The following is a 66,883-nucleotide window of genomic DNA, read 5'->3' on the forward strand; positions in this document are numbered from 1 at the left end:
TGGGCACCGCATAGAAAAGAAAACTGTTAGTAACGGCATCTTTTGGAATCTTTTTTTTTTTTTTTTTTAAGAAAAAAAAAAAAAACACTAACAACTGTGTTTCTTCTATCCAGCATTAATAGCAACATTCCATGCCTACTGAAACTAGAATTGTTCCATTTTTAAACTTCAATTCGCAAGATAAAGCCCAACAATCAATCTTCAAGGCCCATTAATTTCTGCAAACTTCAAATACAGAAGCTAAAGGCCCAATATAATAAAACGACGATAAATTTTTTTATTTTTTTTTCTGAATTAGTCATTGCCTTACAGTTTTCACATCACAATTTTACTTGGAATTTAAATTAAAATGACAAACAAATCAAGTGCCTCTTCGTATATACATGCATTCAACGAAAGATCCATTATCTTTATACCCAAAAAACAAGAATCCATAATAAATGTTAAAAGAACAAATATAAGAAATTGAGCGCTTCCTGCCTCAATTGTAGTATATTCAATGATTTATCATTATAAGCAATTATAAGCAAAGAAAATTAAGAAGAACAACAATAAGCAATCTACACTTGATATAAAATAATAACATATCCATTTTTACCAACCCGAGCATTCAGAACCCGGGCGAGAGCATTAATGGTAGAGCTAGAAAGAAAGACAGACATGAATTGGCTGGAATATAAGCATCACATTTTTTTACCTGGGTGAGAGAAAATCCAAAGAACGAACCCACAAAGAAATAAAACAACAGGAATTAAATGAATGACATTTTCCGCGGATGATTGATTATGCAATAAGGGAGTTTCTTTCTTGCTAGCAACAGAGCTGGGAATCTCATACATAGGCAAGTCATCAGAAGCCGTGGATTTCAGCGGCGGAGTAAGAATGGAAGCCGGTGAAAAGTTGACGACAGAGAACTCGTCGGAGGCTCGAGAAGTGCTAGATGACCTATGCATTTTCTAGGGGAGCACAAGGAAGAAGAGAATGAGGAGTTGAAAGGAAAGATGAAGATAACGGATACAGTGTACATGAAAGCTATATATGGAATTCAACAAACTGTTGTGGGAGGATTGGCACAAAGCCTTGAGTTAGGGAGAAACAAACTTTGTTTATCCAAAGCCAAAAAATGTGGTGAAAGGCATCGACCACACCATCTTCATGATCATTTTCTTGGCCTACCAGTTGACAAAAATATGATATTGTTTTAAGGCGGTTTGCAAGGGAATTAAAGGCATGCATGTGCATGCAGTCCAAGTCAAATATAAGGGATACTCATTGTTTATGTTTAAGCACTTTGATTGAAGTAGCTATTTGTCCACTAAATATTAAATATATATATATATATATATATATTTATCTATATATAATATTACACACATTTAGTATAAGAATAAGTTATGTGGTGTATCTTAAAACACCATAACAAAAACTAACATTACAGAATTGGGCTATGCACTACTGTGATCGTAACCAAACACCATATCTTCATCATCACCAATAATGTAGCATGGTGATCGTAGCAGCAATTTCCAACCAGTTTCGACATTTTTGTCTTTTGCTCTTGGCAATTTTTCTTTTCAAAGTGACAAACCAAGAACCGCAGCTGAATCTTATATTCCACTAGTTTTCACTGTTTTTGGATCGTAGGCTACTAGTTTTTACTTCCATTAGCCCAGCTAAATTGATTATGGCCGTGTTATTCTTTCCAAATATCTCCAACTCAAACAAAGGAAATTTAATCATTCTTACGGGTTCATCAAATCTCCTACAAGTTGATGACTAATCTTAATTATAGTTCTAACCCAGGAAACAATAATAATAATAATAACACATAAACAGACACAATGTCTATATAGCAGATTATATTGAACAATCAATAAGACTGATAATTTAAATACAACCACAAATTGTTTCTCAACCAGACATTATAATTTATAACTTTCATTTTTGAGTATTTTATCAGACAGTTGTCATTATATATAATTTTTCACCGCTACGCAATATGTAACCAAAAAATTCTAGGAAAAAAGACAGCAATATGAAGTTGACATATTGCGGCCAAATAACATAAAGTACATACAAGTAGCAAAATAGCAGCAAAATTCCCACAGAAGTTGTGGAACTTGACTTGTAGAACTCATCATATGAGAGAATCCAATCAGGCACTGTAACAAACCGATAAACATGACCCTGCATCCATGCACTGGAAATTAACATTAACAAATTAAATGCAGTTAGAGAGGAAAGCTTACTCCATTCCTTACGGTAATAAAGAAGCCAAAAGCAAGCAAAAAAATTCTTGAACCAAGCATTGTGTAAAGCATACAATGGCACATACCATATAAGCAGCTAAAGTTAGACAAATAAATTGATACAACCTACGGGGATTAGTAAGTTGAGATTGACCTCACAAATCAAGCTGCCACGATTCCAACTTCATATAATTTCGCTTGTAATTACTTTTTAATAATTTCACCATTAGGTTTGCAGTGTCGAGCAATTTTCCAATTAACCATATGAATTCAAGGATGGAAATCTGCCATTGTAGTGATAAAAACTGTTCTATCAGATATCCAAGTGAAAGTAAGAGCAGAGATCCATCCATTAACCATGCAAGACCAAATTGGATCCACCAAAAGACTCTCTGTGCTGCATATCTAATAAAGCAAAAAGCAAATAGATTTACCTTTGTCAACGTTACAGCCAAATTAGGTGACTAGCTTTTTTTCACTCTATGAAGAATTTATTCCTGAAACATGGAACCATGTTGCCAGAACACTGTGTAATCTCACAGCCAAACTCAATCTCCATTAATCGATGATTCTCCTTTGAGCGATTCATTGAGAAAGAAATATTCAAGTTGTCCCCTTCAGTGACACGAACTGGAGGGTGAAAGGGGAACCCCTATTCAATAAACGAGAATAAGTATAGGATAACATAAATAAATAAATAAGAAAAATTAAAATTTATTATAAAAAATTATTAAAGAAAAAAGTGATTAGATGCATAAAAAAACCCTACTTTTATACTATCATACTGAAATTGAAAGGCATAAAATTCTATCATTCAAACCTGTTGACCCCAATGTGTGCTATCATTTATACTAGGAGCAGTTGTCAACTCAATTTGTTGCTGAGCTGGGTCATCTTTGCTTCCCTGGTTAACAATACCAAAAAAAAAAAAAACAAAAAAACAAAAAAAAAGCCAATATGATGCTTATAAAAGATTTAAAACTAGCATGAAGACGTTTGTCCAATAACAGAAACGAACACTGAAGATCAACATACCCGAAAATGAACATCAAACCATCCCCCAAACCCACAGAGTCTTGTGTTTTCTAAAGTAATTGACGAAGAAACACTTCCACGAACTTCAAGGATGTCATCCACAGTGGCAGTTAAACAGTCAATGTCCTTTACTACGGCAGCAGTCCCAATAACTTGATGTGGATGAAGATTGTTCCACATTGATGTCTACATAAATTTTATATCATGCATTTTAAGTTGTAGGACACTCTAAAAGAGCATGCATCAATTTCACCTTCAGTTCTTCACAAAAAAGCCATTGATGAACATTATTAGCTTTTTCTATATGCTAATATATGACCAGTGATATAACTAACAGATGTCAAGATCACATAAGCTAGGATAACACTTTATTTTATTTAGCTTAGAAAATAAACATAGTTATACCTGACTTCAGTTCAATAAAATATTATTCAATTTTAAAAAATCATAATACAGTTAAAAGATGTTTATATCATATAATTCTTTCAGTTAAATTACATGAGGATAATATATATACCAACCAGACTACATACAGTGTAACTTTAATCACCAAGCTCATATCCTATCGTTTGAAAAACAAGTGGAGGCTAGATTCCTGCAAACAAATTTAATTCACCCCCACATTCATAATGCATGCAACAAAATGAAAGAGACAGAAGGTCAACGGTCAATGCATCACCAATGATTAGAAAAAAAGAGGGGGGAAAAAAACTCAAATGGTCAAAAGAATAAAGAGCTTACCTGTAGATAGTATTTCCTTTGCTCTTCAGAGAACGGTTTTGTTAGAACACTCATATCAACACCATAATAAGTTTTTGTTTCATCCACAAAACCATACCATTCATCCATAGCTGATCTATAATCGCTCATTTTTTGATCTCCCAATCCAGACCTGATAGGTGCTATCCACATACGAGCATGACTTGGATACCTGATAAACAAATTTTGCTGGGTCAACCAAGAAGATTCCAAAACTACCATTTAAAAATAGCTAAAAAGTATCAAAGATGGCAGAATTAATAATAACAATAGCAGCAGCAAAAAGCTCAAATTAATCTCTCTTATTTTTTGATAGACAATACACAACACCACTCATTAAAAGGGAAGAACAAAAATGCAAGGTTGTTCTTAAAATCTTGGTGGATGCATAGTACATATAATGATCTATAAACCCGAAAACCAAATGCCATACCAAACATAGACTTCAGAAAGTGTTTTATACAGCAATGAAGAAGTATTTTTAAGAATATACAATTGAATCAAGAATACAGACATAAAACCTCACACTAACAATGTAGCTTCTTTATTGTTTGGTTTTTCTTTTCTCTTTGATTTCAATTGGTGCAAGTACTGCTGTACAACACTTAGGGAGCCATTTAGGTGAATTAGCTGCTAAAAGAATTACATTATCTGAATAATGAGACATAAACAACAGCCAGGCAAAAGGCAAATTTGCATTCAAAGAATCAAAGCAACCTAATTTACAAAAGACATAGATGCATAAGCTCACTTACATTACTCCAGTTGGCTTCAACCAACGGTCACGAGCACATATTACAGAATCAAACATAGACTCACGCAGAAGAAAATATCCCATCCACTCGGAGATAATTACATCCACTGCAAATAAACCAGCTCACATATAAAACTTGTAAAAATCAAGACAGAGGTGATCTGAACTTAATGAGCAAGGATAAGTTAGCAATACAAACCTTTCTCTGGGAGAGTAACATCTTCTATAGAACCCTCAATCACTTCAACCACATCTTGAAGATTATTTGCTATCACAAGCGCTCGAGCATGTTCTGCCATCTTCGTGGCTTCTACGGCATAAACCTTCCTTGCACCCGCTTGAGCTGACCAGATTGCCAGAATGCCACTCCCAGTTCCCACATCCAACACAGTCTTCACCACAAAGTTACCAATTTTCAATCCCAAATCAGCTACTTCACGAAAATTTATGATTTCATAAAGCTTAAACAAATACAAACCAACTTTAAAAACAAAACAAAAACAAAAATTTCTCCATCTCCATCCCAAAATTTCGAAATTCATATAAAAAAAAAAAAAAAAATTCCTCATTCTATAGGAGCTTCAACCCAAAATAGTAGCTGGAACAAGAGGCTCAGCCAAATAAAGATTTTGACATAACATTTTTCCATCCACTCCAAAAACGAGTTCTTTTTCTCACATGTATCAAAGCCGCGAAACAGAAAGCTAAAGAAAGAATGCATGAATGAAAGAAAGAAAAAGGAAAAGCACACAAAGGCCAACGTGCATATACCTTTTCATGGAAGTGGTGCTTGTTCTGAAAGATGGCGTTGAAGTAAGAGTCCATGCGAACTCGGTCGGAGAGCATCTCCTTCTGGTGGTAAAGGAAGGCGTAGGTGCAAAAATATTGGGCAAAATCCACTCCCTTATCCACCACAGAAGCACCGCCATTACTGGTGGAGCTTCGGCCGTCTACGACGCGGTTTGGGAAGCTCCCCATGAATGTATGTATGTATGTATGTTGGAAGCTCTCCAGAAAAGAAAGAGGAAGACGACGAGTGAGAGAAAGTGAAAAGGGTTGGTATATTAGGGCAAAAGTCGCTGTAGCTGTGGGTGGGTCAGGCCCGCTCTACTTTTCGCTAGGCCCCGCCGAGTTTGTTATATAAACCAAAAAGCTTTTTTTATTATTATTTCTTACCAAGATTTTTTTTTTTTTTTTAAATATCTAACTTTAACTGATTAAATATTTTTGTGAGAAAATATATATATATATATATGTATATATATATGTGTGTTAGTAATTTTCGTAAATCTAGAATTCGTTCAAAAATATGAACCTTTTTTTGTCATTTTAAAATATATGAACTTATTTCTTTTTATTCTTCTTTTTTTTTTTTTGGTGACATTATTATCCTTCACTATATATGAAATGAAAAATTTTCATTTCTTTGTACGTAGTTTAAGAAAATATTAAATTAGAGACTTCACACTTAAAATTTAATTTAATTCTTTTTACCAATAATAGTCAGTTGGTAAACATAATAGATAAAGTTATATGTTTGCAAATTATGTAAAAATCAACAAAAATGAAAAGAAAATTATCTTATTTTGAACAATAAAGTTATTCCAATTGAACATATGGTTCTTATGAAATTCTTCTTTTTTTTCTTTTCTACATTTTAAATTTTACATATGGTTTTTCGTGAAAACAAAAAATTAAAGAGATCTTCCAATTCTAACTTGTTAAAGAGATAATTAAAATTATATTAAAGAGAAAATTAAAAAAAAAAAATGTTAACAACAGATCTAATGTACATAATTAAGACGTAAATTGATATCAACAAGAAAATTGAGTTAAAAAAAAAAAAAAAGTTGGAAAGTATATAAATCATCAATATATAATCGTAATCCTTTGGCTTCGATTCAAGTATCTAAAAGTAAACCACAAGATCTCTGCAATTACATAATAGAAAGCGAAATCCAATTAGCTATTAGATTTTCAACAATTTTACATCCCCATAGCTAAAACATTGATAAACCAGAGGAAAAGAGCAAGATCTAGTTTTAGAATTTTCCAAACACAAAAAACAGAGAGATTGAAACTTTACTACTATATTTAAAGAGGTGTCAATTTTTGGATCTAAGCCCTCTCGCCCCTAATCCTACGAGCGAGCTGAATATCCTTGGGCATAATTGTAACCCTCTTAGCGTGAATAGCGCAGAGGTTTGTATCCTCGAACAGACCAACCAAGTATGCCTCGGCAGCCTCCTGAAGAGCCGCAACGGCGCTGCTCTGGAAACGAAGATCGGTCTTGAAATCCTGAGCGATTTCTCTCACCAGCCTCTGGAATGGAAGCTTGCGGATCAGCAACTCGGTGCTCTTCTGGTACTTCCTGATTTCTCTCAGAGCCACAGTTCCGGGCCTGAAACGATGAGGCTTCTTCACTCCTCCGGTGGCTGGAGCCGACTTCCTGGCGGCCTTAGTTGCCAGCTGCTTCCTCGGAGCCTTGCCTCCGGTAGACTTGCGAGCGGTTTGCTTTGTCCGTGCCATTTTGGGAAAAAGGAGATTGCTGTGAAAGACGAAGGGATTTTGGTAATTTGGCTGCGAAAAAGCTGAAAGTGGATTGGATTGGAATGACCAATGAAGGGTTTGGGGGACATTTTATGGCTGTAGAATTTAGGAAAGGCGGGAATTTGAAAATTTTGTGTTTTATGTAAAACTTTTTGGAATTGACTGCGGACCGCTGATTAGTCTGATAATCGACGGCTGATAATTTCTAAAATTTATGACACACGGATCGCAATCCGTGGCACTCCGAAATAACCAATAGGTTTTTGCGGGAGCGGGATAGTTTTCATTTTTCCATTTTTACCTTCCCGGGGAAAAAAGAAAGTTTGGCGGATTATTAACAGCCGACCTCAAATCATATTGGGCTTTTTAGAATTTTTTTGGGGGCACTCTTTTATCTCTCTTAAAAATATGAACTTAATTCTTTTTATTAAATTTTTTCAGACATTATTATTTAAAATAATCAATTTTTGTTGCCATGTTCTTGCACCATATATGAAAATGAAAATATTTCATTTGTTGTATTAAAAGTATATAATTTGGGGGAGAAGAATTAAATTTGAGATTACACCCTTCAAATTTGAAGTTGATTCGATTTTATTATGGTTTTTACCAACATCAATTTTAAAGTTTGTTCTCCAAAAAAAAAAAAAAAAAAAAAAATCTTAAAGCTGGTAAACAAATAATTAAATGTACGTTTGCAAATTATGTGGAAATTCAACAAAATAAAAACCAATGAAATCATTTTAACAATTTAATAACAAACGAAAAATAATGCAAAGTTATTCTAATTGATTATTGTTCATTTTCAAATTCTTTTTCTTATACATATATTCAAATTTTCATAATGACATTTATTTTTTTCAAAGACATGAATATATTTATTTTGTTAAAAGAAAAACTATAGGTATCTTTCAATTTTAACATTAAAAATTAAACAAATGTTCACCAAAGATCAAATCTAATGCTTCATTAATCAGAAGTTATGCCTAACATTGTAAATTAACAGTAAATTAAGAACTACAATAAGAAAATTGAGTAATAAAAAAGGTAAGTAACTAAACCATATAATTAAATTAAAAAAATAAAAAACACTAAACCATAAGCATATTAGGTAAATAAAAAATGGGTTTGCTTAAAATTGTAAGAAGCTATAATACGCAAAAAAAGAAACGGACATTAAATGAAAAAAAAAAAAGGATTAATTACAGAATAGAATTTTAGCTGCTCAAGATCAGATTTCTTGAGGAACAACAACGACGAATTTGAAAGAACATTGACAATAATAATAATAATAATAATAATAATAATAATCATAATAATAATAATAATAATCATAATAATAATAATAATAATAATAATAATCATAATAATAATAAATAAAGATAACTCAGAATAGAAAACCAAATCCAATTAGCTATTAGATTTTCAACAGATTTTACATCTCGAATACTAAAAAATTTGAAAAAACCGAACCTAAAGATGAAGAGAGAGAGGAGTGAAAGAGCAAGATCTAAATCTAGAATCTTCTAAACAGATAAACACGCAGATTGAAACTTTACTATTAGAATACCACCACTACAATTATATTTAATGCCGGATCTAAGCCCTCTCGCCCCTAATTCTACGAGCAAGCTGGATATCCTTCGGCATGATCGTGACCCTCTTGGCATGAATCGCGCAGAGGTTAGTATCCTCGAACAGACCGACCAAGTAAGCCTCGGCAGCCTCCTGAAGAGCCGCGACTGCACTGCTCTGGAAACGAAGATCGGTCTTGAAATCCTGAGCGATTTCCCTCACCAGCCTCTGGAATGGAAGTTTGCGGATCAGCAACTCAGTGCTCTTCTGGTACTTCCTGATTTCCCTCAGAGCCACCGTTCCGGGCCTGAAACGGTGGGGCTTCTTCACTCCTCCGGTGGCCGGAGCCGACTTCCTGGCGGCCTTAGTTGCCAGTTGCTTCCTCGGAGCTTTTCCTCCGGTGGACTTGCGAGCGGTTTGCTTTGTCCGTGCCATTTCGGAGAAAAAGAGATCGGCTTGGAAAACGAGAGGGTTCTGGTAATTTGGCTAAGCAAAAGATAAAGAGGAATGGATTTGGATGCGGTGTGTTTGGAATTGAGGGTTTGAGAGATATTTTTATAGTTGGAAGCTTGGAAACGCGGGAATTTGAAATTTTTGTGATTTATCTGAAACTTTTTGAAATTCACTGCGGTGCGTTGATTAGCTAGACAATCGACGGCTGATAATTTCTCAGATTGAAGACACGCGGATCGCGATCCGCGGCACTCCGAAGTAACCAATAGGCTTCGTTTTCAAGGTTTTTTTATGGGGCGGGATATTTTTCATCGTATTTCCCGGGGAAAGGAAAGTTTGGCGGATTATTAAGTATTTTATTTATTTGTATTGAATTTTGTTAAACAAAAAATAATTTTGATGGTTTTTTATTTTTTTAATTATATATAATTTTAAATAAAAAATTATACATTAGTATTTTAAAATATTTTAAATAAAAATTATTAAAAAATATGTAAAATATTATCTATTGAAATGGATGACATATAAATATAAATATTTTTTAAAATCAATGCAATATAAATTTCAATAAATAAAACAATTAAAGATGCTCATAACAGCACATTTAATTTCATTTTTTTGGGCCTTTTTATCTTCCCATAAAATTTAAAACAATTTTCACTTTACCATGTACAACCGTAAAAGAATAAATATCACCATGAAACAAAATAAATGAAGCAAAATTAACTTAGAAGTTTTAGTAATTAATAATATACACACACACATATATATATATATATATTTTTTTTTTTTTTCTTTGCTACCTGCTTTTTTTTGATATTATATGACTCATAATTGGTTATTGTTTACTTCTAACCTCATCTACTTGCTTAGTTGGCGCAAAAAATTTAAAGAAAAGTATGTACAGTTCTGCACAATAAAAAAATAAAAAAAAATGGTATGTACAATCAGCAATAAGTAGCCAATAATCATTATCCAAATGGTAATCATTCCCGACATATGCCACCACACTTTAATGGCTAGCTCTATTGTTTTGCATTTTTTTTTTAATTTTTTTCTCCTCTTGACTTTTATTGTTACTTTTTATTTTACGAGGTTGGTCATATTTTGTTTTTTATTGTTAAAGTTTTGTTTACGGGTTAATTACAGTACATTCTAATATTTTTTTAATTTCTAATTTCATCACGTTATAATTTAGGTTTACAATTTTAAAACTCACCACGTTTGGTCCTTTTGTTTTTTATTCGATTCCCATTGAGTTTTCTGTTGTGATTTTTAAACCCATAATGTAATTATGAAATATGACTTGGTTATGTTTTTTAACCCGGTAATGCACATGTGGCTGCACCTTCACAAAGCTGAATTGAGTGCTCATTTTTAAATGGTTAAAATCACTTTTAAATAAATAAAAATACTCTATATGATGTTTGAAAAAAATTTATAAAACCACTTTTGTTACTAAAAAAAATAATAACAAAAAACCTATTTGGTGATTATAGAATAAGTACAAATTAAAGGCCTGTTTGGGAGTAATTTTAAAAATGTTAAAATCAATTCTAAATGGATAAAAATGCCTTATATAATATTTAATAAAATTTCATAAAATCATTTTTGTTATTGGAAAATTACCTATCTAGCGATTTAAAAATAAGTACCATTAGGTCATTTTTAAACTATCATTTTAAAAGATTATTTAAGAATCATTTCAAATAATTTTAAAAATCATTTCAGTTGATTTTTCAATAATTATCTAATTATGACTTTTCTATAATCATCGAATATATAATTCTTCGACAACAAAATCATTTTTTAATGTTTTGTATTTTGCTGTCAAATATTACATGAAATGCTTTTACGGCTTTGAAAATAATTTTAATATTTTGAAGGTCACTCCCAAATGGGCACCAAGTGATTATTGATAATTACTTCCTCTTAAAAAAATGATTCCTATAGACTATTCCTTAAAATAGAATTCAAGGGTCATTTGAAAATGATTCATGAAGAATAACTTTCCCTTTAGAAGATAGTTTTTGAAGAATTATAGAACAGGTGATTTTTCAAAAAACAAGTTCATTGGAATATTTTTTTTCCCCAAACATCATATAAAATGGTTATGGTATATCTCTAGCGGTTTAGCGTTTTAGGAATTACTCCCAAACACATACACTCTTTTGAGTAATATGGAGTATCCAAGATATAATTTTTTGTTGTTGATTAAAAAAAAAAAAAAAGAACATAGAGAATTCAATGTAGTATGTTTTATGACAAAAATCTAAATTACAACATCACGAAACTATAAAATATCAAAGTATAATTAATTATTAATTTTTTATTTTCTTGCAATTTCATGGATTATAAAACTTTTATAATATCAGTTTTTCATGTGTGGCATATTGTTATAATAAGTCTATAATACACTTAAACATGAAGTAACATGTGTTGACTTATTGGTGTATAGTTTTTACAATATACCAATTAATTATACAGAATTACCAATATAGAAATTTCATATATAACTCAATGACAAAATCACAATTTCTTCTAGTAAAGGTTGAGCTTGAATCCCCTTTTCATCGGTTTAATATGTAGAATGTAATATTGAGTTGTAATTAGAAGCTATACTAAAACAGCCCAATATGATTTAACTAGTTATAGAATAATCTTGTTGAACTTAAATCCAATTGTATTGTGCATTATATAAAATATGTTATTTATTAGCATAATGATAAATTACTAATAAAATTTACATGTTATATGATAATTTAAATATTTATTATTAAAATTAAAAAGATCATTTTTATCTACTAGAATTTTGATATTTTAAAAATAAATAGAATTAAAATTTTAAAATATAATCTTGCTAATAATCATCCTCAATACTGATATACTTTTGTGAATAAAAAGAGTCTTCTGATGGGACTTATCTGAAAACTACTTGGACTAATTGGCTGGACCATTGCTAGCCTGTCTTTTTTAAGGTTATTGGAGTCTAGATTGGCCATTGGCAACCCTCATAAGGTCCTCTTCCACGGGATTTTCCATGATAAAGTGCAAACAAGGCCAGCATGAGATTTGCGAGTATTGAACCCGCAAATCTCGTACCCGCGAGGTTATGTGCCATCCGATATCTAACCACCTGCTCCACCACCTAAGTGTGTGACAAAATCAAAATTCGCATTGCAGGAAGAATCTAAAAACGTACGTCTGTGATTAGAGGTGATTATTGTATGTAAACGGGATAAATTAAGTAAATTTACACAGAATAAAAGGTTCATTTACTAAAAATAAATAAAAGAAAATATCTACGTGTTTAACATTGGTTAAATATATATATATATATATATATATTTTGGGTAAATACATGTTTACAATTGACTTGCTTGAATGGAGTATATAGTTATTTTAACGTAATAAAACTTTATATATTCGACAGAGACAGAGTCTGATAGACTTTCTGTTTCATGTGTTAGCTCCTCTCTACCTACCCTTAATATAAACATGTAAAATGGTTGACAACATTTTCAAATCATCACCTGGAATATTTATCATATTGAATAATAATATAATTTTTTAAAAATAAAAATTTTCAAAAAGCACTTAAAACCGTGTAATCTATTATCTAAAGCTATGTTAAGTTTATGCAATCTGAAGGTAAAAAAAAAAAAAAAAAAAAAAAGTGAAAAAGAAAATAAATAAATAAATAAAGAAAATGCTTTTATTTGCATAAATTTGGTCAATATTTTCTGCATGACAGCAACCACTTAACGACTGGAGGATACAGCAACCAATAACAAGATGGGCATCGATTCTTTTTTGTTTTTTCCGGGGTAAGGTGGGGTCAGCAAAAAAGATGTTTACGATCCCTATACAATCGTCTGGCTGATATTAGCTCATTCTAATCATTTAGGTTTTTCATACATTTTGCACCGTTTGATTGTCCGCAAGATGTGCCAATGTTTTGATCAGAAGAGTGGGAAGGGTTTACAACTTACGAGGACACTGACATTTCTCTAAAGAGTTTCTTTATCAGCTAAGCGGCGGATTTTAAATATATTATGACCCATAACGGCTTGCTTTTTTGTAGTCGGCTGGTTAAACGCTACTCTTCAGTTAAAGTCCGTACTGCTTACATTTTCTTTACTGTTTTTATTATTATTATTTTTTAAAATTATTTATTTTGTTTAAAAGACAATTAACTCAATGCCTGTTTATTAATATTAATAACAGTGTTTTCAATATAAAATGATTAACAAATAATTATAAGATATATATATATATATATATATATATTTTAAATTAATTACCATATACAAGCTTTTTTCAAAGCTAATTATGTGATGGCCATGTTATTTTTTTAAATAATAATATAATTATCCGTACCAAAATAAAAAGGAGAGTTTTTTTGGAGAATTTTTTTTTTTTGATCTTTTAATTCTTAACTTATATATATATATGTTTTTCTGTCCAGTAAAGAGAATCATATTCATTGTGTTTTTTATTCTTACAAGCTACAATATTTGCGTGGATAAAAGACAGTTTTCATTAAATGATATTAAAATAATAAAATGTAATTGTAACTACAAGTCTTATATATCAGATGAATAGATAGAAACGCCATTAATGCTTTAAATAAAACATCAAATTTTGGTTATTTATTTACTTACTTTAAGTAGAAGATCAGTTTATTAGTTTTATTATTATTATTTTTTTAATTTGAAAAGGATGGCATTGGAATGCTTCAGCCTATTTGATAATTGGCTTAGACAAGAGCCCATGAGCCGAGCCAACTATCTAAATCTCAAGCCACCTGACATGGATTCTGTAAGAGACTTAAACTAATAAATATACCATCTTTGTCTAAAATCCATAGAAAACTAACAACTAAAGAAAATATTCCAAATCTTAATGTCCCTTGGGGACTGCACTGTTCACACTCGTAGCTTTAAAGCTTTTGCTCTACTACAGTGTGCTCTCTTTCTCTCTCTCCCAACAAAAAGCAAAGTCTGTTTCTTGAGAAAAATCTCATTGCCCCTCTAATTGCTGCTGAGCAAGGCTGATAGGTGACACATTGTAATTGAGAAATGAGAGGTCCTTTAGGGGCAGTAATTGGAAGATACCCATCAAGTGATGGAAGTACCCAAATGGGTGGAATCATTAGGCACAACAGGAAATGCAGGGATATTGTGTTTCTTGTGATCTTTACAGCCTTCTGGGTTGCCATGATCGTCAACTCCAGCTTTGGATTCAACCAAGGAAACCCATTGAGGTAAGAAATCTTAAAAAGCACCCATTTTGTCTATTTCTTCACGTTCCAAATGGGTACCTTTTTATTTTGGTAAATTTTGGGTTTTGTGTGATTTTGATTTTTAAGGTAAGAATCTTTTTGTTAATTGGGGTTTCTTACATATAAAATTTTTTTGTGGGTCTTTCATTAGTTTTTCATACTTTTTCCATTTGTAGTTTGACATGTGTGGCGTGCGGCATGGTTAGGTATATGTATGGGTTGGTCATTCTGCAATTTTTTTTTTTTTTTTTGCATTGTGTAATTGATTTTGAGACCGTATTGGTGTTTGTCAATTACTTGTCTTTAACACGTATAATGCTATTGGGTCCTTCATTTTCACTAAATTTCTCTTTTTCTGTTGAACATAATATTTGCCACTTTTCCGTTTGGTTGCAGGAGAAATTGAGGTAGGAAATGAAAATGAAATATTGTTTTCTTTTTCTTTTTCTTTTTTGTTTTTTGTTTTTTGTTTTTCTTTTTGGTGATTTGTTTACTGAAAAATAAATCCCATTGTTTAATTTAATGGAAATGTGCCATGGAATTTTTTGCTTGGTATTCTGGGTGATTCTCTTTATGTTATTTAGATACCAACCATTGCACTTGGGTTCTTTTCTCCCACTTGTTTCTTGCACTTTCTTTACGTTTGTTGTGTATATGGTTAAATCTGATGTTGGGCAGAAGTAAAGCTAAAAGAAATCCAAATACTACGTTTTTTGCATTCCTTTCATATGCCATAAACAAACAGTTATCACTCTTAATGCTAAGGAGTCTTATTATGCAAAATTAAGGATAAATTCTTCGTTCAAATCAAGTAATACTGTGGAACTGCATTAATTATGTCAAACTAAGGCAAAAAGTATTGTTTCCAGATAGAGAAATTTCATGGAACAGTTTGGTTAAAATTTGAGTGATAACTGAAATGCTGCACAATGCATTTGTGCTCTTTGTTGTCATGCGTATGCACCATTGTTTCATTTTTTACAGCACAAATTAATTTTGTTTAGGACATTAAGCCTTGTTAGTAACATAAGTTACAATTACAGATTGTTTATCATACCTTTTTTTTGATGTAATGACAGCATTTCACAAGCATAATGTTACCTACAATTTTCGCATATTACCAATTATATAAAAAAATATGATTATCAGCTGTTATTACCTTATGTGATTCCATTGTTCATTACCCTTTATTAAAATTATCCCGCTGCATATCCTAAAATAAAGATTTTCATTCATATATAACTCCCTCTTTTTATTTAGACCATAAACTTGTAAAATGAACATCTTGGTCCAGTTTGGCACTGACTTTTTTTCTGTTTGGCTACTATGTATTTGTTATATGTGTCTGCCCTTTGCTACATGATTGTTATATTTCTTTTCTCTAGTCTTCTTACATTCTTTTGTCATTTCTGGTTGACCAGGCTCACATATGGGCTGGACTACAAAGGAAATGTGTGTGGACACAAGCATGCATATCCTGGTCTTCGTGAACTGGAACTCAGATATTGGTTAAACCCTAACCAGGTTTACCAAAGTGGGTTGAAGGACAGCCAGTTCAAGTTAGTCAATGCACGGAGTATATGCTTATTGGATTGCCCTATCCCTTCTGAAGATTCACTTAATTGGGTATGTGATTATCCAGAAGGAGATATCCATCTTTCAATGGATGATTGGATTGATCGAAATTATGATTACTATGAGTTCCTTACACCAGAAATGAGAAATACCTCTCTTCAACTTCAGGGTCCTTGTTACCCCGTAATATTTCCAAGTGTAAATGGTATGAAAACTCAATTATGTTATGTTACAATGGGATCATTAGATTATTTAATAGTTATATTTTTGAAGTAAATATGCATTCTTATATTATGTGCGAAACATACTATATTTTATTTTTCCCTTTTTTATTACTAAAAACTCTTTCCTTTCTTCCAGTTTATTGGAGCTGCCAATTTATTGCTCGTGCATCAAACATATCTTTAAGGCATTGGCAGCAAATGGGTGGAGTAAACATCAATGAGGACATTGTCATAGATAAATCCATCCACAGCTCCATTAATTCTCGGTCATCTGTTTTAAAGGTTGAGGAGTTTTGCCTATTTGCAATCTTTTCATTACTTTAAATTTTTTATGCTAGTTGAGTTCTTAGGGCAAATGTGTATAACTAGTCTTATCAACATGAACTTTATGCAGTATATTTTCTTTCCAGTTTGTATGCAGCATGCTAGTATTGAAGAAGAATAGCACTGTTGATATAACTTCATTGCTTCAATTCCCATCTTGGAGACCATAATGCTTATCCCTTTAGTACACAAAATTAATGAGCTCCTTCCTCTCTCTGCCTGGTAGCTTTTCCATATACTTTATATTCCTATTTTGCTTTTTGTCTTGTCCTATAGCTAAACAGCTTGAAATGTGAGAACATTCAAGTTTTTTACCAATGTTATTTTGGAAATGTGATATTCAATCTCCATAATTTGTGATTAATTACGTTAACTACTATTTTTGATAGCTATAGCCTATGGGTGAGATACTAGAGCTATATCCATCATCTGGACTTGCTTACCAGTCATTTCAACCAACCAGACAAATACATGATCATGACAAAGCATCTTTTCCCAAAAGTCTTTTTTAATGAGTAGATGCATGCTTGGAACTGCAGGAAATGATTGATTACTTTAAAAGTGGTTCTGGGCATTAGTTCTTTCATTCTTAAGTCAGAACTATGTACCAATTATGCGAAATGATTGTCTTCTTATCCTTTCTTTCTTTCTTTCCTTTTTTTTTTTTTTTTTGGTAATAATATATATATTGCATCATATAGCTTGACTATATGGGCCTTGTATTTATTGTTGAATTTTAAAGTCAATCATTTGTCTTATTTTCAGAGATACATGGCTGATATTGGAAAGTCATGGCCAGTGCTGATTGTTTGTGGAGGAATTGTGCCGCTCTTTTTATCAGTGATTTGGCTGCTAATGATTCGGCATTTTGTTGCTGCAATGCCTTGGATAACTGTTGCCCTTTTTAATATTCTCATAATATCAGTCACAATGTTCTATTACTTAAAAGGTCAGGAACTATCTTCTGGTTGTTTTCCTATTTGAATGATTGTTGTGGTATATTATTAACAAACTCCACAAGATATTCAAAAGCACAGTGATCATTTAGCAGCTTTTAAATATTTGACATTTAGTAAAGTTTTGTTGCAACATATTGTTGCTGATAAAGTTCTTGACTTATAATACTATTAGAGTTTATATTTTATATTCAGCCTTTGAAAAATAGAATTATGTGTGTCCATGTTTGATGGAGCCTTGGTGATGTTAGGTAAAAGTATGCAATTATGAAAAGCTAAAAATTACACTAAGGTACTTCTCTATAGCAGCTTGTGGGATAAAAAAAACAAGACAACATACTTGGTTTTACTTGAGTTTTTCTCTTGTTAATTGACTGTAAAAGCATCAATTGGATCAAAAAATGAAAAACTTATCGGAATGTGATAGATATATTTCTTGTTTATCATGCATTTCTTATTAACACTATTGAGGTGATCAGCAGTTTTAGCCCCAAAGTTTTATTTCCAATTATTTTTGTGTTAGCTTTTAGAGATCTGATACCATTTCTCTTGCAGTTTTCCTCTGTATCTGGTTGAAGAGAATGTATGTTGTTATGAGGAATGTGTTGTGGTGATGCCTAGAGATTTATGAACTTTCTTCTTTTTGATGGAATGACTGGATGCTTTCCAGAAATGAAAAGGGCCTTTATTCCCTCTTTTTTCTTCACCATTGTTGTTAATTTTCTTCTTGGGTTTATCCTTCCAACTGAAGGTTTTGGGTCTAGTACAGCTCCATCGATAGTCAATACAGATCCAAATCTTGGGAGTTAAACACATTGCTTAACATACTCTTTTTTTTTGGATGTCTCTTGATTTTCTTTTATATTTATTGTGTGAATATTTTTCAATTATTTATAATGCTAACTTATTGGTGTCCTTGCTTTTAGCTGGATGGATTGGAAATGATGCCATTACTCCCATTATTGGTGCACATGATCCATATGTTCATGTATCTGGAAGGGTGGGTACCGGCATTATCTTTAGCCTTCAACATTGAGAGGTGTCTATTTATGTTCTTAACTAACCCTAATTTTTAAACTTTCAGGAGTTGCATCATCTCCGTGCGGTTGCTGTTCTTATGACCTTTATTATGGTCGTTGCTGTTCTTACATCAATTGCTATAGTCCGCCGTATTCTTATGGCCACATCTGTCCTCAAGGCAAGTATAGTATCCATTTTATGAATGTGAATGTTACAATGAAATGTATAAATGAATAGAAAAGCAGTTGATGTTACCCAACATGGTAGGTGCCTTTTTGGGTTTTAGCCTTTTAGGACTTGATATGGCTATGTGCTTCAACAAGTGAATAGTCCAATAAAGTGGAGAAGTAGAAGGTATAGTCCAATATAGGTTTATGCATGCTAGTGTTCAACTTTAACATCTAAAGTTGTATTCAAGGATAAATCTTATCTTTTTAAGCTGTCAGTGAAGGAGAATTTTGTTCAATAAGTCAGGAACCTGTTGGCTCTATCTAATCCATTTCATTGATACTATACTTCCCCTGTAACAAGCATGGAGTTTTCACTGTTGGCAAATTGTTGCTATTTTTGGAAGTAAATATATATGGCTAGATGGGAGACACTGAGTGCTTATGTTACTACTTGTGCATTTAAAGATCCAAGGGCAAAACTTTTTCAAACTAGGCATCTTCAACTCTTAGCAACACCAGCATCAACACCACAGCTTAATTTAGGCTAAGACTTGATAGCTTTTCTCTGTCATCCCTTATATTAGAACCATCAATTGATGCTGGATTTTTAGTTTCCTTTCAAACTCAATTTGTTTAATGGCTCTATCCACTAATCAACAGGTTGCTGCAAAGGTTATTGGAGAAGTTCAGGCGCTCATAATATTTCCAGTCATACCATATACCATCCTTGCAATTTTCTATATGTTCTGGCTTTCAGCTGCTCTCCACCTGTTCAGTTCTGGTCAGGTCCTCCAGAATGACTGTAATTCCAACTGCTGTGCATATGATCTTGTGTCTAAAAGGGTGAACTGTGATCGTTGCTGCGGTTATAGCATTCATTACACTCCTCATATTGGAGTTGCCATTCTATTTCACTTATTTGGGTGTTATTGGGCTACACAATTTTTTATAGCATGCTCTTCAACTGTGATTGCGGGTTCTGTTGCTTCCTATTATTGGGCTCGTGGTGAAACATCGGTAGGTTAGCCATAGTTGTATATATTTTTCTGCAAATATTTTATAGCTTCTTGGTTCAGTTTTTTTAAATGGATTACAAGAAGAGATTATTCATGCGTCGGACCAGAGATTGATGTGGTACCATGTGATTCTTGAATGTCTGCTTTATGTGCTTAGTAGCTTAATCATTTTCCAAAGTATGAACTCATAAGGCCTTTTGGGTCAAATAAACTAGACTATGTTACCTAGATTGGGAAAAGTTTGCCCCTGCTATCTTGGGAATTGGTTCAGGTTAAGTAGTTTTGACTTCAATTACTTGGTATTGTGGCTCGGTTAGTTGGGTTGAGTTGAATTGTCCAGATTAAACAACCCTGGCCTGTGTTTTGGTCTTTTAGTTCATCTAGTTCTCAAAACATAGTATTATGGATGACTTTCTGTGAATTTTCCATTTAATAGAAGATGGGGGCTGGCTTGTCTTTAGCAACCACCAAATAAGCAAACTGAGATTTCTCTTACAGGGAGTGAACTGAGTTATATTTTTCTCATGCATCATTTTTATTATTAATGGCTTAATATTCTTTTAATGCAGCCGGAAATTCCATTCCTTCCAGTCTTTTCCTCCATGAAGCGGCTTATCCGATACAGCCTTGGGTCTGTTGCTCTTGGCTCCCTGATTCTGTCATTTGTGGAATCAATCCGTTTTATGCTTGAGGCAATTCGTCGGAAACTGAAAGTTGCTGGTACAGCCCCTGATAACTGGTTTGGGAAGGTGGCATTCCATACTTCTAGGTTTTGCTTGAGATGTATTGAGTGGACAATCAAATCAGTGAACCGCAATGCATACATAATGGTAATGATCAAGAAACTAGTTTCAAGCATAGTTGCTTGTGCATATTTTAAATTATCTATGTGCTAATATGGGAATTTATTGGTCGACTTCGATTGCAAATATGCATTCACCAATACTCTTCTCAGGGACCAGCATGCCTGATGGAACTAATTCTCACATTGCCATTTGGGAGTTGTATCCTAAAAAACAAATATTCCTGAGCTGCATGCCAAAATTAACCTAATATTTTTTTGGTTCATTTGTGTGTTCGTATTATTCAACTATATTCTTTTCTATTCTTGTAGATTGCTATAACAGGTAAAAGCTTCTGTAAGGCTTCTGCCATCTCAACAGAATTGATCATCAATAACATCCTTCGGATAGGGAGGGTCAATGTGATTGGAGATGTTATCCTGTTCCTCGGAAAATTATGTGTTAGCCTTGCAAGTGCACTGTTTGCTTTCCTTATGTTGGATACACACAAATACAAATCTGCTCACAACAAGATCTCATCTCCTTTGTTTCCTGTATTGGTATGTCTCTATGTTCAGTAAAAAGTCTTAACTGTTACAGTTATCTGGTAATACCGTTTAAATAAAATATTCACTTCTGCCTTTCATTCACATAACTGAAGATAAGATTCATCATGAACATTAGTTCATGGAAGGTGAAAAAATTGGAAACATTGTTGTTTGGAGCATAATTGTCATATATTACACCTAGTAATACTATTTTGACTTGGTTATGCAGGTTTGCTGGGGTCTTGGTTATGTCGTTGCAACCCTTTTCTTTGCGGTGGTGGAGATGTCAATTGATACTATCATTCTATCCTTCTGCCAGGATTCCGAAGAGCACCAAGGCACTGCTCAATATGCTCCTCCCCTTCTCATTGAAACTCTAAATGACCAAAATGAGATGCAGAGACTTACTCAGGGGCCTCAATGAAATTCCTCAGAGCAAGAGCATAGTTTTCCTTTTCTATAAGGTGTTTTTGTTCTTCTTTACCGTTCCCACCCTAGTCCTAAATTTTTGATTTGTATTGTATATATTTAAGTGCTAGGCAAAAAGCTAGAAAGAAAAGGGTGAAATCATAGTATCTAAATTTATTGGGTGAGAGCAAGAAAATAGTAGAAAATGATCGATGAGATTTTATGAATGGCTTTAACATTTTTATTTTCTCTTCTTGGGTACTTTTATGAATAGCTTAAATTACATGCATCCTTTTGAGAAGTGATAAGAGAAAGAAATGCTGGCTGCAATTGGTTTCTGAAGATAGAAATGAAGTTAGAATGTATAAAAATGGAATTAGACTTCTATTCGGTAGAATTAATTAAATCTGTTATATCAAAAAAAAAAAAAAAAACTAGCTGTAATTTCACAGCAAAAAATTATCTAGCTCTTTTTTTATTATTATTATTTTCTAAAATCAACTTTACTGAAAAAAATATATATAATATGTACTTCCTTGTGGTACATGAAGTAGCAAGTCTCAGACAGATAGTTTGCGCCATACCCACAAGTACTTGCAAAATATATTCAACAATGTGCCTTATTAAACAATGATCGAATCTTAATTGTGGAAAAAAAATAAATAAATAAAAGGGCTATTGTACATATAAAACTGAACCTACAACACTGTTAGCAAAAAACTAAATAAAATAAAATAAATAAATAAAAAATATTGCTGAACCTATAACACAAAAAATTAGCAACAAGTCACCAAATAAGTAGCAACTATGTCCTTTACTTAATGGTATAATTCTTTGCTGTGGCATGCAAAAATAAAATTGTTCATGAAAATCAAATATGTTAAACTTGAAAGAGTGACTAAAAATTAAACCAAAAAAATATCTAAGCATCAAAAATCTTTTTTTTTTTTGAAAGATATTTTAACTATTTTATTTTAATAAAACAGATTCGTCTCTTGTATTTTTAATGTTATAGTTTAATTTCATGAGTATTTATTTGCCATATATTGTTATTAAACTCACCAGTCAGTCACGGCCTTTGAACTGTTTAAAAACATATATTGCTGAAAACAAGTCCTAAGTCTCTCTCTCTTCTCCTCTTTTTCTCTCAATATTATAATATTATGCCAACAAATTTATTATATATTAATTTGTTTATGCATTTATAAATGACCGTCAGTGTGATTTGTTTGTTAAATGATAATTTAAATTATTATTAATAAGTTTATTTAGATTTAAAAATAAAAAAATTAAATATTCCAATTAAAATTTTACCGTACAAAAATTATTATTACCAATATTCATAAACAGCAAAGACTTTTTTAGTAATAAAAGAGGCAAACTCGCTGCCATTAAATTGAAAGGTTTGTTCATTATGGAACCATTGGAGAAAAATTGTTCTCATGTTAGTTGCACGTGAGTTTTTAAAAAAAATTTATTAGTTACATGTTGTTTACCATATTAATTTGTTAGTTGTGTCTTAGTTACTAACTTACTATCATTTGCCACGTGGTGTGCTTTTCTTTGTGACTTTCACTTTTAGTTTAGTTCGGTGAGGTCATATATAAAAGGTTAACTCATTAGCTTGCATTATAAGCTCGATTAATTTTTCAATAACGAAAAAAAGGGGCTCTCTCAGCTATAAACTCATTAACTCTCATATTATCTCTCTGTTTTTGGGTGTCTCAGCTGTTAGATCATCATATTCTCTCTAATAGCTAGCCAAACTTGGATGTAGATGAGTTTGTTCTCTTTTTGATTGTCAATAAGAGCATGAATTGGACCAAAACTTGAAAATTTAAAATAATATGATGAATATATTCCTTGTTTAGCACCCATTTCTAGTTTGTACTATTGCGAGATATGAAAAAGAAAGACTACCACACTTGGTTGTAGTTTAGTTTTTCTATGCTTGATTATCAAGAGGAGTATTAATTGGACCAAAACATGAAATCTAAAATAATATGATAGATATATTTCTTGTTTGGCACCCATTTCTAATTCATACTATCGAGGTGATCAGCTGTTTTAGCCTAAAGTTTTTATGTCCAATTTTTGTGCTAGTTTTTAAAGATCCGAGACCATTTCTAGGCAGTTAACCTGCTCAGCCAAAGAGAGATGAATTGTTTTTTCACCATAAGTTTTTGTAGCTGTATTACTTTTTTATGATCTACGATATATGTATATATTTTTGGTAATGGTAAATGATCTAAAATATATTGTAGATCTGTTTTCAGTATCTGCCAACCTTCACATCAAAACAAAGTTTTTTGCTACTAACAGTGATACCCAAATTACTATTATTTTCAAAACGATTTAACATCTTCTATGGTGGTCTCCTGATGATTCCATCACTCATTTTTTTGAAAAGCTCAAACGTTTGGGGTCAATAACATCCAGTGGGATCAACATTGTCTCCCCATTCACTTCCTCAGTCCATTTGATGGATTCTTTCTCCAGCTGCTTCACAATCTGAACAGTCTCACAATATTAATATATAAACAAACATATGGAATAGGATCAGAATATTTGAAGTAAAAAGATAGACCATCAGGTTTTGTTAAAATTATATGTTTTTTTTTTTTTTTTTTTTTTTTTTTTTTTTAAATTTTTAAAATTTTTTTTTTTATAATTATTATCAGCTTATGTCACTTCGTTTTTGTTGTATAAATAGGCTCATGTTGATTTTCATTGAGGCAAAGAAAAACTATGCTTTCAAGTGGAGGAAAAGATTGTATGCTTTCAGAGGAACCATTCTTAACGTTCAAGTTGAAATGTAAAGCAAAGAAAAATTCCAAAGCAAAGAAAATAAACTTTAATTAGGCAGGACTTTTGTTAAACTTAAAGAAAAAGCTTGATGATTAAGTTTTACCAGTCGTTTGCGAGCTCGTTTCTTTGTATCCGCTTCATCGGTTCCCACTATTACCTTAAGTTGCTTAAAATCTGGAAAAAAAGAAAAGAAGCAAATTAAATACATAAATAAACGTTTGAAGGCAAGGTGCGCCACTGAAAGTCACATAGTCTTGTGAATTCCAAATTCAACTAATGAATGTAAGAAAATGACAAACTACCAAAGATGCCAGAAAAAGAGGTCAAGTGAAGCCTTAGAAGACGTAGAGCTTCCTTGGGTTCATGGAATCGCAAGTCAAGAGACACTTCATCATCTCTGCATTCAGATTTAAACTTTTATATGCCTTTTTATGAGGCTGCACAAAGAATTCAAAAAGCTCAAAAACAGAATCATTCTAAACCAACCTCGTTTTTTCAAGCAGCTTTTCAGCAGATTTTTCATCTGCTTCTCTGGCCTTTCTGTTGAAAAAATGTCCCTAGACCATCCAACAAATTAAGATATTAAATTAAAATCCAATGTAGTTAAAATGAGAAGGAAACATCAATTTTTTTGACATGACATCTAATTTGGAATGTTTCAAAGAAGAAAAAAAACTCAGTTAGTAAAGCCCATTTTTTATCACTACCATACAGTTATTTCCATCTATGAAGCATTAATGCCACTAATACAGAGATACGGAAACTATACCTTCTCCAGAAGTTTTTCTGCAAGTTCATAATCATCCTTGACAAATGCATCAAAAGCCTGCAGAGTAAGTGAGGGTTATATTTGCCTATGCCGAATGATAACAATAATTGCCAACTAATCAGGGAATCTATAGACCACCCAAAATACAAACAATTAACAAATAATGGGGGAGAATATGTTCATAGTTGTGGACACAATTTAAAAAAAAAAAAAAAAAAAAAAAGAAAAAAAAGAAAAGAAAAAAAAGAAGGAAAAAACTAAAAGCATGCAACCATATCTCTCTTTAATTGTAAAGTAAATAGCAACCATTGTCCTATTGCGAATCACATTTTCAGAAATATAGAGGGAAAAATTATCTTACAGATTTATAGTACTCTTTCATTGTATTCCAGTATTCCTTCACAGCTTTACGTAGAAACTCATAGCTATTCTCATAATCTTCATCTTCTGTCACAGAATATACCATATGAGCCAGAAAAAAGAAATAGAAAGACTCTAGAGGGACAAAACGTTCAGTACATATAAACAATGGAACAGAGCAACACAGGAACCTAAATCTTCCACTATCAAAAAGAAAAATAACACCACAAATTAAAGAATGCCTCGGTAAGATCCCATGATTCTTGGGTTTGTACAAATTTCAAAGTCCCTCATGGGAGAATATCAATCACTGTGTTAGAGAAATGTGACCAAATAGCCCCTAGACTGACAAACATAACAAACTAGTGATAGCCGATTATGACAGGACAATCATAATTCTCGGTTATCCAAAACTCTTCAAGGAATTATCGGGTTCAGGAGCTATCAAGTAATTACAGAGTAGGACAACGTGAGGCACTAGTTAAATTGATCAAGAACACATACAATACGGATGTTATTATCAGATAGTTAACAACTTCCCCATACTTCTAATGCATTAGATTTATACAGATAATTAAAATGTGATTAAGCACACATTGTATTTATTTTTAAAACAATCAAATTTCAGCCACAGGAAACCTAAAACGTACCAAGTTGCAGATAAATCTACTATATGTAACAGAAAAAGACAAGGAGTCATCTTCAACTTATAACTTCCTAATACTTTAGTGTAGCCATGACATCTTTGCTTTCTGCAGCTTAACTAGATAATCTTCAAAATACTTGCATACTCAGCTTAAAGTAGCAAAAATTAAAACTTCTTACCATCTCTAGCCACTTCTTGTGGTTTAACGGAAACAGTCTTTTCTTTCGTACTACTGTCACCTAAAGGTGCAACCACCAGTTTGCCAGATGCTCTTGGTCTCACTTTCCTCACTGGTATGGTTCTTTTGGGTGCCTCTTCAGATCTTTCAGAAGCATGAAACAATGATTCTAAAACCTCTTTCTGTAGATCAAGTCTATTGTTGTCTCTTTTGGGAGATTCAGTTAAATTCCCTGTCTTACTTGCAACTCCACCACTGAGCACAAAACAAAACAACATTGACCTAAACCTATGCCTATTTGAATGGCTATATCCAAGTGAGGTCAAAATTCAGCAACCCAAAGGGACACTAGTAAATACAAAAATAAAAACAACTTACCACAAGGAATGGTATTCATCTTGAAGTTTCCCTGTAGCCTGAAAAAAATAAATAAATTAAAAAAAAAAAAAAAACTCCATAAGAAAAAAGCTAACAAAAAGATTGTTTAGCCATTCTATCAGCTGCTTCTATACAAACAAGGATCAAAACCATATGAACATACTGTGCTTGAGAGCTAAGAGAGACTGATATGGTGAAACAATCTATCCAATAAAAGGATAATATAACATAGACACATAATCAGTCAATGAACTAAACAACAGAATGAAGAATTCTAAATTTCAGTCATCAGGAGAAAATCCTACCTCCCTTAAAGAACTATCATAAAAGAAAAAAAAAAAAAAAGAAACCAATTTTCTATTACTTGGCTTCCTTTCCTTTAGTAACTACATTTTTCAAAATTGGTAGGAGTTAAAGAAGCATCACTTACTTTTTTAGCAACTAACCCAACATCATCTTCACACTTATTCAATGTTGAAGCTGACATTGAAAAGAGCTTGTCCATGCTCTGCATGATCATTAAACAATTCTTGAAAATTGATGACGTAGCTGAATATGTTAAGTAATTGTAATCCAGATAGCAGAAGTACACAGAAAACAAAGAAAAATACCTTATTCAGGAATGATTTGCAGTTCATATGTCAATCAAAAACAATAAGATCAAAATATGGACAGATAAAAAAATAAAAATAAAAAAAATAGATGTTACTAGTTGATAGCTACACTAATAGCTAATTCCATAGCTTCTTTTCACCTCCTTGTAAAACAGACTCCTAATCTTCATGGTTACTGATGTTCTGTTCCACTAGACTTAACTCACGTATTATTGACAATAAGTGAGCTAATATGCATTTATTGCATTTTGTATTGGTGTCTGATTTTTCAAAGTGGAAACCACTATGTTGTACTTTTCAGTTGCCTGTGTGCAGTTAATATAGAGACAAGTTTGAAAAATAAAAATCTAAGAACATTAAATACTTCAAAACTAAAGCAATGGCACTGAAAATTTCCCCACATTCATGCATAATTTCTTCATATCAGAGTGTAGGTATTTAAAATAACAGCAGCAACTTATGAGTGTATATACCTTTTGCACATCATATCCACAAGTGCCTGCAAAAAAATTGATGATATGCCTGATTAAACAATTATCAATCGTAAGAACTTTGGGAAAAAGGGACAATTCTACACCCATAATACAAAAACTGCCAGTGATCAAACGAGTAGCAACCATCCACCATAAATCCTAGCTCAACGGTAAAAAATTAAGGATTGTGGATTCATATTATCAAATGCAACCCATGGCAAACAAAAATAAAATTGTTGCATGACAATTAAATGTATAAACATGAAAGAGTAACTATATTAGTCAACTTGCAAATTGGCTATCAGCATTATTGAATATGTACAACAGTTGGGCCTCCTAGGCTAGCAGTTTAGCTTTTCTTAAATGAAAGGAGCCACCCCAATGAATATCTTCTTGACATTGATTACATCTGGAAACTGTCTATTTGATTTTATTTATTTATTTATTTAAATTTTTTTTTTTTTTTATAACAATATGCAGTTCGTTCTCATATACTAGCATGTGAGAGGAAAAGCAAGAGAATTTTAATGAAGATGTTTACAAAATAGAGAAGTCCTAAAATGATACTTAACAAACTTTGTGATATGTGTCTCCTAAATCAAAAGACCAATGCAAAAATGGGAATACCCTATAGAAGGAGATAAGTAATGATAAATCTTGCGATAGATCGCTGCTGGTATTAGAATGAAAAAAATAAAATGGTTACCAAGGTATTGAAGCTTACCAAGAACTTCTCTGATTACAGTCATATCAAATTGAAAGCCATCAGAAAGCATTCTAAACAGAAATTCTTCAACAACAGTGTGCATTTTGCTGTTCTTTTCCATTTGCACTTCCTCATTCCATACCTGGGAGACAGAGAATTGATTGGAATCTAATTTTAATGGTTTTGTCGCATCTTTAGATTGATTCTTTGATGATCTGGGCCTAATGTACTCCTTTCCAATGACACCTGAAACTGTACCCACTGATACAGGAATTGCTTTTGACTTTGATGCTCTGGTACTTCCTTCTCCATTAAAAGGCTTTTGAAGAACATTGTCAGATGACAATCTGGATTGCATTTCACTTGTCCTGTCTAGTTCAGATGATAGATCTAGTGAAGATGCTGCAATTGCACCCTCAAGTTTATCCATTGATGAACAACCAGCACCACCAGAAGTTTTTCCGTGCAAAGCACAAAGAATTTCACTAGCTCCATCTATGTTCCGCAATGCCTCACAGTATGCAGAGCTAATGTCTTCAAGGGAACACATAGAGCCGAAAACTTCAAGCAACATCTTCAAGTCCCTAGTTTCAGTATCATAGCATGCAGTCTGTGAGGTAACTGTATCCATTTTCAGTATTCTGCACAGCATAATGGAGAAAAGAAATACGAATGTTAGTATACAATTAAGAGCCTATAATGAGAATAGTAATTTAATACGATATCAGGGGTAATTGTCTAAATAATCTTCAGTTCGAATCCTGCTAACACTCATTCATGTATCTATTCGGTTACTTTGTAATACATGGTTGTTCTACTTCCTAGCAGCTTAAGTTTTTGGATATAAAAATTGAACAGTATCTTCTCCCATCAAATCAATATATTTTGCAAGAATGAGAATATCTTACTTATCTTTCTATATTTTCTGGTCAACAAATTCTTTTCTCTTATGGTCAACCAATACTCTATTGCGAAATAAGGCCAATAATATAAGAAAGGTTTAGACCCAACAACCAGGATAAAAAAAGTTGTTTGACATTAAATGGCACTTTCTGAGTACTCCAATATCTGGACATATTTCTGGCATATGAACCATATTTATGTCATTTAAGTACCTGAAAATAAATTATAAATGTAATAAAAGTTACCTAATTGAGCACACTAGTTGAAATCCAGCCTTGAACCTTTCCCTTTATTCTTTTAATATAACCAAAGAATTGAAGCAATCATCATAAACATTTCTAGGAACTTAAGCTTTCACCATCAAGCATTATGGACTGTAAAGTTAGAATGATGCTAAATTATTCAAAGTGTGCAAGGAATCAAGACAGGGCATCTTTGTCCAGTCGAGAAGCTTAATAATCTTCTTCCTTCTTTTCTTTTCTCCAATTTCTTTCCATCCATAAAACTAAAAAAAAAAAATTAAAGATGTCTAAAACAAAAATGCAATCATAAAAGGAATATATAACAGGAACAAAAACATAATTAAAAAAAAAAAAGTAGAAGAAGAAAACATAAAAATGAAGAATGCAGGTTGGCTAGAAAAATTCTTCTGATCAACACTGTTATTGGCACTAATCATAGCAATTTCAAGTGCATAGTAAACTTGGAGCGACTGATTGTAATGATACAAGCCAATGCAGATACAGAGAATCGAAGGTTGATTACCTAGAGAGTAAAACACTTAGTTGAAATGGAATATGGTGTTCCCTAGGTAATGTCGCTCCTCATGAGAGAGAGAGAGAGCGAGAGAGAGAGAGAGAGATTCTCTTGTGAGGTATTTATGTAGACTTGGTTTGTAAGGTCACAAGGAAAATGCAAAAATGTAATTTAGATAATATAACACCAATCAAAATTTGATGGTACAGTAAAGATGGAGATAATTTGCAGTGCATGAGCAGAAAGTGTCAATTCGTTGCTGTTTAGCTTCCATGTAAACAACAAATGTCAATTTGATGCAACGCCTAATGCATAAGAAAGCGTGCTCTTTCTGCATCAACATGTTTTTCTCTTGTTTTCTTCCGGTAGGTAACCGTAAATTACCTTGATGTTTTGTGTGAAAGAGATAAAATTTGAAAATACAAAAGTAAAGAGAGCTTAATATGGAGGTATTCAGTTTATAAAAGTGTATCAAATATGCTGACAACAAAAAAAAGGTAGTAAATTTAAGTCCTATGCCCCTATTATATTGATGCCACATCTTGTACAAACATGCAGTTTAGCAGAATAATACTTTGATTTCTATTTTATTCTCTTTAATATGTATTACAGAGAATCTGAATAAGAAATTCAATACTTTTTTTATGAGGAGACTGAAAAATAGTAAACAAAAAGTGTAAGCATATATTCAAGTTCCTTACAGGGCTTGAACCTGAATTTGTATTAATAAGTATTAGCAGGCATTACAGTAATGAAGGTTCTCATTTATTGATCATATCCACCTTTAATATTAATGCATAACCACTGTGTAAATCAAGTTTTGACCTTACAAGCTTACATCAGCAAGGCATATTGTCTCTACAAAGAAAAGGAATTAAAACCCTAAATCAAGATGACAAGAAAGGAACTTCCATTGCCAAGCAATTGCTATCTCACTTCAATCATTGCTCACAGAGTACATGAAACTGTATGAGCGTCACCTAATGCATAGGACACCGTAATTTGAGCACCATACATGGTAAATTAATTCATTTTTCTTTTCTCAATTGTTTCATAATTCCTTTTCAGTTCTTATTGATATGATGAACTGAAATAATAATAATAAGAATAATAATAATAAACGTCCTTTTAATGGCGTGTACAAAAAAAAATTGAAAAAAACTACTTCGAATTTGCAATTTACATTTAACACTATTAGACAACAGCATTATTATTTTTTTCCTAAACCTGAATGTGATGAAAACAAATTATTTCTATTGACTGAGAAAAAAAAGAAAGCTTATCCAAGTAAAATAAGCTCCATATGTTAGCTGTTCTTTGTATTCTTCTTTTCTTTGTTTAAGGCATGAAATTAAATGAAATGCACGCAAAAGTAGAAACATTACAGCCCTTTCCATTGAAATGATAGAAAGACATTACCATATCAAACAATACAACTAAAAGTAGATTTTCTTTGCAGGTTTAAAACATTATTTGATAAGAAACAACGGAAACTCAGCATTTGTTATATTCATGCGCAAGTATTTCCTGAGTTCCGAGTCTTGTGGCATGTGATAACTGGTATCATTGTTTTCTTTTCAGATTTCTTCAATACATGTTAGTTTCTTGTCTAGAATCGCTTAGATTTTTCTGAACACTCTAAAAAAGAAAAGGTGGCGTGATAAACTTTTTCAGAGTAACCTCAAACTCAAACTCAAAAACAGCTGCTAGGATTTATGGTCATTTCCTAAGCTAATAACTATCTGTTAGCCTTCGAGGTAAAATGTTAGTTTGAAGCTTTGGGGGGTTATCATACTCTGCACGGGGATGCACACATCAGAATGTGGTCAATTACTCAATGGCATAACCCTTGCAGAAATTACAAGCTAAGCCAAAATATAGCACCAACCCCACAAGTTTACACAAAATTTTCATATAAGCTAATTAAGAAGTTTTATAATCATGCTTACCCCAAATAAAATCTCACCCTCAAAACCTGAATATCCTCATAAAACTGTAGACTTTTAGAGGACACTATTTATGCCCCACTGAAGGACCTATTCCACTAAAATTCCCAATTAGTTAAAAAAAAGTCAAAATCAGAAACATTTTTTTAACGCAGAAAAAACCTAGACCATCGATATAACAATCAAAGACATTTAAAAAAAAAAAAAAAAAAAAAAAAAACACTATACAATGCTTAAGTTCGTTACGCTAACATGAGTAGATTCTCTTTATATATATATTAAACTCAATGTCGATGTTCCATTCTGTACAGGCACCCAAAAAAAAAAAAAAAAAAGGACTAATACTGCGATCATAAAACCCACATTATACACCATATTTACGAAGCCAAAATTTTCAGACATAATCATCAATCGCCATTAAGTCCATCAAATGCTTGAACATTTCAGCTTAGAATCATTCAAAAAAGAAAAAAAAAATGTGTAAGGTTTTAATCAGAACAAATTTCAAGCATAGCAGCCTTGCGGTTCAACACTAAAAACCAAAACAAATTTCGATCATTCTTATTTCTTAAACAAAAAATGTTAAAAAAGAAATGAAAAAAGAAAATGTAAGAGGAAGAGAATATGAGGTTGGTTACCTGGAAGAGAGATTGAAGGCTCAGAGAGAGATACAGCGATGGAACAGAGAGAAAGAGAGTTCTTCCAATGGCTTTCCTATGAAGGAAACAAAATGGATTGATAAACAGTAGGCATAGAGAGAGTGTTCAGTGGGGTCATGAGGAAAACGCCAAAATTACTTGAATCAATTTATATATTTCGAAAATTTAAATTTAAACCAAAAAAGAGAGAGAGAGAGAGAGAGAGAGAGAGAGTAAAAATGCAAAACAATTATAAAAATAGTTGTTCATAAAGATTTGGCGCCGTTTTGGAGTCTTAATAAGTCTCACGCGATTCAGTTGCGGTGAGGTACACGCTCTTTTATTTCATTCCTTGAGATTTTTTTGGATAATTAATAAGATAAAACCCAAAAAAAAAAAAAAAAAAAAAAAATCCTTCTAGCCTCAATCGAAGAGAGTGTGGTCTGGTCTCTTCTTGGTCAATGCCACGGTGAGGTTTTACAGTTTGACTCTGAAAGTTTTCTCTCAAGAATAAGGTTCCGGATTCGGAGACGAAGTGGGTTTTTGGCAGATTATTGTTTCATTCATAAGGTTCTTTCTCTATCTCTCTCTGTATTCATTGATCTATGAGGAGGTTTAAGATGAATTGAAAATGATATGGGTCTTTTTAGTTTGGTCCATATTTTTGTTCTCTATGTTATTTATTCGGCCTTGAAAAACTTTGTGGGTGTCTTTTGATTTGGCAAAATTTTGGTGCTCTAGCTGAGTAATTAATAATCAAAATCTTAAATTTCAGCTGATATTGATTCTGGGTATTGATGATTCCTCAGTCCTTAACAACAATATGCTTTGCTGTTCTATTCTCTACTCTCGTGCTTAATTTGACTATTTTAGGCTTCGATTTAGATCTCCTTCTAGTTTTGAGAATTCTTTGTTTAATCTTTTCTTATGGTGTTTTAAATTTCCAATAGTGGGACTCTGGCTTCAATTTTAATCGATTTTGTGCCTACCTTTGTATGTATTGAATGCAAGCATATGGGTTTCCTTCTTACTCTTCGAGTTTTTGTATAGTGATATAGAAGACATGAGAAAGCTTGCATAAAATTTTATTTATTTTTTCTTTTTTCCGTTTTCAAATTGATAATATATATGAACAATTTATGCCAAAAGCAGAATTCTAACGGTAACAAAAACTCTCCTCTAAATTACTATATACATGTATTAGATTAGTTGATGATCTGGCTTCTTGTTTATTATTAAAGATTGCATTCGTTCAGTTAAAATAGTCCATTGAGATGCCATGTTTATGTTATTTCCACACCTGATCAACCACACTATGCTACTAAACCTTTGAACCTCCAGATTATTACAGATGGGATTTTGCTGCTGCTCTCCAATTGATTGGTTTTTAGAAAGCTACCATTTATACCTCACCTTTATCTCACCCCTACTTTAAATAGTTGATATTTCAGTTATGCGATTTGGCTGTATGTTTGCGTCCTTCCTGCGCTAAATAGAACCATATTATTGATTAAATGACAACTTTAGTGGGGCATTGTATACAAACCATACTGTTAATTCATAATTCTGTTACTATACAGTAATTTTGATAAGGATCTGTTTCCTATTTACTTTGTTTTCACCCAAGAAAAGTTTTCCTATGCATGTAAGAACTTTTAGTAGAGCACCAGGCAAAATGTCCGAATGAGCCCCATGCTTAATAAAGAATGATGTATCCGAGTTACTACCTCTAAACATGTTACTGGATAGAAGTGATGATTTTGAGTCTTTGGAAGGTTATTATAACTAAACTAGTTTAATTGTCTTCGTGGTTAGGAATGGGAACCAGAGGAGTAATTGGGGACAAATGGTCCATGAGAGTTCTCTGGGCCTGCGCAATTGGAAGTGCAGTCAGTAAGCATTCTTGACTTTTCTGCCCATTGCTAAATACTTTTTTGCTTGCATGCTTTCTTCTCATGTAACTGCTTTGTTGATGATGATTATCTACTTTTTTAGGCCTGTATATGGTCGCTGTGGAAAGACAAATGCAGAACAGGGACCGAATGATGGCTGAAAGTTTAAAGAATATGGAACCAGACTCGGGAAGTGGGGAGCAAGTTTGATTGTGGATGAAACATCTTCAGGGCTTCCAAAATTTCCTTCAAAACTTTTTTTGTTTTCAGTCCTAGTATATGATCTTCACTTTTTTGTAAAAGATCTACGAATGGTGTTTCTCTCCAGAACTGAATTCATAGGGGCTCTCTCCTGAGAAATAATTTTGTCTGTTATAGAAGAATGGATATGTTTGATTCTCTATAAAGATTTATTTATTTATTTATTTATTATTATTATTATTTTTTAAGGGAAGTCTACGCAATAGATAAGGAGTTTTGTTTGGAAAATTGTATTCTATGATTTATGTTGTGTATTGCGGATTTAGTAATATCACTCAGGAGACAGACCGAAACTCACACCACAAACATGAGCAATAGACTTCCAACTGGTTATCTGTGCTACTCATGATGATGAAATACTATTATCCGAGTAATTTATCTTTTGTTCACTTATTATCCTAGTAATTTGACTGGCTATAAAAAGAGAATTCAATTCTGGAGCAAATTTGTGATATCAAGTTTATCAACAAAATTGATGTCCCATTGGAGTACTACTGTTAAGCCGGACGATTAGATCTGGAGTTAATCCTCCTACCTCAAATTAATATATGCATATAAACAAAAAAAGGGAAAAAAAAAATGTTAAATCAACAAAATGGATGCTGAAGATGCATGCTAATGTTTACAAGTGGGTATTAATAGCAATGCTAATGAAATCTGGACGTCAATGCAAACATCTGCTTCCAAAAGCATATAATGAACCGAATACTCAAAACCTTTATGTAGTGCAGCGCCTGTATTCCCCATCTTCAGGATACATGTTTGAGTTTTCCTGGAATTCTATGCAGCAGATATATATATATATATATATATAAAACATTTATGGAGGAGGAAATTGGGTTCAATATATCTGGTAGAAGAAACTTGAGGATTACATATAACTTGTGCTTACATTATTTAGTCTATTTCAATATTTCAATAGGAAAAAAAGAAAAGAAAAAAAGAAAATAATATTTAAAAAATATTAAAATAACGAGCAAAGCAGGAAAAGCTGAGAATCTGTGATTCAATTTTACGGTTAAAGCCAAACTCCATACATACAAGGTTCATGACCCCGGACTATAAGAACAAACAAACGCAAGGATTAATGGAGTCGTGTATTTCCATCTCCCGCAAGCACTGCCTCCTCCACATATTATATATACAGCTTATGTCCCATGTCCAAAAACCATGCAAAGCATCAAAAAAAAACAAGCAGAAAAAAAAAAAAACAAACGCCAAACATGGCTCAACGAAGAAGTTCTTTCATGGGTCTGCTTGTGTTTCTCTTCTGCTTCAGCATAAGCTTGAGCAATGCCCAGAGAATGTTTCTGGATTCCTATCAAAAGAGAGCACTTCAAGACTCTCATTCCAATGGAATGGTCGGACAGAATAATGTTAGAGTCAATTGGGTTGGAGGACAGGGCACTGGTTCTGGGTCTGGATCCGGAAATGGTGTTGGCTCTGGCTCTGGCACTGGTACTGGCTCTGGTTTTGGCTCTGGAGGCCAAGGTTCAACAGGGTATGGGTCAGGAACAGGCACCGGAAGAGGCTATGGATCAGGAAGTGGAAATGGGAACGGTAATGGATATGGGTCTGGTTCAGGAAGTGGTTCCGGAACCGGATCCGGATTCGGTGAACCCGGGTGTGGCACATACCCAGTCCCTGGATATCCCAATCCTGGACAAAATCCATATTATGGATGTGGCTGCCAACCTGACCCATGTTCACAAATAGGGTACGTGCAGGGAAACATGCCCACCAATAACAATAATAATATGGGCAAAAAGACCAGCAATGAACATAGCAAAGTAAAGCCACCACCACCAAAGTATGGAGGCGGTCAGGAATCCGTACCACCACCAGGCAATACCATGCATGAAGATAGTTGGTACCCACCACCCCGACCACAGAGGATTCAAGCCTTGGAGTATGAGATTCCACCGGGCAAAGTAAAAGTTGATGGGTTTAACCCACAGGATGATGATGATGAGCCACCAATTAAAGAAAAAATTGATGGGTCTAACACACAGGAGATTCAAGCCCAAGGCTCTACTCAACAACGTCATCACTAAGATAATCAAAATTACCAGTCAATAATAATAATAATAATAATAATCGCTCAAAGAGAATATCAGTTTGCTTGTTTCACAAGAAATATTATTCTCTAATAATATAATTCAAAGATAGAAATTGTTGGCTTTTACTCTCTCATATGCCAATTTGATGTACTGGATGCTTTTGATATCAAATGTTGCGGTCAGCAGATTAAAAGGAAACTTTGGCAGAGAATAATAAATCCGAATGCATATAGTATAAAATTCCAGATCATTGCCACTGTATGTGAAAATTGTTTGTTTAAGTAACATTTCATGAGGCTGTTACATATTAAGCTTCATAACACTAATTCTAGGAAATTTATGATACAACTAGTTACTGACTTACATACATGTATTCCTAACTCACACCCTTAATACAAATTTTTCAGAAAGTAGAAGGAATGGACTGTTCAAATTCCTCAACTCAGAAAAGCACATTTTAATACAGTTCTCTTTTCCTAGCAGTTTTGATATAGTCTACACTGATTAATTTATGTGATCTCTGCTTCTTTTTCTTTGTAATCATCACCATGGTTTGTCAAATTTTCTGGTTCTTCATCCCCTTCTACTTGGCATTGAAGCAGATCTTGTAATATTGTCTGCCTGAAGATTCAAAGCAGCCGGTGAAGATATGGAAGAAGATGGGCGGAGGAGGGGTGTACCAACCCTGCTTGAAGTTTCATTAGCAACTGGTGGAAGAATGGTCAAATCATTGGGAGCCGGTTGCAACTCAATTTCAGTAGATTCATTTGGAACATTTTCTGGGTTATCAAGCATTTGTTGATCGTATTCCTCAACTGACACCACCGTGCTTGTATCTGTATGTATGGTTGAGTCATCAGTGAAAATGCCATGCCTTCTTTTTCTCCTAGCTGCCTTTCCCCATCCATGGATTGTCTCCCTTATCCTTTGGGGAATTAAAGCTGCTTTATAGTTTGATCCCATCTAAAGCAGCAAAATAATACAGGATCAGTCAAACATTGGTGAATGAAAATGAAAGGAGAAAACAACCAGTTGTTTAAAGACTGGAAATACTAAAGGGAAGAGTGCCAAGCATCTGCAAGATACTGCCATTCCTTGAAAATCCGCAACTTAGTCTCATATTCAGACGGTGTGTATAACCATATAAATAACAGCATACCTGAGTTACCAATGCATATAATGGCAGGGTGCTATAGCTGCAAAGAAATTGCCCAGCGAATCTACAAGATGAAAATAATGCATGTATGTAATTCTTGATCAATAATCATATTTAACAAAGTAGATCACTATGAAAGGATGAATTTCTTGCATACCCCAAAATAAGTCTTAGATACACCAGAAAATGATTGTGAATAAAGCAAGAATTGTACCCAAACTGCCACTGCAATGAAATTGATAAAGAAAATTTAGTTAACTTGCGTAGATTCTATGTCTGTACAGTTCTTGCACTTTGAAGCGAACAACACTCTAGACATGGGAAAGTAAGTACCCAAAACCAAAAGAATGAAGCCAGTTCAAATGCGTTCTGCAAAGATAAAAATAATAAATCATGTTAATTAGTTCTAACAGAAACTCGTAAGAGAACCAGACAATTTGTCCCAATAAGGACAAAGTTAAAGGTAAAACAATCAGAACATAGATAATAGTTGTCCTTGTCATCAGTGACCTGGAATAGAATAAAATGGATCAAGGACAACAAAAGCTCTGGCTTCTTAAACCAGAAAAGTTCATTCCTTGGCCTCAGCTTTGCTCCAGCGAAAAATCCAGTTATATCAGCATTCTCTATTGCCAGGGTCGCAATAACATGCTGCAGCTTTGTGCCCACCAGAAGAACTAGCTGCATATGAAAATATGCAATCAAATAAGATAGCATAGAAGAACACATGGGAATCTGTTTGATTCAAGACCGAGGAAAGCTTATTTAGAAATGCCTTTTTGTTAGTTGCTATAGTTCACCTTCTAGAATAACATTCTTAATTGTAAGACTGGTTTTCAAGTGTATTTATTCACATCTGTGGTAGCTCAAGAATAAATTTGCATATAGAAAATGTCCAAGAACACATTCAGATAAGGTTACCAAACTTACAGTTATTGGTACTATTGCAATCCAGAAATAGAGATTAGAACCTGTCATAAGTACAGAAAATATTCAATTATTATCACAAGTTTCAAGACCACATATAATCTAAGCATGTAATGATTGTGTCTAGACATATAATAACATGAAACAAGCCACATATGATAATACCAAGACTTTTTCTTCTTTCTTATTTATTTTCTTTTTTCTTTTTATTTTTTTTAATTTTATTTTTTTTGGATAGATAATACCAAGAGTTGCCAAGCTTAAAACTACCATAAACTGAGTCACTTGGGAATAATTGAGAGTACATGAATAACTTATAAGCATCAGTCACAAAATTATAAAATTCCACCTATAAACAAGATGCAACTCATTTTGGCCTCATTCCATACTTTTGCCATACCTTTTATGTTAAACAGCATAAAAGCCACGACAAATCCCCATAGTGGACCACTGCAAGAAATTAAAAAAAGAGGAATTTTAGCTGTCAATTTCTCAATGGAACATGATTATGAAAATCCAGTGAAAATATCCAAAAATAAAACATGGTGACTCCAAAAATTAGAAACGGGTCAAAGACAATTGAGCAGAGATTTGATCTATGCTAAACTTATTTTGTGATTAGCGCTGAAGAAATCTCTATTTCCCTTCTAGAGAGTAAGTGTGGTTACTCCATCATGCTTTCTCCTTTCTCATAGAGGCTTCACACACCGCACATAGAAACATGCAAGCATGGTCTTTGAGATAGAAGAGTAGAAGAGCTAAAGAACAATTAATGTTAACAAAACTTCAACAGTTTACTCTAAATGTTTAAGCTGTTCAAGAAAAGCCAATAAATTATATTTCTCAAATGCATGGACACCATACTGCAGAAAAGTGTTGAAACATAAACTTACAATCTTTCCTAACATCTAGGGCTTTCAGTAACCATTTATTTAAACTAATGACTGTAAAAAATTCAACTCATCAAGCACCCGAAATGTGCATAATCTTGTTTACAAAGGCAATTTTGAATGATAGCATTGGTTGAAGTCAACTTAACGGATTGTATCGATAAAATAGTTTGCTCACAATGCAGCAGCACTAGCCATTTTCATTTTTATTAATAAAAGATTTGTTACTTACCTCACACCAACTATCATTTGGAATTCTTCTTCCATAGAGCGAATCATATAGCTGTGAAAATCATATTTCAGTGTGAGGTTGTGATTCTGCCATAAATTAAAAGAGCAAGAGTGAATATCATAAAGCAGTAAATAGACTGGTATTTTTAACATAACAGTAGCAACATAGATTCTGGAAAACCACTCCAACAATTAGCATGACTAGTGGTGACTTGAAACGGAATCAAAGTTTTAAGTATCACCTAGAATATGATTATCAAAATGCCTACAGAAGATTCTCGAGAATTAAATTACTGAAACGCTGTGGAATAAAAATAATAACATCATCTTTCCTTCACTGTGAGAAGAATAGATTGTTCTTTCTGCCAAAAAGTTTGAACAGCACAAAGGTTTGATTTTTGTAATATAAAACATATTTTCATACAGAACCTTAGCTCTGCAACTACCATATTCAAGACCATAACACTTTTATGAAATTATAATTTATAAATACATCAGTGTAAACCAAATGCTGTCTCTAAAAATAAAACAAATGTAACAGCAAAGCCATTGTGGAGATTTGTTCTAATTTTATAAAGGATGATATTATTGCATACCATGATAAAGCCCTTGCGCAGTGTTAGGTAGTCCGCACGAACCACGGAACGCCCAAATTGCCGGAAGAAGCAGGTCTGCAAGAGAAAAAGCCCCCGCTTAAGTATTTCTTATGTTATGGCACACCAGAAATATTGCTCTTATGTATGAGTTTGACATGTATGGGGAACAATCAATTTCCTAATATCAGGTTGGTGTTAATGCTCATAGTTCCAAATATTCTCGACTCTAACCAGTCCAAAAAAAAAAAAGAAAGAAAGAAAAAAAGAAATAATAAGAATAAACAAGCAGCTTAGTCAAAGAAACATAAAGTTAAGAATTGACAAAAAATAGAGTAGTCTATTGAAAGTACCAACCACCATGTATAAGAAAAACCAAATTTATAATTTCAAAGTTAGGTTGCTTTTTCTCTAGTCCTTTGCTGTCTGCAACAATTTTTTTTTACCGTATCATCAACTTCCAAACAAATCCATTTAGTATTAATTATTGGGTGTTTCAAAATCAGCTAGTTAGTTTTCCTACAAGCTGCATTCCACTCAAATTACAGTTTAATCAATATGAATGATGTAGAACACAAAAAAGAATGGAGGAATAAATGTAATTGAAGCCAAAAAAGGAAAAGGAAAAAAAAAAAAAAAAAGATTACTTACCACCCATATAAGAAAGTTATTCTTGCGCAGAGGATTTGATGCATGGAATTTGACAAAGGTTGACTGTCTACGCATTGTCAACTCTCTCGTAATTTCTGGTACAAAATATTTACTAGTCATTTATTTTATATCTATAAGTATGCTTAAGCACATCAAGCACAAAAAATACATCATAAGGATCTAAATACTTACAGAGTTAAGTAGTTAGAATAAAGTATATGAATACTTATACCTACTTGTCTTGCCTATCATTGGAGTGTTAGTAACATTATAAGAAGGGGAGAAGGTGGGTTGGTGTTTGTAGAAGAGAGTTTATGTCTTTCAATAGTTACCCAAGTAGTACTCTAGTCTATCCACTTTCACCAATGATGCATATAAACAATTATAGTATCTGACATCCCATATTTATGTTTTTTGCCCGTTTTCAAAACATATCATCTGGCTAAATGAATCGTTTTATCTCTGAAGAGAAATGCATCATCTCTGAAGAGAAATGCATCATTCTTTGTTCTTTTACCATCTTCTCTCCTAAACCTGAGTGTTTATAAGATGGTAAGAGTACTAAGATTTATGATTTGTACTTGATTTCTTCTCTTACACAACTGCTGCTTCCACACAAACCCTTTTTTTGGGCTTCACCTGAATAACCCTTACCGCCTGAACCAAAGTCTAGATAGCTAGTTCTATATGACATAAACTTTCATCATCCATAACCGATTAATTGTCCATAGAATTTTTAAATAAATTTCTAACAGGTATATAAACCTGCACCCTAATTCTTATAGATATAAACATAGTGGAAACAAGATCACATAGCCCATAAAAATTCTAGCACCAAAATATTTCAGTGGATTACAAATAAAACAATCAAGTGTCAGGGTCAAAACAGTGATGAAGAATCAAAATCCAGGAAAATGAAAAATGTAATAACATAGAGGCAACAATAAACAGACAGCTATTTATTACCAGTTAACGAATCATGCCGGTCCATGTGAGCCTCGTCCTCCCATACTCTCCAACTGTGGATCTGGTGAAATTGTTATGAAGAACAATAAGATAAAATTAGAAAACAGTATCAGGAAAGAACAGACTCCGTTTGGTGGCTCCTTAGTAACTTTCCCTTGTCTGCAGTACTCTATTAGCTTAAGCACCAATGTAAAAAATCTAGACCAGGATGATTCAAACCATATAGCAATTACCAACAAAATGGGATCAATAAGATCTGACATTCTTATATGTAATATGGTCAAATATTGTTGTTCATTTTTTTTTTTGGGGGGGGGGGGGGGGGGGGGTGTGAACAAAATAACTGCTTTGGTAATTCTGAAATAGGTGCAGACATCTCAAATTGGTTTACTTGCAACCATGGCAGACAATTCCTTACCTTCACAATTGCCAGCAACATAGTTAAGCAGCTGTAGGATATATGTGTTACTGCCATAACAAAGATGAAGCGGTGCAACTGCTCTAGACCTTGATATGAAACGAAAGGCTCATAACCCTGAGAAACAGAACTAACTTCAAATTACCCCAATCCACTCCGCAAAGCACCAATTTGTTCATGGAAAAGGAGATGAAAATGTTAATCACTTCCAAGAACCCATTGAAGGGTGAGTAATCAGAATTGTTTAAAAAAGTATAGAACACTATATATTTATTTTAAGAGTAGGGACATGCCTCTTTGCAGGTATTTCGATCCATTCCATTCAACATTCTCCTAAACGAATGAGAGAGAATAGAAGACATTAATAGTTTACGGCCCTCGGATGAATTATCTTCAATTTCTTCATCAATCTCAGACCTGGTGCACGGAGCAAATTTGCTGTCATAGAACTTTGACGGAATGCAAATATTAGCTATCATGCTTGAGGTAGCCGTTAAAAGGAGAGATATAAATCCAAGCAGCATCAACTCTGGAGACAGAAGTTGCAAATACGGAAGCTATTAAAGCAGGAGAATGAGAATTTTTAAACTATTTCATAAAGCCACTTGTGAGGGAATTTCTTTGACACATGGACATGGTGGAATACAGAGTTTAGTTAGATACCTTCTTTCATTTTCTCCACTGCTTCAAGCAAGGGTTTTCGATTAGTTTTCCGTAGCCACTAGAAAAAACAGAATAATATCATTACTCAATAATAAAATAGAAAACAAAATGCTTCAAGGAGGAGGAGGAAGTTAACATATTAAACTTACTATTTTAATCCTTAGCTCTAAACTCTTAAACCTTTGGAGCTTAGAGTGAACACAACACGATATTTGATACCATATAGGAAGCTAACTCAATTACAAAACAAGGGAGATGTGCTTCTTAGTGTAACATTCATTGGATTCAACAAATCATAGAATGAAGGAATTAAAATCATGTTAGAAGACAGTATCACACTATAAAACATTTCAGAACCAGGGAAATCAAAACAATCAGAGCAGTTTTATTTTTCTTTAAAAAAGTGAAACAATTAACCAATAGCTCTCACATCAAGAAGTAAGACACTAGCAAAAGACTCAAAATTCTTTCTCAAAGAACATCACTCATCAGCCTAAAATAGTGAAAAATTCTGATCAAAAGATAAAGTTTTATCACTTAGAAACTTTATTTCTATACAGATTTAAGTTTTGCCAGCGTGCTCGAGATTGAACGGTAAGCATATTAAAGAAAAGAAGCAAACCCACTTCAGGTTCTTTGAAAGGACTGTATAGCACCATGAGGGAAGAAAGCAAAGGGGGAAAAAAAAAATGCCAGTACCACTTACATTGCTTAAACGATGAATTGAGCGCTCCACAAGCAAAGACACGGCAACGAATATTGTCAACACAGTAGCAACTGACCATGTTGGGGTCAAGGCCAGAGATCGCATTTCTTCTGCATTTTCTGACATTTTGAACAATCCCTCCTTAAAGGACAGTAAACCTTTGCTTCCAAAACTCCAGAAAATTCTTGTCACATACCAATCTCGAAGAAAAACTTTCCAAATGGGTATACGATGAAAATCCAAAATTTACATACCACATCAAAACTATTCAAAACTCAGCCCAAGGGAATATGAATGGAACATCCTATATCTTGTTCTCTTTCCTCATATATGACACACAGGACAGATACAAAACAATAACATGGCTACTTTTACAGTTTCAAACTCCTAACCCCCCACATACAAATTTTAAGAGTCTATAGAAACTTCCTCCTACTCTTTAAATCTCCTTTCCAAAATATTTATTTAAAAAAAAGAAAAAGAAAAAAAAGCCAACTTTAGTACCTTCTCTAATCGGATACTATCAGAGTATGAATAATTTTCAAGGAAGTTGAAAACTGAAAAAAAATAATAATAATAATAAATAAAAAAGTAATTGCTCACTCCCTCTCTCTTTTCTTTACTCTGTAGCCTCTGTTTGCAGTCCAAAAATGCACAAACTTTTTTCTTTTTCTCTCAAAGAACTTTTACATATTGAACTGGGATTCTCAAAAACAAAGCCCTTAAAAACAAACAACTTGGAAGAGAATCGCACATTGAGTTTGGATCTCCCTCAAAACGAAAAAAAATAAATAAAATTACACAAAAACAGAGCGCATTGCGAAAATGGATTGGAAACCGTTAAAAACCGCAGCTTTTTTTTTATTTTTATTTTTTTTTTCAAACAATGCACGTTTGGACACCCCAAAAAACTCACTCACACTCTCTCTCTCCCCCTCCCTCCTACATATGCATACATAGTATGAATGGAAACAAAAAACTTTTTAAGGACCCAGAAATGGCGAAGATTCTAGGATTTTAAAAAGGACGTATTTTTTACACCCCAAAAAAATATTTTTTTTCCAAAAAAAATAATTAAAGAAAATAAAAAATGAGCATTGACCTTCACCAGAAGAGATCTCACTTTGCCTTTTTCCAATTCCTTCTTTATTTTTTTTCTTTTTCTTTATTTTTTTATTTTTTTAATAAAAATTAGCAATAATATTGGTTGGGATTTGGGAATTTGAGATCTGCTTCTGACTCTCTAATTGAGACCAGCCAGATTACAAGAGATTGTTTTGTTTATTATGAGGCCCGACGTCGTTTTAATTCATATAAGAAAATATATACATATACATATATATATATATATAACTATGTTTTTAATCACATTCTGACACATATATAATAATCTGATATTTATATTTAATTTTTAAGCGTTTACATAAGATGTAATATGGTTTTTACATGACATTACATATTTCAAAATAAAAAAATACAAAAAAAAAAAAACTCATTTATGTCCTTCAAGTGTTGCTTTTTTTCTTTGGAAAAATATTTGGACATAGTAATTCAATTTTTTTTAATTTATTTTTTATTACTTACATGGAGGGTTCTTTTGTTTGAATTATGTAAATATCCAAGGGTTACATAATTTTTTTCAAAACGCTGATCATGTGAAATTAATTCAATTTCAAGGTTTTAATATATAAAAACAAAACTACAAAATTTTGGTTAATTATCATTGAAATAAGACACACTCACATGTAGCATGTGAATTACTTGTTAGATTGCATATAATATAATTTTGTTGTAGGATTGGAAAGTATACAAAGATTATTTAAACTTCATCAGATTCTAGATTCCTAATAACATCAATCGGTATTAAACACAAGATTTTATTTTTTATTATCCGATGCATGGTTTAGAAAAAAATGAAATGGAAATAATTTTAAATATTCATATATATATATATATATATATGTATTTTTAAAACTTTGTAATTTCTGTTAATTAAATATGCTTCATCACCTAAAGTCATGCATTATCAAATGCATTAAAAAAAAAAAAATTGACTTGATTATAAACTGAGCAAATTTAGACATTATTTGAGGAGTATGTTTAAGGACAACAATAATTGAGATCAAAATTAAGAATGGAATTTTGTTTGAAATTTATTTACTCTATTTTTTTTTTCTAAAAAAAATTATGATACGGCTTCTTCTTCTATTAAGAACATGTTTGGAATGGGATCTAGTGGGGACATGGATGAGAAAATTTTACTCAAACCCTAGTATTCTACTCAGAAAAATGGAGAAAAGGATAATTTCAGGGAAGGAAGAAAATAAAAAAGAATAAAAGACATTAGAAGAAAAAAAAAAAAAAAGATTCTAGCTTTGACCAAATTGTATGTATGAAGTTGAGATGGCACTTGTGGTTGGACAAAATCCAGTTGAATGGGACAGGTGAAGAAGAAGAAGAAGAAAAAAGGGTAGTGTTTTATAAAATTGTAGTTTAAAAATATTCCCAATTTCCAAACTCCTACCATCATGGAGGGATTCATGCCATGCCATGCTATGCTACTGAATATGTCACTTTTTGATTTACCAAAAAAAAGAATATGTCACTTTTTGGACCCACAAATTTACTTTTCTTTGAAAAAAACAACAAGGATAGGAAAAAAACAAAAAAAAAAAAAGACACTAAAAAAAGTAATTCCGTATATTATACTTTCCATACCTGAACGTCATGGAACATCAAGCACTACGAGCCAAAATGATGACCGTGTTATACTTTTGAGTCTTTGACCCTCTTTCTTCAGAAAATTACCAAGAATATGTTAATTTTTATTTATTTAAAGTAAATTTATTTAATTTAGTTTAAAACAAATATATATATTATTTTGTTTCTTTTTCTTTTCAGACCTTCTATTTTACAAGCTATTCAAATCCCTCACCCTTTATTCTAATTCGAATCCCTATGTTTGTGGACATAAATATGGATTATAGATACACTTCCTAAAAGAAAGTAGTATATTGGAATTTATTTTTAAAAAAAGAAAAAAGAAAAAGAAAAAAAGAAGAGAATGCGACAGTGAACTTGAAAATGAGAGGTTTTTATGCACTTACATGCCCATATATATATATATATATATATATATATATATATATGTATGCACACTATAAAATAGTAGCCAAGTTCTTTCCTTGAGTCTATAGGATATAAACTTGAGCTTTTATGCAAAGTATAAGGTGCTTTAATACAATATCAAAATTATACATTCAAAATTTGTTTCGACTTTCATATGTTAGGATTCATTTCTTATTCATCATTGGATTCAAAGTTAAAGGATCTAAAAAAAATGGTATGTTCCATCCTTTCAAATTTCAAAAATATTACTTATCATACTATTACACAATAGCAATATTCTAATTCAACGTAGATTTGTTGAAATGGATAAGATAAGGATTTATTTGACTGAAACCAACTGCCGACGAGCTCAATCATATATTGGCTGTATCCAGTAACATGATAGGTGGGAACCCACTGTTACTATAAAAACTTGAGGGAATTTTATCAACCACAAGCTGGTGATGGAGAAAAAGCCAAGGTTCAAAATCAACTCCATTATTGTGAAGGGACCAAGGTTGCCGCACTTGGGGTCAGCTCATTGATTCTGAGGCCATATATATATAAAGCAATTTGCACTCTTATCGATCATAATTTTTACACATAAATAAATAAATCAGAACTATATATTTATTTGTCTTGATTTGTGAATGGGAAGGGTTAACTAATTTGCTAATTATTACAAAACTATTTAGCATTAAGCTTTTGGTTAGGTTAGGTTTGTGTACAGTTTTTTTCACACGCAATTGTTCGTATTGTATTAGCTGTGATATAGCAAGGCCATGGATGTATCTGAGTAATCCAAGAGGAGAAGCAACTATAGCTAGCCTAGCTAACCACTGCAGTTCGCATTCACCAGCAGTGGTACTGTGCCGACTGCCGAGCTGTGAATATTGTTAATGGGGCCGGTGGACCACCATATATATTTGCACTAGTCTAGTGACTCTTGTGGCTAAATTTTCCCCCACAATCCACCATATGGCTTACAATATTGGAGTGTTTATAAATAGTGATTTAACATTACATGGTGATCAATTTTGGATGAATTTGGAGGACCATAGTATTGGGTAGTAAAAAAAGTAAAAATTCTACATATATATAGGTCCACAGCTTTTCTTTTTGACAAAGGTAAAGGTCCACACCTAGCGGTGCTAATTAAAAGGTGAAATAAAGTGAAATAACTTATTTGTTAGAAACCTTTTGTGAAGGTTAATAAAGGGAAATTAGACAAAAAGACAAACAAATAAAAGTAGTGTGAAGGTTAATAAAGGGAAATTAAACAAAAAGACAAATAAATAAAAGTAGTGAGAGATACCCATAATCAAAAATGAAAACAACTCCAAAGGTTTCTAATGAATAAGCAGTGATAAGTTTTGGTGGCAAATTTATTAGATTTTTAAGATAATGATTCTAAATTCTTTAAAGTAATAAATATCGACTTGTAAATTTGAATTATATGATGGGCAAATGGGCAAATAAAGTTGAGCAATTTTTAGTCATAGCTGTTTATATTTTATCCATTAAATCTTGTAGCTACTAGAAATAAGATGGTTTTAATTAAATCTTGTTGACATTTCTCAGATCACATGATGATCATATGCAGCATTTGTCACTCTTGACAATATGATGATGTACTTTATCTCACATTTTTAACATCAAATTTTATGCTAGCTACTGATTTTGGTTTGTTTACTTCTTTAATGTTATATATATATATATATATATATAAATAGAAACTGTTTTTTTTTTTTCTTTTAATCCAAAGAAATAATATAGACTTTTAATAATCATAATTTTTCTTTTATAGTACGCATGCATAAAACTATATTCTTTAAAAAATATATACATTAGTTCGCTCAAATCACTACATCGTGATTTTAAAGTATAGGATGATTTTTGTCACTTGATTTGTTCCTTCAAAGCAGATGGACATTATATATATACAATTTTTTATTTTTTTTTTTGGGTGATACATACAATTATGTATATGTATGTACATCCACTTTATTTTCTAATTAAAACTTATATTTTGCACGTGAATTCATTTGCTGTGAAGTTTGAAATATAACCAAAAGTGAGAAACAATGGTTGGCTAGCATAGTATTTCACAGGAATGTCAAGGCAAGAACCGTTAAAACGTGATTGTCTTTCATTTATTGGTTTTTATTAAAAGCTCTCTTCTATCCGACCCTACAACGTGAATTTGCTCATAACATTATGCTTTTATTAGAATAATTTAGAAACAAGATCCTTATAATCTATATATTAAGGATGATGACAACTACACCCTAACCAAGCATTAGTTACGTGCCAGTTTCGATTCCCTGTTATAGTATATGCTACTTCTGCCTGTAAAGCAATATTGCCAAGCTGTGAAGTCATTAATTAGGCCGAGACCCTTAAATATATACAAATTAAATATTTTGAAAAACTTTTTCTATAACATATGGAGTATAAGCACTCATATTGAACTTGAAACTGTTAAACTTGAAGAACATGTTTTGCAAAAACGTCTTAAAGTGAGCTTAATATATGTATATACTTTCGAATCACGTATGTGATAAACTTTTATTTCAATTAAACTTTAATATCTATAGGTATAATTTTTCTATAATAAGCATTGAAGTCTAGTTATATTCAAACATATAAAGGTGACTATATGAACTTAAATACGGCCGGATCCCACCCTAATGTGGTCCTCGCACTCATCATGGTTCAATGGATTGATACAATTAAGATCATATTCAATCATAAATACCAGCACTTTTCTATAAATCATTATGGTATCAAACTCCAGCTTCTTGTGGAGCCTGCATAATCAAGGAACTGACCAAAATGATTGTATGCAGAAAATATTTGCAAACCTAACCAGAGATTTGTGGAGCCAACTGGTGTGCTTGGTTCAATTGACAAATGGCACTTAAATCATGGTCTTATAAAATCATGGAATGAATGAGTTTGTGATTTCTGACCCAAAAGAAAAACTAGGAGATACTGGTGCGCTAAATTGAGTTTTAGGGCATGTGGTGAAACAGAGCCAACCAGTGAACTAGGAACAGTAGCTGGTAGATACGAGTCTCATCAGTTAGATGAACATCATCTGAGCAACTGTACAAACAATGACCACGTCTAAGCATTTGGTAGACGAAGTGATTTTCGAGTTGAATTCTGAAGCAAATTCCAAGAACAAATTTTTTTTTTTTTTTTTTAAATTAATTGAAGACAAAAGTGAAAAAAGTCGTTGAATCGTTTCCAGACAATGCCATCTTCAGATAAGTGGAACAAATACACATGGTTGAAACTTTAAGCCATTCCATTTTAATGGGGCCCCAAGCTTGAAAAGAGGACAAAATCTTGTGGGAGGTTCAATCCAAGCATGGTCTCATTTCATATCTCTCAGATTCAATGACTTTTTTTTTTTTTTTTAATATTTTTTTTAAAGTAGAGCTTTATGTTCAATAATTCAAAAACATTAACTTTCTAATTCTTCTGAGCCTAAAAAACATATACATGTACATATATTTAATTCTTTTTCAAAAGGGTACCAAAGTCAAGGCAATGCTTTAATTGATGAGTATCGGGGTGGAATTTTGCATGCGATTGAAACTACTGAATGAAAAAGGTGTTAAGTCGAAAAAGAAACCTAAAAATTCTTGCCGCGTATGTCATTGTTAGATGGTGTGACATGTCAAACACTCAATAACTACATTCCATTGGAAAAAATAAATATATTATCAAAATCAACTACACTGTAATCTCCATTTTTATATAAATATTACACTCATCTAAAATAAAAGATTAGAAAACAAAACACGGTAAGAAAAAGAACATTACTGTACTACGTTGTTTTGACATAAAATCTATGACTCTATTTTTGGTAGCTGGTGATCTGAGTCGCTCTCGGTTGCTGGAAGTTGCTCTGCGGTTTCACCCTTTAACTCGGCCTCACTGAAGAGATCCCTTTGAACAGGGACACTCATTTGCTGTTGAGACGAAATAACATTTGCAATGGCTCTAAAAGCTGCAGATGCCTGGTTGTTATCGGTCTCTGCATCTTCATCTTTGCTATCAACATTGGGTCCCTCTGATTCTTCGTCTTTTTGACATGGAGGTGGCACAAAAAATGGTATTTTACCCCTCTGCCAGTCATGGAGAACCATTTTTGCCGCAGTCATCAAATCCGGTTCACCACCCTAGTAGCGGCCAATCAAAATGATATAATAAGCATTTCTAACTACAAAAATATAGCTGGAAACCAGCAAGGGAAGACAGAAAAAAGTGCAAAATGTAACTCTTTAATTTGACAAATAATTGCAAGGGTTTGTATAATGTTGGGGAATTAAAGAGTTTGATACTTTCTAACCACAGCTTAAGAGATAGATAGTGACTTCAACAATACATAATTCTTCAATGAAAATGATGCAGATGAAAGGCGTAAAAAAAGGAAAAATTCCATCCTTAACAATGGTGTCTTCTCAGTCTAGATATTCATTTCCTTGTTTTTTCTTTCTATTCCTCCTTTATTATTGGAAAATATCATTATCCTACATTTGAACTAAAGAAATTTGCAAGCATCCACAGCAGGAATTCTGGACCTTTCGACACACACAATAAAACATAGAGATTTTACCTTCAAAAGTTTGCCTGTCAGTTTGCATAGTTGAACTAGAAAGTCATTATCATCAACCCTGAAACAGTGCCATTTAAAAAATAGTTATACACAACTCTTCTTCTGGATACATAGAAATCTTCCAGTGAAGAAAAACAAAAATAAAATCAAATCAAATATTTTTAATTTTGATGAACTTGTGAATGTTAAATTTTTTTTTTTTTTGGGGCCAATATTTTTTAGTTAATATGCCAGATAATTAACAACATAAGACTATACTCTCTCAGTTGTGCTATTTTTTCTTTTTCTCTTTTTTTAAAGTATCTCATTTATAGTAAAATAACATATAAATTCATGATAAACACTATAAACATAATAAACCAGGTTTTTTCTTAAAAAAATTATAAACCCATTTCGGAACTTCTTTTAAGAAACAGTAAATTGGACCACTATAAGGGAAAATGCATAATCTGAAACACAAGCAACTCAGTTTTGCATATTTTCCACAAAAACAGATGGCTACTACTATGAAAGAAAAACAACTCAGGGCAGTTACTACTAAAGGCCATTATTGGACGATGTATAAACCACATACAAAGAAAAAGTTAAAGAAATCTACAACTAACTAGAACTTGAATAAGGGTACAATAATATTAAAACCCATAGGGTTCTCACCAGTCTTTTATTCTGTATGCTCTTTCAAGGTGCTTCTTCTTAACTCGCTTCAGAACTTCTCCTATGTGTTCTGCAGCATCTTCCAAGTTTGTGACCCGCACCTGGTAATGACACCAATATTATTAGGGTTTAGGGGATTAACATTTCAAATGAATAGAATGATTTTTTTACAAGCAAAGCATATATGGAACTTATGTGAGAAGAGAAGTAAAAATATATATGAATTCACCATCTACAGCTACAAAAGTGATATCAAAAGTAGCATACCACACCCTTCAGCACAACATCTGTCTCAGTGTCTTTGTTCTGATAAACAACTCCAGGACAGTCGATCAAGAAAATCCTCTTTGTGAGTGTTATATATTGCCATACTTTAGTTTCCCCGGGGATAGGAGCAACCTTGCATACCTGTGGGGAAAGAACCAGAAAAATACATCAGCTAAATTAAGCACCAGATCAGCTAGAATTAAAAACCACCATCATCAGAACGAAGACAACACAAACAACAAAAAGCTATATAGAGAAAGAAAAGAAAAAGATCAAGCATCTATTTTCAAACATAAGTGAAATCAAACTTCTTTCATATATACATCTCAAAAATCAAAATAGGCTACCGCTAACACAAACTATACCACCTTGTCATTAGGTTTATTTAAAGAAAAGTAATGACCAGGTGAGTATCATGTGTAAACTGAAGAACATCCAGAAAAGACCCCCTCTTCCAGTTTTAAGATAGAGAATGTATCATGATAAACATGTATTTTAACAATTTCAATTTCCTTATATGCAAAGATACCAAATACGAAACAAAAGCATTTTCTAACTCATAACAAAACGGACAAGCCCACAATATTATACTCCAGAGATGAAACCTATGGTGAGTTAGCTGTTTTAGAAGTAATACAAGCACTACAACATCAGAAGAGGCAAAACAGAGAGGAATATTACATTTTTGGTGCGCAGGGTATTAATAACTGATGACTTCCCGACATTAGGATACCCAACAAATCCCACAGAAATTGCTTGTTTGTCACTCTTTAAGCGGGCAAATTGTCTCAATACAGACAGAAGAGAACCCTGAATACAATAAAGAAAATCAGGATATTGCATATAAAATATGAAAAAAGTGGATACACAGTTAGCTCAAAGTGCCACAAAATATATGCTATCGTACATTTGAAAGTTCATTGAAAATTAAGGTAAAATTAGTAATACTGAAGTATCTAAAAGGTACCGTACCTTGCCAAAGGACTTGTTGATGCTAGCATGAAATGCAAGAGTCGGATATTCCTTGGATAATACTCTAAGCCAGCCTTTTGTCGCCCAGGCAGGAACCAAATCACACTGAGAAAATTAAGTGTTACCGTTTCCAAGAAGGTATAGGGGATATCATGGAAAGGAGGGAGAAAAGAAAAATCACAGAACTAGAAACACATGAAAAACTCAACAAACCTTGTTTAACAAAAAAACCATGTTTTTATGCTTGCAATGCTCCTTCAAATGCCTCTCTAAGTGGTAACATCTGGTACCTTGTGGGTCTCTTGCATCGAGTACCTGCAACATCAAAAAAAGCATGCAACTTTAAGTGAAGCGAGGACAGAAAAGGTTTGACCAAGTGAATTAGCAGTGTTTTGTTGTGAAAAATGCAACCAAATGGATGAATAATCGAAAAAGCAAAAAAAAAAAAAAAAAAAAAAAAAAAGTTAGCAAAATGCATTAAAAGTTTAAATTAAATTTTTCAGAAGCATCTGCTTAACAACTCTTCTATATCACTATCATATACTATAATCATGGCATTAATCATAAAACTAGTAGAATTTCAAGTATCCATAAAAAAACAGCAAAAGGCAATTGAATTAAATTTAGTTTGTGGACGAAATGACAGATACTGACCTGGACAACAACATCAGACGAGTCAATAACTTTGTAGAGCTCACCCCAAATACGTTTACTCTGACCCTTCTCAAACATTGTATGGCGAACCAGGTCTCTGAATCCATCTTCTCCACTTCCTTCAGCTGATGCATCAACACCATACTTTTGCTGAAATGCATCTACAAATACACAAAAAACGAAAATGTTATTGGAAAGGGGTAGGGAAAAAAAGAAGGTTCAATTTTTCAACTCAATTTTTATAGAAGTAAACCATACAGAAATTGAGACCATCATGCAAGCAATAGAATGAAATGAAATCGTTTACACAAACTGAGACCAATAATGCAAGCAATAGAATGAAAATTTCACATCCATCAAACTTTGCCGAGCCCACTAGAGAGGAGGGAATTTCTAAATATTGAACAAAAAAGGTAATTACCCTGAGACCCATCAGCGTGCTTAACTAAAGAATCATAATCCGCTGCCATGAGTTTTGGACGCTTCCTCTTAGTCTTGGGTCCAAATGCATCCTCAAAAGGCTGTGTATCAAGTAGATGAACTCTGGCTTGCTTCAAAATCATTAAAAAAACACCATTTTTAGCACATTAATTTTTCGAACGTAAACACAATCATAAAAAGTCTGATCATTTTTTTTTTTTTTTAACCTTCTGGTGATCATTCAAGAGTGACAATGGCAGTTTCTTCTCCTTCAATATGACATTGTAGTTGCTTGACATACGGCTCTGGAGCTCCTCACGGAAAAATTCAAGTTCCTTCTGGTTCACAACCCGAGTGTTCCCGAACCACCGCCGGTCGGGTTGGATTCGGGTGTTGGGCAATTCCTTGGACTGTAATTCATGCTGCAAAATCTTTCCCTTCCGGTCACGTTTGGGCCTCGTGTTGTACATCTTGAGGCGGCGAACGGTGGCGGCGCTCCGGGAGTTGTTTTTGCCATCTTTGCGATTCGCATCCAGTGAATGCTTAGGATTACCGGATATGTTCACTTTCTTCTCTTTCTTCTTCGCCATAACGGAAAAATTAAAAAAAAAAAGTCTGAAATTACCAGCCGCGAATAAACCTCCAAATTTTCTCTATAGCTGAGACACCAGCTGATCACCAACCCTTAAAAACCCTAGCTAGGGTTTCCAAAAAGAGGCTTCGAAGGAAGGGGAAAAAAAATTAAAATATTTGGACCATCTATTTATATTTACGGTTATACCAAAAATTTTTTATGTGCTCAAAACCAATTGATATAATTTTAAAATAATTAATATAATTTACCACATTAATTTATTATTATTATTTTTATTTGTATCAAAAATAAAAATTGGTAGAAAAACCATGATTCAGATCCACTTCATTTTATCTCCAGCAAGACGACGATTGATATATTTTTAAAATAATTAATATAATTTACCAAATTAATTTTTATTATTATTTTTATTTGTGTAAAAAAAAAATTGGTAATAAAACCATGATTCAGATCCACTTCATTTTATCTCCAGGAAGACAACGAGGTGAATATAAAGCGGTTTTGGACCCGGATGGAGTTGGGTCGTAAGAAAAGTTGGTCTAAGCCCACGAGTTTTGGATCAGTCGGTGGTTTTACGGAATTTGGCCCAATATCCCTTAGTTTTCAATATCCCCTGTTTATAAGGCCTAATGATGAAATATACCTTCTCTACTCAAATATTTTTTATTTTGCCTATCTATTTTCAAATATCCTTAAATTATCCTTATTTACTATAAAATAAATAATATTCATTTTTGCTTTGGATAAAGTTTTCTACTTTCCTTCTTTCATCCACATTCCCTAACAAACTTTTAAAGCTGGTTCTTGACAAGGCATAATTAATTAAAAAAAAAAAGAAATGAAAGAAAAAAGCACCATCAAAATACAAATCCTAGTAGCATTGCTCTTCGCCTTCTTCACGCAACCGTATGCTCCTGCACCGCTTTCCATCTCAAAATTTGGTTCCAAGCATGTTCTTTTTCCCTTTTTATTAGATTTATTGGGTTTTGCTTCGTTTTGATATTTTTGCCCTAGGCGGAATTGGGAGTAATAATGTGGGGCAGACCAAGTTTCTGAATATTATGGCCGAAAAAGTTGAAAACTTTAAAAACTTTTCAATAGTTTTAAACATGGGTTGATGATGCTAGGCATTGTATATTCATTTCTTCTAGCAATTTTGACTTTTTGCCAATATTGTTGGGTTTTTGCATAAGAGAAATTTGGCTCTAATATTGTTGGGTTTTTGCATATGGGATCTCGAAACGAAGGAATGAAAAAAGGAAAGTGAAGTAATTTTTTACTTTATTGGGAGTAAAATAGGAAATAAGGGATAAATAAAAAAAACTTTAAAAAGGAGGAGTAGATTTCGTTAGAGCCCTTCAAAAAAGGATATTGGATCAAATTCCCCTTTGTTCAAGTCCCATTTTAATACGTCATTTCATGTTTTCGAAAATATTAAAAAGTAAATTCCAACTATATCCAAAATATGCATTTTTTATATTAAATTATTAGTTTGCAAAAGCATAGTGTTTACTGTTTTGTATGTGTCGTTGTGCAAGTTTTAAATGGCAATATGTTATTTTATTTTATTTTATTTAGTATTTCCCTTTAATACTTCTTTCTTTCTTTCTTTTTTTTTTTTGACAAAATGTTTGAAATACTAGTCCTTGAGTAAGTTTACAACTGTGAAATTAGTTAGTTTTTGCTTTTTTGCCGTACATTTATAAAGTTTAGCTAAAATTTATCTTCGGTGTCCGAAAATGTTTTTCAATGAAATCAAGAAAACTTTGTTTGAAATGGGGAAGCCAATAAATACTAATAATGGGGTAATTATATTTTTGGTAGTGCTCTGTTGCTACATATGATTTAATTTGCATCCACGTGAAGCTGTTCTTACCTACTCAACTCCCATGATATTATTGAAAACACTTCAAGTAATGGACGGGACTCTCAACTGCAATGGACGGGACTCTCAAACACCTGCCTCATAGAGACGTCCCTCAGTTGGAGCTAGTAGCATACGAGGAGAATGCCCTCCGAATCTCCCAGCTAAAACTGGTTGGGAAAGTGATGACAGAAAAGGTCATACGGAAAAACGTGGTTAATCCATCATACGAAGGATCTGGTTTACTGACGATGTGGTAAGAGTAGAGCAAATACAGCCAAATACCTTCCTATTCTGTATCAAGTCAGCATCTGACAAAAATAGAATATGGAATAAGAGGCTTTGGTCAATAGATGGGGCTCATCTTGTTATGAAGGAGTGGAAATCGGAGCTCACTTTCGATAATCTAAATTTCAACTTGTCCACTTTCTGGGTTCAAATTCACGGGTTCCCATTACAGTTCTTAAAAGAAAATGCAACGAAGATAGGGGGGTTATTCCATAAAGTCCTGAATTGTGAATGCACCTCCAAAACCAACCTCATAGGCCTGAAATATATGAGGATACAAGTGGAGGTGGACATCTCTGAACCATTCCAACAGGGTTTTTCCATAAGTTGAGAGAAGGTGGTACCTGGATTCAATTTGCTTATGAAAGAATGACGGAATTCTGTTACGCTTGGTCACGACAAAAACTCTTGCCCTTACCCACAGAACATCAAGTAAGATTCTGAAAGGGACCAGTATGGTCCATGGATTCGGTCTGAGGTTGGTGCTTATACGATGGTTAAGGAGAACAACTATCTGAGAAGGGGAGAAATAACCCGAGGAGAAATATTTAGTACTTTCTCCCAAAAGATGAACCCGGATGCCAAAGCCACCAAGGTAGGCGGGGAATCAGAAGCGAACAGAGGCTAAGACCCAGTCGGATCAAGTCGGCACACTAGTGAGGAAGGTGAGTCAACTCAACTGAACGAAATTTCGAGGGAAAATCTTGAGGAAAGACAAAACAATGAACATGACAACATGCACGCTCCAATGAAAAAAGGACACATAAGCATGCCATAAAGCCTAATACATCAACCTACTAGGTGCAACGTCTCATCACAATAGGAACTCAGAATAGGTAATCAGATTTTATTTTTGAATTTGGAAAGATAGGAGCTTCTTTCCCTCCTAAATTCTCATACGGGGAGATAAACACTAGGCCAAGTATTCAAACTGAGACCCAAGACATAGAGCCCATTAACAATCTCAACACAGAGCTTAGAGCTACTGGGCCTTCGCATACTAACCTAGATGATAAAGTTAAAAGGCCAGGCGGAAAAAGAAAAAGAGAGGGCCGAAATCCTGAAGCCTTAATTGCAAAAAAAAACAGGACATGCATTGTTATTAAAGACAACCACGTTTTGAAAGGCTTTCCTTCCTCTCCTCTCTGCACTGAATCTTCATTAGAGAAGCCGAGCCGAACTCAAGCATCTCAAGGAATTATTTCCTACTTGAAGGCATAAGCTCCAACTGAAACTACAAGTAAGCTTTCCTCTCCCAAAACTAGATTGAAAGATTTGGCAAGAAATGTCAAAATCAGATGGATTAGTCTGAAAAGTCATGAGAACTTGGAGAGACAGAATCCACGAAAAAGTTTATGGTCGAGGAGGCAGGCCTCATCATGGCCCCTAAATCGCCATGATTATCATCTTCTGAAACTGTCGGGGCTTGGAAAGAGCCTCGACAGTGCGAGGTCTAAAAACCCTCGTCAAAAAGTCTTGCCTGATAGGCCTCTTTCTGGTATAAACTAAAGTGAACATAGTTAAAATGTCAAGAATTGCAAAAGGGCTACCGTTTGAAAATATTTCTGTGGCGGAAGTTAAGCAAAGTGCTGGGGGTTTAGCCCTGTTATGGTCGAATGATGTAGACTGGAAAGTAGTTTACAAATCCAGATGGATTATAGGAATCAGCTTTCTTTTATCTAATGGCTTAACGTGTAATAGCTGGTTTTATTACTGTCTTGCAAAACGAACCCTCAGGAAAAAATTTTGGTTGAAACTTTTAAAGGTGGTGAAAGATGGTAGTGATATTTGGATGTGCATGGGAGATTTCAAAGATGTGACTTGCCAAGAAGAGAAGTTTGGAAGGAGAACTTTCTCTCAGAAATCAAACTTTTTCCTTCGAAATTTCATGTTCGAAGTGGGGGCAATGGATCTAGGCTTCAGTGGGTATTCTTATACGTGGTGCAATAGGAGATGGGGAAAGAAAACATTCGGGAACACCTTGATAGAGTTATAGTTAGTTCTGAGTAGAGAATCATGTTCAACCAAGCAAGGATTCGTCACTTACCACTGGCAGGATCATACCATCTTCCCATTTGGCTTTTCTTCAAACTAGACTACCCTCACTTACCAAGACCTTTTCGATTTCTAAAAGCCTGGACTCGTGATCCTTCTTGCGAGAAAGTAATCAGAGAAGCATGGAGATGAGGATCTCTATCGCAGAGAACAACTAACCTTCTATGATATTCTAGAAGACTATATCTAGGGAGGGATTTTTGATTTAGACAATACCCGAATCAATAGCATTCCTTCAGAAGAAGAGATTCATAACATCGTCAAGAGCATGCATCCCATCAAAGCCCGTGGGCCTGAAGGGATGTCTGCTCTTTTCTACCAAATGTATTGGAACACAGTAGGAGAAGATATCGTAGCTGCAATACAGAATGCTTACCGATCTGTCATCCTTCCAAGAGACTGTAACAAAACCTTTTTGGTTATGATTCCTAAGGCCAAGCAAATTTCCACCTTTAATTACATTAGGCCAATAAGCCTTTGCAACATGGTTTACAAGATCCTCTCCAAACTGATCACTGAGAGATTACGCCCTATTATGGACAAGATTATTTCCCCAACTCAAGCCGCTTTTATCCTAGGTAGATGGATTGGAGAGAATTCCATCCTAGTGAATGAAGTTATTCATACAATGAAGAAGAAAAGAAGCGGAAATGGTCTTGTCGGTTTCAAAATCGACTTGGTGAAAGCCAATGATCGTGTGGATTGGGGGTTCCTCAATAGAATTCTTAATAATTTTGTGTTCTCTCACAAGCTAAATAATTTGGTACTTAGGTGCATAGCTAAGACTCGGCGGAGCTCAATTTCAATGGCAGTGTTTTCAGTAACATTGAAATTCAAAGAGGTCTGAGACAAGAAGACCCCCTCTCCCCTTACCTGTTTATCTTATATTTAGAACTCCTTTAAAAAATGCTCATCAAACTTGAGAGAGAAGGAAAGATACATGGACTTAAAATAGGAAAATCCAGCCCAGCTATCTCTCATTTATTCTTCACAGAGGATATCCTCTTATTCTGTAGAGCAAGCCTGGATGAGATTAGGGAAGTTCTCAACTGTATCAACCTTTTCTGTAGTTGGTTAGGACAACAAGTGAACCTTGCTAAGTCCGGCTGCTTTTTCTCTAAAAATACCAAAGGCAAGGTTAAGGCACAAATTAAGAAGGAGGTCGGCATGAATGAACTTTCTGAGGATTCCAAATACCTAGGCAATCGTATCTTTCCTGGAAAAAATCATTTAAAAGTGTATGAAGAACTAAAGAAAAAGATTGAAGCCAAGTTGCAGGGCTGGAAATCTCAATTGCTCTCTTAAGCAGGCAAGTGTAGGATGATAAAATCTATGATAACTTCTATGTCCCTTTATGCAATGTCAGCCTTTAAGTTCCTTTTACAGTGGTGCAAGGACATTGAAGCTCAAGCTGGTAAATTTCTTTGGAGCAAAGGAGCTAACAATAGAAGTTTCACACCAATATCCTGGAAAAGAATATGTAAACCCAGAGTTTCAGGAGGGCTCGGTATTAGAAGGCTAGAGGCATTCAATTTGGCCATGCTAAGCAAGTTGTGTTGAGCTCTATCCACAGAAGAGGATAAGCTGTGGGTCAAAGCGGTTAAAGCTAAATGTTGTGGAGGCAATTCTTTTTTGAGATGCATTAAGAAGAAAAGTAACTCTTGGACATGGAAAGGTATCCTCATGGCCAGGAAGCTACTGCTCAACAGGCTATGTTATAGAGTAAGTACAGGTGACAAAATCAGCATAGGGGAGGATCCTTGGGTCCTCAATAACACAAATTTCAAACCACATCCTACTTCGGAGGAAGCCTATCAAGACATAGGAATGGTAAACTCCCTTAGACTCCCAGATGGCAGCTGGAATATGGACAAACTTCATTCTCTCTTTGATCTAGCTATGGTCAGAAATATTTGTATAATTCCCATCTCAAATTTGAACATTGAGGATCAAATCATTTGGATTGGAAATACTAATGGTAAATTCACAGTTAAATCAGCCTTTTCCCTTGAATTTTGGAATGACGTCTCATACTCACCCTGATGGAAGTTTCTTTGGGCTTCACAAATTCATGAAAGATTAAAATTCTTCCTGTGGAAGTTAGTTAACCGTGGTATGCCAATAGCTTCTAATATCCTTTACAGAAGAAACATGGTAGTTAGCAACAAAGAGTGTTCGCATGGTTGTAGTTGTTTGGAATCAGATAACCATCTTTTCTTCCACTGCTAAGTAGCCAGAGCAATCTGATTTAGCATGTCTTGGAGTATCAAATGGGATTCCTTTGAGGACAAGATTGTGGAAGAGAAAATATTGATGATCTACAACCCCGCTGGCTTATTTCCAGTGCACCCAAGAGATAAGGAGGACTTTTTCTTATATGAAGCTATAATCTTGAATCATATCTGGAAGATCAGAAACTCCTGCTTTTTTGAGAATATGTCCTTCTCCTTAGACATCACCATGAGATACCTAAAGTTTAGATTTGAGGAGTTAAAAGCCAATATGGCTAAGGAAGAAAGAGAAGGCCTAAAGTTTCCATTCATTGAGGTTCCTGCAACAAGCTTACCTTTAGTGGCATTAGAATTAATTCCGACGCCACTGCCAAAAATGGAAGCAGTTTTATAGGCTTAGTTGCCAGAGATTTCACCAGAAGAGTGGTTAAAATCAAGTCGATCAGTATTCAAACTAATGTTCCAGAGGTTGCAGAAGCATATGGGGTTCTTTAAGGGTTGGTTCTAGCTGAAGAAGAGGGTTGGCAGGAAGTGTGGTGCGAGTTTGATGCCAGGAATGTCATCCTGAACTTAAACAACCAAAGGCTCCAATCTGCCCACTGGATGGCAAAAAGTGTGATATTAACCATTCTTCAGGAAAAAAATAAGTTCCACAAAATGTTTTTTAGCTGAATTCCTATGGAAAGAAACTTTTTGGCACACTTTTTGTGCAACTAACTGGTGCCATAGTAATAGTATAACTGGCACTTTGCTTATTGATGACCTTCCTAGGTTTTTTTCTTCTTTTGTAACCCAGGAGAGTGGCCTGTAGCCAACTCCTTTTGTAGGCGTTTTGCCTTGGGTTTTTTTTGAGTGTGTTACCAATGTCCTTTGAAGCAAAATAAAAAAAGCTATTGATTAAATATTGACTTTAAAGATAGAAGAAGTACTCTATTCCATATTCCATTCAACCACTTGTTCTTTGTTTTATACATTTCAGCTAGAAAACTTGAAAAACTTTATTTCCTCTACTGACATATTTATGATTATTAAATGTAATTCCAGCATCCTAGGTTATCATGTAGTGTAGCTTTACTTATATATATATATATATACTTTTTTTTTCTTTTAATATATTTTTATTACTTAAAAAATATATATTTATCCTCAAGCAAGTCAACTACTGTAACTTTTTTTTTTTTTTTTTTGGGGTCCTGGACTTATAAATTTCGCTGAAAATTTTGAGAGTAGATATTAGTCCTTTTTTTTTTTTTTTTGGTTCTGTTCATTTTAAAATATATCATTCATTTAGTAAATGGATTTGTTAGAATTTTCAAGTGAAATAAGGCAGGAGATAAAGGCGGATAACAGTTGGCACAACAAAACAAAGAAGAGAGAAACCAAGGCGAAGCAAACCAAATATTTTTGGGATCAAAGAATTAACAAAACTTCTAAACGGGAAGTACTCAAATCCTTCCCTGTTTAAATATCACCAAAACTACAAATTGGTAATATCATGCTAAAACATATTTACTAAGATAAGACTAAAATCATCTTATTCCATAGTTTAAAAAAAAAAAAAAAATCTAATGACACGTCAGGTGTTACAAAAGAAGGCTGTAACTTATTATTGCAGCTCGCATTGACATGGAAGAGCAAACATACTGAAACTCGAAAAGTGGACATGTTAGTTTGGAAAAATTAATTCCCAATTTTATACCAGTTCAAGGAAAGGAAAAAAAAAAAAAATTTAAAGTTTGTAGTTTTCATGGTATATGAACAAAGTAGGTCAGGAACACTACCATTCGTATAGTATCAATCCATCAAACCGCAAAATCAAATAAAATTACTAACCAAAATACACGATGTCAACCCATCAAACAACAAAAATAAAATCATAATTGTCAACCAAAATATATCATATTAAATAAGAGGAGGTAAAGTTGGGCTAGCAAGGGCCTCGGTTTATTCTTGTATGAAATAAATTTTAAATATTTTGTTTTACATTTTTTTTTTAAATAGAATAAAAAGTCCCCAAAAATAGAAAGTATACAGATTTGAGGGGAAAAAATAAAAATATAAATAAATAAATAAATAAAAGGGCTCAGTTTGATAAGAAATATGAAGGGGGTGAAAGAGCACCTTTAATTAGGCACCGGCCGGTTAGGTTTGTGCGGTTGAAGAGCACTTTTGCCGTGGCACATACAATAACTTTAAAAATCCGAAAGACTTGGCAATTTCTTTGTGAGGTGCAACGGCAAAACGATACTCTTCGACCATATCAGAGTGTTCTCATCACACAATGTATGACATCCATTGCACATCCTAGACGAATCGGATTGTTCATGTATAAAAAAAGACTCTTAATAACCTTGAGAGAAAGAGAAGAAGAAAGACACCATGTTTGGGAAGACGACGGAGAAATTATTCAATATACACCTTGGTGGTGTTTGTTCAAAAACAATCCGATTATGTATTCAATTAAACTGGGGGTGAATATAGAAGCTTCAGTCAAAAATTACAGGAAATTAATGGTACTCAATAGTAGAAATGGGATTATGTTTGTCAGCTCACGCAAGTAGTATACGGACTCCCCCACCGCAGCATTAAATTTTCGCAGTCATTCTGAAGTACTGTTTGGACAAAAAACAGATTATGCATCCTTCAGAGTGTTTAATTTGCATGCATGTTACACATTTCTTAGACTCTATTCAAATCATAAGTTTAATTTTGACACCGATGAGTTTTTATTTGTGGTAAGGTCTACAAACGTCTACATTCTACAGGAAGAATGTATGTTGCTACAATTGTGGTTTTTAATGAGTTGGAGTTTCCATTCTCGTCAAATTTTCCAAACACCAAATCAGAAATTCATATTCAATCATCACAATCATCAGAACAATATTCTACGGCACAATTATATGTGATAAATTTAGTCTATTTCTATGAACAAAAAAAGGCTTCGTTTACTACAAGGGTTAAGCATGCTACTGCAACATTTGACAACTAGCGTTAAAGTTCAGATCAACAAAGCTCTTCATCCAGTTCACAGTCTACTACTACTTCCTAAACTAGCGTATCTATACAGGACAACGTATATTCTTTGCCCACGGCTCCTACTCAGTTTGATCATGGAACTAATATCTTTGTAGATAATGCCTGCAATAAGGGAAAAGTTACTGGTAAATGTTCATTCTATGCAAACAAGGTGGGATTTCAAAAAGTAAACCAAGTATCGTTGCAGAAACTAGTACAGTAACAACTCAAAACAGAAATTTATGAGGATCTAACCAAAAGGGGGATTTCAAAGGGTATAGAACTTGTTGCAGAAAGACCAGTGAAGTAACAGTTCAAAGCAATAACTCAGAAGAACCTCCTTCAGTCAAACAGGCAATTGACAAATCCAAATTAGAAACTAAAGCTACGAATCAGGACTTTGAAGCCTTACACAAAAACGGAAACATGGAGTCTAGTTCCTAAACAAATGGGTTTTAAGGTTGAAAAACAATTCAACAAAATTATTCATTGTAGGTCAACAAAACAAACAAACAAGTCAAATAGAGACAAGTTACAAAAAAAACTCTTACCTATTCAGGATTGAACAACTTTGAAAACAGACTAGATATCCGGGCCTTGCACGGGTATTGTAGAAATATTCTTCGATGGATACAACTCCACGAATCCTGTCGTAGCGGTTGTGATTGCCAGGAACCCCATTACCTACTACAACTTCTTCGTGCCTCTTTGCCCTCCATACGGTACTCAAGAGGGTTTGTCCGCTGACAAATGTAGTAAAAGCCTTTGACATCAATACAGAAAAACATTAAAATTAAAATCCGAATGACAACCAATCAAAACAAATTGTAAACAATGGAAAACTAATAATCATAAGGAGCAATAATCATAGGAGTATAATGTGAATTGGCAGAATAAACCAATCCTTAAAGCCCTCAGTGGGATATCAAGTTGGAAATTGCACCTCTGAGCTCATACAATTTAATTTTAAGGAAGAACAGGAAGGATTAAGTACCTTATCACCTAATGGTCTATACTCAATATAGAACTTTGCTTGGCCACCATAGTATTTTCTTCAGATAAGTCTCCCAAGGTAATATTGCTCCAACCTTTGAACCTTTCCTCTATACTTAATTAACTTGCACATACTGATAATCAGTTGACAGGCTTTAAATCCATGATAGATTTGCTCATTCTAATTCTTCTGCAAGTTCAGATGATGCTTTCTAATTGGAACACACCAAGACGTGCTTGGAACTTGACAGACCCAAGATGCCATATAAATCCTTTAGGATTAATTACAATGAATGATATTGCCAAGCTTTTTCATGTACTTCTCATATATATGGGAACTGGGAACCAGGAAATTATTAAAAATAATGTAAACTCTTTTAAATTAGAATAGAATGGTTGTTTTGAGAATACAATAATAATAATAATAATCAAGTTTTAATTTTCTTTTTGTCATTTTTATTATTGGTGCTATATTTATTTATTTATCTTTGTCATTTTCTTCAAGTCCATTTTTAATTGTTTAGATTTTTATTCTTTTTTTGTTTGGAATGTTGCATTTTTTTATTTTATTTTATTTTTTTTCCGGAAGGGTTGGAATGTCACTTCCTGAAACCAGTTTTTGAAAATGATTGAGGCCAGATAAATATAGGACACTGCACAACATACACAATCAACTGTTATTCATGAGAACTCATTAATTTCATTATTTTCTCATATTTGAAACTTTAGCATAATTATATCACTTTGCGGCGATCTTTTTATAATAAATTTAAATGGTCACTAAGAAGACCATGAATTTTTTTTTATTTTTTTTGAGAAAAAAATAAAACAATGAAAACTTTGTTTATTTTCATAGTTTATAACTG

At 33.3% G+C, this 66,883-nt stretch overlaps 8 protein-coding genes across 13 annotated transcripts; 3 read left to right on the top strand and 5 right to left on the bottom strand.

Moving 5' to 3' along the window:
- Nucleotides 1-1,904: 1,904 nt before the first annotated feature.
- On the bottom strand, nucleotides 1,905-5,863 carry LOC107432436 (protein arginine N-methyltransferase PRMT10). 4 transcript variants are annotated; one of them, XR_009634954.1, is made up of 9 exons: nucleotides 5,569-5,863; nucleotides 4,997-5,189; nucleotides 4,799-4,904; nucleotides 4,026-4,215; nucleotides 3,285-3,470; nucleotides 3,070-3,153; nucleotides 2,684-2,901; nucleotides 2,404-2,533; nucleotides 1,905-2,187 (listed from the first exon to the last, which is right to left on the bottom strand). XR_009634954.1 is itself a non-coding variant. In XM_016043577.4 (8 exons), exons 1-7 carry the CDS (start codon nucleotides 5,773-5,775, stop codon nucleotides 2,725-2,727), a joined length of 1,143 nt encoding a protein of 380 aa, XP_015899063.2. In that variant the 5' UTR covers nucleotides 5,776-5,862; the 3' UTR covers nucleotides 1,905-2,187; nucleotides 2,684-2,724. The 4 variants fall into 4 exon arrangements, 2 of the variants coding, with proteins under 2 accessions (XP_015899063.2, XP_015899062.2); XR_009634953.1 differs by having other exon boundaries at nucleotides 1,905-2,200; XM_016043577.4 differs by lacking the exon at nucleotides 2,404-2,533 and having other exon boundaries at nucleotides 5,569-5,862.
- An 876-nt stretch (nucleotides 5,864-6,739) lies between these two features.
- LOC107432433 (uncharacterized) lies at nucleotides 6,740-9,467 on the bottom strand. The gene is made up of 2 exons (XM_060812883.1): nucleotides 8,950-9,467; nucleotides 6,740-7,437 (listed from the first exon to the last, which is right to left on the bottom strand). Exons 1-2 carry the CDS (start codon nucleotides 9,355-9,357, stop codon nucleotides 6,916-6,918), a joined length of 930 nt encoding a protein of 309 aa, XP_060668866.1. The 5' UTR covers nucleotides 9,358-9,467; the 3' UTR covers nucleotides 6,740-6,915.
- A 4,814-nt stretch (nucleotides 9,468-14,281) lies between these two features.
- LOC107432434 (choline transporter protein 1) lies at nucleotides 14,282-21,931 on the top strand. Its single transcript, XM_016043572.4, has 10 exons — nucleotides 14,282-14,641; nucleotides 16,081-16,439; nucleotides 16,595-16,740; nucleotides 17,548-17,731; nucleotides 18,665-18,738; nucleotides 18,823-18,936; nucleotides 19,589-19,945; nucleotides 20,514-20,774; nucleotides 21,059-21,286; nucleotides 21,504-21,931. Exons 1-10 carry the CDS (start codon nucleotides 14,457-14,459, stop codon nucleotides 21,696-21,698), a joined length of 2,103 nt encoding a protein of 700 aa, XP_015899058.2. The 5' UTR covers nucleotides 14,282-14,456; the 3' UTR covers nucleotides 21,699-21,931.
- A 1,974-nt stretch (nucleotides 21,932-23,905) lies between these two features.
- On the bottom strand, nucleotides 23,906-33,100 carry LOC107432443 (putative nuclear RNA export factor SDE5). Of its 3 annotated transcripts, XM_025066501.3 has the most exons (13): nucleotides 32,858-33,100; nucleotides 29,763-30,022; nucleotides 28,633-29,255; nucleotides 27,909-27,934; nucleotides 27,252-27,329; nucleotides 26,822-26,859; nucleotides 26,445-26,698; nucleotides 25,621-25,706; nucleotides 25,260-25,316; nucleotides 24,977-25,047; nucleotides 24,793-24,887; nucleotides 24,594-24,664; nucleotides 23,906-24,193 (listed from the first exon to the last, which is right to left on the bottom strand). In XM_025066501.3, the coding sequence occupies exons 3-13, from the start codon at nucleotides 29,243-29,245 to the stop codon at nucleotides 24,077-24,079; spliced, it is 1,506 nt and encodes a 501-aa protein (XP_024922269.2). In that variant the 5' UTR covers nucleotides 29,246-29,255; nucleotides 29,763-30,022; nucleotides 32,858-33,100; the 3' UTR covers nucleotides 23,906-24,076. The 3 variants fall into 3 exon arrangements, with proteins under 3 accessions (XP_024922269.2, XP_015899076.2, XP_015899075.2); XM_016043590.4 differs by lacking the exon at nucleotides 29,763-30,022 and having other exon boundaries at nucleotides 25,621-25,703; XM_016043589.4 differs by lacking the exon at nucleotides 29,763-30,022.
- Nucleotides 33,101-33,272: 172 nt separating this feature from the next.
- Nucleotides 33,273-35,178, top strand: LOC107432454 (uncharacterized). Its single transcript, XM_016043602.4, has 3 exons — nucleotides 33,273-33,427; nucleotides 34,673-34,750; nucleotides 34,853-35,178. The coding sequence occupies exons 2-3, from the start codon at nucleotides 34,675-34,677 to the stop codon at nucleotides 34,957-34,959; spliced, it is 183 nt and encodes a 60-aa protein (XP_015899088.1). The 5' UTR covers nucleotides 33,273-33,427; nucleotides 34,673-34,674; the 3' UTR covers nucleotides 34,960-35,178.
- Nucleotides 35,179-36,233: 1,055 nt separating this feature from the next.
- On the top strand, nucleotides 36,234-37,064 carry LOC107432453 (glycine-rich protein 5). Its single transcript, XM_048465701.2, has one exon. The coding sequence runs from the start codon at nucleotides 36,234-36,236 to the stop codon at nucleotides 37,062-37,064; it is 831 nt and encodes a 276-aa protein (XP_048321658.2).
- Nucleotides 37,065-37,300: 236 nt separating this feature from the next.
- LOC107432452 (MLO-like protein 11) lies at nucleotides 37,301-45,429 on the bottom strand. The gene is made up of 15 exons (XM_016043600.4): nucleotides 44,272-45,429; nucleotides 43,566-43,623; nucleotides 43,196-43,431; nucleotides 42,903-43,019; nucleotides 42,485-42,545; nucleotides 41,519-41,613; nucleotides 40,871-40,945; nucleotides 40,276-40,361; nucleotides 39,554-39,603; nucleotides 39,157-39,197; nucleotides 38,737-38,907; nucleotides 38,560-38,595; nucleotides 38,384-38,451; nucleotides 38,230-38,290; nucleotides 37,301-38,033 (listed from the first exon to the last, which is right to left on the bottom strand). Exons 1-15 carry the CDS (start codon nucleotides 44,395-44,397, stop codon nucleotides 37,644-37,646), a joined length of 1,671 nt encoding a protein of 556 aa, XP_015899086.1. The 5' UTR covers nucleotides 44,398-45,429; the 3' UTR covers nucleotides 37,301-37,643.
- A 5,663-nt stretch (nucleotides 45,430-51,092) lies between these two features.
- On the bottom strand, nucleotides 51,093-55,716 carry LOC107432458 (nuclear/nucleolar GTPase 2). The gene is made up of 10 exons (XM_016043608.4): nucleotides 55,204-55,716; nucleotides 54,978-55,107; nucleotides 54,557-54,717; nucleotides 54,116-54,217; nucleotides 53,903-54,007; nucleotides 53,612-53,740; nucleotides 52,931-53,071; nucleotides 52,664-52,764; nucleotides 52,010-52,067; nucleotides 51,093-51,572 (listed from the first exon to the last, which is right to left on the bottom strand). The coding sequence occupies exons 1-10, from the start codon at nucleotides 55,564-55,566 to the stop codon at nucleotides 51,240-51,242; spliced, it is 1,623 nt and encodes a 540-aa protein (XP_015899094.2). The 5' UTR covers nucleotides 55,567-55,716; the 3' UTR covers nucleotides 51,093-51,239.
- Between the last annotated feature and the right edge of the window lie 11,167 nt (nucleotides 55,717-66,883).

Source organism: Ziziphus jujuba, chromosome 11 (genome assembly GCF_031755915.1).
Source record: "Ziziphus jujuba cultivar Dongzao chromosome 11, ASM3175591v1".
Lineage (NCBI taxonomy): Eukaryota > Viridiplantae > Streptophyta > Magnoliopsida > Rosales > Rhamnaceae > Ziziphus > Ziziphus jujuba.

Excerpts from the sequence above, each read along its gene's own strand:
- LOC107432436 (XM_016043577.4), bottom strand. The coding sequence starts at position 5,775 with ATGGGGAGCTTCCCAAACCGCGTCGTAGACGGCCGAAGCTCCACCAGT. Across the intron at positions 4,905-4,996 it reads TGTTACTCTCCCAGAGAAAG|TGGATGTAATTATCTCCGAG; the intron begins GTTTGTATTGCT and ends GTTTATTTGCAG. Across the intron at positions 2,902-3,069 it reads GCACACATTGGGGTCAACAG|GGGTTCCCCTTTCACCCTCC; the intron begins GTTTGAATGATA and ends TTTATTGAATAG.
- LOC107432433 (XM_060812883.1), bottom strand. The coding sequence starts at position 9,357 with ATGGCACGGACAAAGCAAACCGCTCGCAAGTCCACCGGAGGAAAAGCT. Across the intron at positions 7,438-8,949 it reads GAATTAGGGGCGAGAGGGCT|AATGTCCCCCAAACCCTTCA; the intron begins TAGATCCGGCAT and ends CTACAGCCATAA.
- LOC107432434 (XM_016043572.4), top strand. The coding sequence starts at position 14,457 with ATGAGAGGTCCTTTAGGGGCAGTAATTGGAAGATACCCATCAAGTGAT. Across the intron at positions 17,732-18,664 it reads AATGTTCTATTACTTAAAAG|CTGGATGGATTGGAAATGAT; the intron begins GTCAGGAACTAT and ends CCTTGCTTTTAG. Across the intron at positions 18,739-18,822 it reads ATGTTCATGTATCTGGAAGG|GAGTTGCATCATCTCCGTGC; the intron begins GTGGGTACCGGC and ends TTAAACTTTCAG.
- LOC107432443 (XM_016043589.4), bottom strand. The coding sequence starts at position 29,245 with ATGGATACAGTTACCTCACAGACTGCATGCTATGATACTGAAACTAGG. Across the intron at positions 26,699-26,821 it reads GATGAATACCATTCCTTGTG|TGGTGGAGTTGCAAGTAAGA; the intron begins GTAAGTTGTTTT and ends TTTTGTGCTCAG. Across the intron at positions 25,048-25,259 it reads CAGAAAAACTTCTGGAGAAG|GGACATTTTTTCAACAGAAA; the intron begins GTATAGTTTCCG and ends TGGATGGTCTAG.
- LOC107432454 (XM_016043602.4), top strand. The coding sequence starts at position 34,675 with ATGGGAACCAGAGGAGTAATTGGGGACAAATGGTCCATGAGAGTTCTC. Across the intron at positions 34,751-34,852 it reads CGCAATTGGAAGTGCAGTCA|GCCTGTATATGGTCGCTGTG; the intron begins GTAAGCATTCTT and ends CTACTTTTTTAG.
- LOC107432453 (XM_048465701.2), top strand. The coding sequence starts at position 36,234 with ATGGCTCAACGAAGAAGTTCTTTCATGGGTCTGCTTGTGTTTCTCTTC.
- LOC107432452 (XM_016043600.4), bottom strand. The coding sequence starts at position 44,397 with ATGTCAGAAAATGCAGAAGAAATGCGATCTCTGGCCTTGACCCCAACA. Across the intron at positions 40,362-40,870 it reads TGCGCAAGGGCTTTATCATG|AATCACAACCTCACACTGAA; the intron begins GTATGCAATAAT and ends AATTTATGGCAG. Across the intron at positions 38,291-38,383 it reads TATCTAAGACTTATTTTGGG|ATTCGCTGGGCAATTTCTTT; the intron begins GTATGCAAGAAA and ends TTCATCTTGTAG.
- LOC107432458 (XM_016043608.4), bottom strand. The coding sequence starts at position 55,566 with ATGGCGAAGAAGAAAGAGAAGAAAGTGAACATATCCGGTAATCCTAAG. Across the intron at positions 52,765-52,930 it reads ATGTTGTGCTGAAGGGTGTG|GTGCGGGTCACAAACTTGGA; the intron begins GTATGCTACTTT and ends TGTCATTACCAG. Across the intron at positions 51,573-52,009 it reads TGACAGGCAAACTTTTGAAG|GGTGGTGAACCGGATTTGAT; the intron begins GTAAAATCTCTA and ends GGCCGCTACTAG.